This window comes from Ictidomys tridecemlineatus, chromosome 7 (genome assembly GCF_052094955.1).
Source record: "Ictidomys tridecemlineatus isolate mIctTri1 chromosome 7, mIctTri1.hap1, whole genome shotgun sequence".
Taxonomy (NCBI): Eukaryota; Metazoa; Chordata; class Mammalia; order Rodentia; family Sciuridae; genus Ictidomys; species Ictidomys tridecemlineatus.
In genome coordinates, this window is record NC_135483.1 from 56,172,300 (window position 1) to 56,244,388 (window position 72,089).

General features: G+C 35.6%; 1 protein-coding gene across 1 annotated transcript; it reads right to left on the reverse strand.

The window, feature by feature from the left end:
* Positions 1 to 5,994: 5,994 nt before the first annotated feature.
* Positions 5,995 to 33,120, reverse strand: Pi15 (peptidase inhibitor 15). The gene is made up of 6 exons (XM_005335835.4): positions 32,973 to 33,120; positions 32,099 to 32,411; positions 15,256 to 15,374; positions 14,732 to 14,864; positions 14,502 to 14,617; positions 5,995 to 11,635 (listed from the first exon to the last, which is right to left on the reverse strand). The coding sequence occupies exons 2-6, from the start codon at positions 32,369 to 32,371 to the stop codon at positions 11,500 to 11,502; spliced, it is 777 nt and encodes a 258-aa protein (XP_005335892.1). The 5' UTR covers positions 32,372 to 32,411; positions 32,973 to 33,120; the 3' UTR covers positions 5,995 to 11,499.
* Between the last annotated feature and the right edge of the window lie 38,969 nt (positions 33,121 to 72,089).

Genomic DNA, 72,089 nt, shown 5'->3' on the forward strand with positions numbered 1-72,089 from the left:
ATCCTACCTTCTCAGCATATTGTCCTATGCCCCACCCCCAGTTTATTGTCCACTGTCAGAAACTGTAAACCTTTTTTACAAAACTACTGATTATATTTTAAATAATAATTGAATGCAACATTTCTGTACATTGAGACTAAACTGTAAACGTCTTAATAACAACAAAGTGTTCATAGGTGGTATATTATTGATATTGGGATCTGTTAACATTGTCCATCCCCACAAAGGAGAGGTCTTGGGACCCTTTAAGAGCACTAAAAAACCTATAGGGTAAAAACAATATATTATAATCTAGACCCACAGAGCTGGAAAAGAAGACACACAAGCAACATGAAAAGACAAGGGAAGAAAGTGCCCCAAACAAATGAAGACACCACATCAGTAGAATCATTGGCAGCCACAGCAGAAGAAATGACAGAGAAGGAGTTCAGGATGTACATGGTTAAAATGTTCTGTGAACTCAAGGAAGATATAAGAGAGCAAATACAAACAGAGAAAGATCACTTTGACAAGGGGATACATAAACAAATACAGGAAGCAAAAGATCACCTCACCAGGGAGATAGAGGTTCTAAAAAAAAAAAAAAAAAAAAAAAAAAACCCAAACAGATATGGAAGTCAGAAAAGTGTCTATTGGGAAAGATCAGGAAGAAGAAGAAACAAAAATTCACATGACTGAGAGACCAGTCCTGTCAGCAGAGGGAAGGACAACTAAAAATGCCCCAAGGAAGGGAAGAACTTGGTGGGAAAACTTGGTGAGCAGCAAGGTGTCGAGGAGGATGCTGAAGGATGACAGAAGCCAGTCCAGCACAATGAAAGGCCTCAGACTTCACCAAGTGACCCTGGAGTGTCATCGGAGGTGTGATTCAGGCAGGACATTGGATGTGCCTTTTCCTTCAAAGAGATCATTCTAAATTCTCTGTGGCTTGGACTTTCAAAGAGCAAAGGTGGAAGCAGACAGACAGGTTTGGACGTTGCTGCGGTATTCAGAACTATCACTTCCAACCATGCATACACTGGTTTGTAAAGTTTTGGCTCTTGTACCTCCACTAGATAGATATATAATCCATACATATATGTGATTTTATACATATACATACAGATATCTATCTATGTGTATATATGAGATGTAAATTAAAGCACATACTAATATTTATTAGCTATTAGACATTAGAAAGATCCCATTAACTAGTGGATTACTCATTATAAAATATAAATAGCAAGATATTTAGAATGAAAATGTATAAAAGTTTTAAAAGTCTTTTGTTTTCCCCAAACTATGATTTTGGTATTCCTATTATTAGAACTTGAATTTTTAATTTTATTGATATTTCATATTTTTCTTAGAGCAATCTGATAAAATATTTTGAAAAGTTTTCTCCATATCTAATTTTGGGAATCCTTTTATATTTAGTTTTAAAATTTTTGCTAATCATGAGTTTGTCACTTGCAAATCTATCAAAGAAAATATTTATTTTAAATGAATCATTAATATTATTCCAAATAGGATTAAACATTTTTAGTTCTTATTATTCTGTCATATCTGGTTGGATCGTTATTATTTTCTACCTTGTAATGTAACTGACAGAATGCTTGTTGTCATAAGCAAGGAAGGAAGGTAATTACCAGTTATTACATTTCTTTTATTTCTACTTTTTAAATTTTATTTATTTATTTTTGCTACTAGGAATCAAACCCAGGGGAACTTACCACATCCCCAACCCTTTATATTTCGAGACATGATCTCACTAAATTGCTGAGGTTTGTCTCAAATTTTTAATCCTCCTGCCTCAGCCTTTCAAGTTGCTGGGATCCCAGATGTACACCACAGCTCCCAGCTAGCTGTTTAATTTCTTGATATTATCTCATGTGCTTGTTGATAAATTATTTTCACTCTTTGTTCTACAGGAATTTTCTAAAAATATTTGTCAATGTAAAGTAAAAGTTGGGTTTCAAAATTAGTTCATCTCCTTCCCTGCCTCACTAAAAGCAGTATGTAGGAAAACCCTAAGAGTTAATGGCCTCAGGGGGACACATGTGATGATGATGCATTGCCCAGGAACATTCCTCAGTCTTTCAGACAGGACATGTAAGGTCCTTGCCTTGAGGACAATCACTGTCAATCCATTAACCTATAGGAAACTAATTTTTAAAAATATTATATATAATATTATTTGTAATTCTTATGTTTTATGCACTAATATATAATATTGTGTGTATATAATTCTTGTGTTTTTATGAACTAATCTCAATGATCCTTCTTATATCCTTGTTAGGAAACACAAATCTCACTTTGTACGCCACTAATCTGTGTGAGAGGCACTAGTACCTTGGATTAGGTTGAAAGTAGCTGCGGTAAGACCAGGTATTACTGTTACAGGAAATGATACTAGAAACAACAATCCGTGTACTAGGTGCGCTTATTCCTATTGATTGTGACAGCTTCTAGAACTTTTCACTCTTCAGAGATTTTTTAAAACATTCATTTTTCCAAAAGAAAAAATATTAAGTTAATATTAATGTTGATATTTCAGTTTCATGTTTAATATTTTAGTGTTATTTAACTTTTTTGGAAATAGTACTTTAACATTGAAAAAGTTTAGTTCCTAAAAGAAAAAAACTCTAATTACTCATTTTCATTATTCCATTCCTCTTTTTCAATACTCTCATTTCTCTTTCATTGTTCTCACTTCCCCACTTAATATACCTACAAACTACTCAATAAACTTAAATATTTCTTTGCAATTCTGCCTCTACATTAAATTCCACTAAGGATGTGCTTTCAAAATGCTGTTTTAAAGTTATTTGAAATATTTTTGTCCCTGCATTCATTTTCCATACTACTCCCAGAAATAATTTTTGTTGTTTTTGAATTCATTATTCCAGTTTTCTTTTTGCAAATAAAAACAAGTATTATAACAAACATACATGATTTATATGTCTTTTTCCCCTGATTTTTCTAACAAGGCAGCATACTAGTTATATTTTTGAGTACTATTCTTGTTTATTTAGCAATATATCCTGGGAGAACACTTTTAGAGAAATTTTTCTCCTCTGCATTTCAACCGCATAGCGTCTATGGACTGAATGTATCTCCACAAATTTCATCTACTGAAGTCCTGACCCTCTGGTGTTACAGTGATGGTAGGTAAGGTCTTTGGAAGGTAATTAGGTCATTCAGGTGGAGTCCTCATGAATGGGATTATTATCCTTATAAATGAGGCCTCAGAGAGCTAGCTCATATCCTTTCTGCCATGTGAGAATGGGCAGCCTGCAACCCTGAAGGGGGCCCTCACCAGAACCAGACCATGCTGGCAGCCTGACCTCAGACTTACAGCTCCCAGCTTTGTGAGCAAGCCACCCAGTCTATGGTACTTTGTTATTAGTAATCCAAACAGACTAAGGCAGTAGTATTCCTTTATGTGAATGTATGATGTAGCTAGCCTCTTTCTGATGGACTTTGAGGCTATATCTGCCTTTTGCTATTTAAAATGCTGTAATGCTAAACATTGTACAAAACAATATTTCATATTTTTCCAGTTTATCTCTGAAAAGAATTTATAGAAGATGAATTGCTAGGTCAAAGGGTAAATGAATATGTAATTTTTAAAGATACTGACAAATTTTGGGCTTTATAGAATTTTCACAGATTTTTAAAAATTTTTAGGATAAAGTGGGTATGTTAGCTTTCTATCTCTCTGACAAAATACATGAGAAAATCAACTCAAAAGAGGAGAGATTTATGAGATTTATTTTGGCGCAGGTTACAGAGATTTCATTCAATTTATGAGAACTTGAATCCATTGCTGTGGACTTTCAGTGAGCTAAAACATCATGAGTTACCATCCAGGAGTCTTGGGTTCATTGTCTCTGTTGAGCAAAGAATTAAAGAACAGGACACGGAGATAGCAAGCAGAGATTTATTGCAAGTGACAGCAACAGACTTCTGCAAGAGAAGGAGCCTTGGAGCTAGGAGTCCATTAAAGAAGTTTTGGATTATTCTTTTTATGGTCTCTAGAATGCCTCTTTTTTTTTTTTTAATGTTCTCTCCTGTCTTTGCTCTCCTCTTTATTGTTCATTGGTGCTCCCTGTTCCCTGTGTCCACACATCTATTTTAGTTTGTCCATTGGATCCCCTACTTAGATGCACCAAGTATGGAAGTGTCTTATCTGATTGAGTCCCCCAATAGTGTTCATGAGTACTTTTGTCAATTGAAATGTTTCCTCATGGGTGGATCTTCTCCATATTCCTTTGGTCTGGACTTGTCTCTTACTTCCTTTCTTACTTTCTTTCTCACCATCTTGCCCTTGTTGCCTTTTCCCTTTTACATCTCTCTCAATGGCAGGGAGGGTATGTGAAGCATAGCTACTCACCTCAGGTTGGCTAAGAAAGAGAGAGAAAATGAGAGATGGGAGGGTGTCCAGGGACAAAAATACAGCTTCCAAGAGCAAACCCCTAATCATCAACTAGATCTCACTGCCCAACATTTCCATCCCCTCCCAATAGCCTATCAAGCTATGAATTTATCTAAGGATTATCCCACTGACAGGTCAGAGCTTCCATGATCCAGTCACCACCTCTGAGCATTGCTGCGTTGGGAACCAAACTTTCCAAACCTGACCGCTTTGGGGAATTTTTTTATATTCAACCATAATATTAGGGTTAAAGTGTTTGGAGGCACTTTCTATTTTCAGAAAAAAAAATGTTTCTGAGATAGATACTAATTAATGAAATTGCTTAATGAGTTATGTAGAAATTTATAGAATCAATTACTAGCTGCACTCAAGTTTAGTAAAAATTCACATGTTCTTTCAAAAGTTGGCATGTTCCTTTTAATTAATAGACTTTCCATGAGGGGAACATGTGAAAACCTCACTGGTTTTCCCTCAAGGGAAAGAATTGGGGTCAAAGGGATTTGACATGAATGGGGGCCACCTCTCTAGTTTGCTACAATGGGACCAGTCACTCCCGTAGCATGTAAGCATAGAGAAGAAGGGAGCCAGTGCTGTGCTCACAAGGGCATGAGCCGCTGTATCCAGGAAAGTTATTTTGCTTTGTCAGGATGTGTTTGCTTCTCATGAGGGCAGTGGCCATAGCTCTTACTGGTGGTTGGAAAGACTTCAGGAAACTATTGCCAGTCATGCCCCATTCCTCTACCTTCAAATGTATGCAATACTAAAAGGATGAGATTCTGTATGGATAAGTCAGATGAGTCTGTGAGACTTTGCAAACCACACACACACACACACACACACACACACACACACACATCAATTAATGGAAGCCCACCACTCCTCTGCAGATAGATGGAATGTCTCATATGTGGGGCTGGGAAACTAGAGAATTGAAATAGGAGAAAGTGATTCAAATAAAGGAGGACTAGCAAGAGGAAAAAGAAGCAGAGATAGAACTAAAGGGCTGGGGTGGGAGAATCTCATTGAAAACTAGTTAGGCTTTCTCATCTTGTAAACAGAAGAAATTTAAATAAAGTCCTAGTTCTGTTACATCTCAGTAGACTAGTCTGTGAGTTCTACTGCCTCAGCAAAGAGGTGACCCACCTTGGGAATCACCAAATGACTAGTAGCCCAGGAAGTTTCCTTTCATGCAGTGATGCCTACAGCATCTCTTAGGTCTTCTATATGGGAAATCATGAAGATAATCCTGGTCAACTACAGTAATTTTCCCCTAGAACATCTTAATACATTGTTCTTTTCCTCTCTCTTCATGAAAAACATTTTTTTGACACTTTAAAATATTTTCTCCAATTTAGTGGGGAAAGGGGTGGGGAGAAGAAGAAGAGTGGGAGGTAAAAAAAACAAAAGAGAAAGAAAAACAGAAAAGTTGGTGTATTTCAGTGATGCACTGAAGTTATAATCATTATTGCTTTAGAAAAAGAGGTCATTTCTTACCCAAATAATCATGGCAATCTGGTTCTGAGTTTAATTTAAAACTACTGAAAAAGAAAGCAATTAGATATGCTTCAAAAACCAAAAGATTAAGTATAATATTTTATTGAAAGAAAAAAATAATACAGAGGAATGCAAAAAGCTACATGTATTATGATCCACAAGAACAAAGGTTTACACAGGTGTTATATATGTACACATTCATGACATTAGATCATAACATCAAAGGCATCTTGCATTGCTACAGCATTAGGTAATGAATCAAACTTATCCGAATTAATGTTTTTTTAAAAAAATACCTGAAATGATATAGCATGTTTTAGGACTATATAAATATATGAAACATATTTATGTATTTTAAAAACATGTTGTTTTCATATGTGCATCACAATCACCTCTAACTCATGTTAGGGTACCAAAAGTCTACTTATCAAATAACAAAACACAAGATGCTGAAACATTAACCAGGCACCAGTTTATACCAGCATTTGATTCTCCACAAAACTAACAGGCTTTAACACATGGATAGTGAACTGAAGATTTAAAAGAACCATAGGAATAACTGAGGTCCTCATAGGATATTTTCGTAAAATTTACTTCTATAAAATTTAGATTACAGAAAAGGTTTTATTGCTTTAAAATCAATTTGAAAATATTAATTTGGAAGGCAACTTCAAAGTAAATTTTGTGCTAGCATAGTTTAAGAAATCTGTCAGAACAGATGACTTAATACCCCCAGTCAATTGTATATCTTAACTAAAATTTTGCCTGAGAATATGCATTGCCTTCATTAGTTATAGGTGACACAATTCTCACCTTTTGTGTACATTTGTTAGCCTAGAAGGACTTTGAATGAAATAATGTGATCATTATTTCAATAATCTGAACACATATCATTGTCAAGAAATAGATCAACAATTAAAGGTGGCAATATCATTCTTTTCCATATTTAACTAGTTATTATTTTAATATTTCTCTTTTTATCTTATTTACTATGCTAACCAAAGTTAAACTATTGCTCTTGAAAATAAGACACAGCTGTTATTCTTTTTGATAATTGTAACAATAATTGTACTTATGATATAAACCAAATAAAATATCTTCTAGTAATATCTTGTTCAAAAAAATACACTTTAAAAAGCACCTTAGAACTGGAAAATCATACAAAAATAATAATTTTTTTTGGAAAATGAGTGCCAGGATATATTAAGTCTCCTTCTTTATCTTAGAAAAGTATGTCGATAGAGTCAAGCATTCTAAATTCTGTCAGATTTAGGGAGTATTAGAGAACTCTAATATTATGCAACTTATTTACTGAGCACAAATGGATTTTTCAGTAGGCCAAGGAGCCATCAAGAGTTTGGTTTTGCAACCACCAGAGGGCGCCAGGGCCTGCAGCATGGTTAATCAGGGCCATCTCACCCTCAGGAGATATTTCAATTTGGGCATTGCCAAGCTAAAAAAATATGCCCCAAAGAAGATACATGACTCCTTAAGAAATATTTACATTAGGCAACACCTCAATAATGTTGGACTGTTAAACTAAAAGACATAAAGATTTAACTGGTCTGATTTTGGTGAAGATTAATTTAATAAAGGTTTATATTAATATGTGAGTCACGAAATGAATGACTGAAAGGAACATTACTAAATCCATTAACACTATCAATTCATTTAGCACCATATATTTAGCACCAGAACAGATATTGATAATTCACTCTTAGTAATAGCCTTCACTTCAAAGAAACCTCAAAATTATAGCAAGAATACAATAATTGTAATGTGTTTCTAGCACCATTGACCAGTGAGAAATTAAACTAAGGTTTTGACTGACCCTTCATAAGTCAAAGTTAGACCATGACATAGTTTTTAAAAATCATTTTGCATGTGTTTAAAAGTATTCATCCACAGATACAATGACAATACAAAGAAAGTATAAAAGCAAAAATAAATTTAGATATTAATAGACACAATTTATTTTTTTATATATATTTCAGTAGGTAAAGGCTTCCATCTATGGCAAGGTTTATATTGTATAGTATTGTGGAACCTAAGGTATGTTGTCATATGTTGGAAAACAGACCAAGATCTCAGCATTACTTTTCCTTCTTCGAAACATTTGAGTTATTTGTTTAGCTTGTACAATTATTTAATAAGCAGGATGGGAACCTAACACATTTAAACTGACATAAATATGTGTTTGATTTACTTATATAGATATTATAAGTTGATTCAACACATGTATTTATAAATGTGAAAAATATATATTGTTTCCAATTCAAATATTCAGAGTTAATTGTATTGATTGAACTTGCTCTCTGGTTCAGTCCACTCTCTCTGCTACAGCTGCATGGAATCTGCAAATGAATGTTCCCATGGGTATTTTAAATGAAGGTGACCGCATGGCCAAATGAAACTCCTTGGGCAGTTCTGATGGGCCACAGAAGTAATGATGTTTAGACTTCTGAACAAAAGAAAAAGAAAAAAACAATAGTACTAATAATTGTTTCTTCCACATATTTAAAGCCAACTTATCTATCCTAACCAGGAATATTAAGAGTATGCCTACAGCTCACAGACAATTCCATAATGAAATGAACCAGTTTAATAGCTAAAGTTGTAAAAAAATAATTTCAGATTTTTGCTGACATGGAGGCCAAACAAACTGACAAAATTTTTTAATTTTCTACAGCATAAATGGTGGTGTGAGCATATATGACAATTACTATTTCTTTTGAATGAAACCTTACAAATGAAAACCTTAATACTGACTGTATAAAGCTGCTCCTATGAAATAGCTTATTCCCAGACTTTTTCTGCCTCTGGGAATTACAGTGTGAAATAATTCTCTTAGCACCATTGTTGCATGTTGTGATACTAGCAAATTTTCATTTGCTTCAGCTTAGAAAATAAAATATTTCACATGGCCATTTTATATTACTAACTTTAAATGTATAGATAGAATAACAAATGTACCCGTTATATTTTCAGCTTAGTTGTTAAATTATAAATAAAGTTATGGTTCTGGTTGTGGTTTGGAAAGAACAATTATGTAAGTGTCATTTATAAGTATGTAAATCCTAGTCTTACTCCAATAAGTTTGATGATTTATCTGGATTTTTGTTATAGTCAAATCTTTATATTTAAGATAGTCTTATGTGAAAAAAAGTAAAGGAAAGGTGGGATTCCTCTAAATAAGCTTTGAAAGCTAATTCTAAAAATCCATTCAAATAAGCATTCATTAAACACTCATTACATTATAGCTACTGTAGAAGAAGCCAGAATACAAAGAATTAGGCAAAGTTCATGCCAAAGAGGAGCTCTATTAATTATAATTTTAATTTTTATAAATTTCTATTACTTTGGCAAATTTACCTTCATAGAAATCTCTATGAAATACAGAGCAAATTTCATTATTCTGAGAACTGAGAAACTAAGCTACCCAAACAAGCCAGCAAAAGAACTGGCACTGAGAATAGTCAACATCTATTGAATAGTACTCACTACAGTTTTTTGCAGAATACTATAGTAACATTGAGGATGGAAACACTTTCTAAATAAATGAAGCAAATATCCCACAATGGGCTTTCGGTCCAATTGCCTAGGCATCTTAAGACGAAAGTTGGATTGAGCCCTGAATCATATAATTATTTCTGTTCTTAGTTTTATTCCAAAACATATTTATTTTGAATAGGGTCCACATATGAGCCCACAAGAGCAGAGAAGTCTCATATAAAACATTTGGTCACCATATTTAATTTGTAATAGTAATTAGGCCAGTTGTTTTTCATCAAGTAGGCCCAATCTCCAGATGTTGGATTATTCTCCCTTGGAGTGGCTCTCATTAAGTGTCATTTTTCAAGGTAACCACCCTAAGAAACTGCAAATGTGGACAGAATTTAAACTAGTAGCTTCTTTCTGTTATTGGCACACTGGAACTAACCATGTTTACTTGCTCTGTAATCCTATGCAACCATTACACAACCTGACTGAACATACATACATGTGAAATGGAATGGGTTCACCGTCTTGACCCAGATGTTGTATTCCCCACTCTGAAAGATGTTCGTAAGTGAAGAATTGTAATTTTTAAATCACTGCAGTAAAATTTTCATAGTGATTTATTTGATCTTCATAGTTACATTTAATGAGGAACTAAATGTTATTTTTCCCACAGAAACATAGAAACAATAATTAGTAATTAGTCTGTAGGGAAAATCTGAAGAGGGCTTTGCTAATATAAACCATAGCTGTATGTGGTGTGTATGAAAGATCTTTAATATGATAATGGAAGGCCCAAGATGATTGACACTCAAGATAATGACAGGCAGAACAATGATGAGAAGGTGGAAACACCACCTCATCTCTTCCTGAACTTCTTCACCATCTCACAGTGGGCCTAGAGATGTACTAGCCCTCAGGATATGCCCTTCTGAAGCTCTCCCCCTGATCTTTTTTTTTGTGCATTAACACTATATCTGTGACTTTTCACACCTGTCCTCTAAACCTTGCTTTCTCTGTTCTTGATGATTTTTCTGCCAGTCTTGCTTTCTCAGCTTTCCAAAGTCACCACTATCTGTCTTGCTCCAGAAATCTCTAAGGAGTCATTTATTCTGTCTCTCTTTTTCCAAGGGCTGTAGCTGAAATTTCCTGGGAATCAGATTTCCATGTTAGCCAGATTATCATTTAGTCCACTTACAGGTGAATGCTGTTGCTGTGTTCGCTTTCTCACAACTATGTGGAAAACAATTCGTTAAAAAAAAAAAAAGAAAAACTTTGCAGAAAAAATCAATAGTTTGCATTGTTTCCTAAATATCTCTGTGAGCTTCTTAAGGCAGGAACTCTATCTAATTATCTTTGCATTATCAGAACATAACCACCAGAGTGCCTTGCCTGTAGAAAGAACTCAACATGTGACTACTGATTCAATCAAATAAGACCAAACAAAAGGTGGGATGTATAAATTTACATAAAATGAGCACAGCCTTTGGAAGACCCCAATAAGATAAAATAACTCTGAAATGTTTGATCCATTAATTGAGTTATTATTTTCAGGTATCACTGGGCGAGTGTTATTTTGCAAACTATCATTTTTGTGCGTATTACAGAAATGGTGCTAAGATGTACCACCACCTCAAATATATTTTAGAATACTTTTTAAAGTTTCCTCAAGTTAACCACTGTATTGTAATATCTATGTGTTGCATCACATAGTATGTTTGTGTGCATATACATACACATATGTCTGTATATATGTGTATGATGCACACATACACATTACAGGTTGAACATATATTTTATTCCTTAGGAACATAATATCATAATTCCTTTGGAATGCAAGTTTTGGAATTGACTGTATCAACTATGCCATCACTACCTATACAATATTTTAATTTAGAGGTCAGAAAATAGAAATGGATGTTTTGATTGTATCCAAGGATTAAACAACATACTAGAAAAATACTATACAAATGAATACTAAAAAGAAACAAGTTTATCATTATAAAATATGTATAATATGTGCAAAATTCAATATATATATATGCTTATGATTCCCAGAAACCATGACATTTCCTGGAGAAAAAAAGGTAAGCTTATTTAAACCAATATAGGTAGTTTGACGTTACTCCTGGAAAACACAGATTGTCAGTACAAGATCCCCCATAACTCGGAGGACAGGATGAACACGGCACTCCTACTTTATATGGTGCTTCTCCAATCCAGTTGCCCCTGGAAGGAGAAAACAAAATGGCATCAGTCACACTCACTTAGTTTTAAAAATCAGATTGTCCTTAAGCTCATGCTCATGTGTATTGGCAGATGAGAATCTTTTTCAGAAGCTTATTTTAGAAAGCCATCCATTTCTTATTCCCACCATAAGGTATTCTATGTATTTTGCTCTTAAAATACTTTCTTTCTGTGTAAGCTAGTATTATCTTAATTCACAGGTAAGAAATGTGGCCCTACAATGCATGGAGATACCACAGATCAAATCTGCCTCCTCTGGCAGGCTTCAAGAGCACATAATCAGATCTTTGTCACTTAAACTTAATGCTTCTAAATTCACGCTAATTCTTCCTAAGGATGGTTAACAAAATACCTAGTATGTTCTGGGATGCTCAGAAATTATGAAATGAGTAAGTCACCATATCCACAATAAATACACTATAAATGTTCTTAGATGTGTTTCTAAAGTTTTAAAATATTTTAGGTCCCAGACTTCATAAAATAAAGAGAAAAGCACAACTGTATTCCCACAGTAAGAGAATGAGGGTTTGTAGAGACAAGGAGAGGTGATTTCAAAACCTTTCTAACATATAAATTCAAATTCATAGCTACTCAAATTTTTTCAGTTACTGCTATTATTTTTTTAATCCTGAACACATTTGACTGAATTATTTTGTGCTGTCAATTTTTTTCTTCCAATGTATGGATGGCCGTGATCATAATAATAAATCAAATTCACCGTTTAGACAAGTTTAAAATAGCTGCAATACCAGACTGTTATTTGACTCTTTTAATTATGAAGGAGAAGTTTGCATGGTGATAGTGACTAGAGCATTAAGAAATTCTAACATAGAGAGCAATGTGAAGGAAACTGAAGTTTCAGGAGAAAGTCTGGTTATAAATGGTATAAACCCAAGGCTGAGGAAATGAAAATAACAGGTAAGTGGTTAAAATGTGAAACAAGTGGTTCTTATCTTCTTTAAACTCTGAAAAAAACAACCAGGCAATGACAATGAGAACATGAAAATATCTATTATAGCCAATTAAATAAAGACCCACACATTTTTTTAAATAAAATGCACATACAGGAAAATTTACTCATAAAATGAAAAGCTTGATAATTTATTATTAATATTATAAAATGATGGAATTTTAAGACTTTCCACTCTGTTTAATTTATTCTGCAGTCTGCCTTGAGGATAATATTCGCCAAGCATAATTCTGATGACATCACCTGCTTGTCCAGAAATATTCAAGGCCCATTCTTAGTGTGCCTGGCTTCTTAACTCCATCTCATTCCATTCTGTATCTAATTACCCAAAGCTAAAAATGTATATGGATCCAGGCTATGCTATCTAAATTTTATTTTCTACTTATTTTCCATCACTTTTTGAAACACATATTTTTGGTAAGAAAAAAAATTAGAAATAAAATTTTATTATATGTGACATTCTATATTATATTAAGAACTTTTACATAAATCTCAGATTTTATTGAATTAATGATATTCAACAATAAATCAGTTGGTTGATCATGTTATTCTACTTTTTTCCATTCCATCTAATTAAATTCTCTTTTTGCTCTTATTTTTTTCCCTACCAGTCAAGATTTTTAAACTTTTCATTACCTAGTTTCCAGAAAATTTTGTTAAAACTAAAATATAGCATGTTAATGCAATATCTTAATTTTTTGGATCTAAAAAACAATCATGGAGCTCATCAATAATATTAGAAAATTCTAATCATTGGGCAAAACCAAAATTGTCAAATGGATGAAACAAATACCATTTTTACCATTTGGTTACTATCTAGCCTATTTATGGCAGGAGAAAGTGGAAAAGCACAATAGGAAAATAAAAAGTGGGAAAATAAAAATGTCCAACAAATACACAGTTTTAATGCCTATTCTTAATGATGCATTTTTAAGAATTATTATTATTATTAATAAACATTCTGTTTTCCAAACCTCCCTAACCTAATAATTATAAAGAGGGGACCATCTGGAAAATCACTATTTTTCTAACTTTACAAAAACACTGCCACTGGCACACCACCATATCAATGAGTAATGCACTTATTCCTGACACATTTTCTCACTCCCACCCTGTGTTGGAATAGCTGGAGAAAATCTTTGTTTGGGACTTACTTTGGACGACACCAAGAGTATCATAAATCCTTTGCACATTTTGTTATTTATTCCAAATGGGAACAGAACTGTGTATAAATATTGGAGCATTTTATCTTCTAAAGAGCTATTGTTATCAGGAAGGCATTTTTTCAAAAGTTGGCATATGTCTATTGATCCTTCTATACTAAAGCTTGTTCATAAATATGACTATCTTATAATCTTTGATAAATTTCTATAATGTATTCTATGTGGGCCAAAGATTGAGAATATGAATTTTTAAATCTAAAAATAATAAGAAAGAAACGATTCATTTCCAATACTGTGCTTTCCTAGTGAAAAAGGTGAGACAACATTCTATATTGATATATGAGACTATTGTGTATTGATAAGTTCCCAGCAGATTCTTTTCTGATGTCCTCTATATAGTTATTAAAAACTTACAAAGTCCAATTAGGAAGTGTTTGCAATTGCTATGACAGAAGATGGTAAGAAGACTTTAGTGAGAACACTGTCTCAGATTGTTTTGCTTACCATTTTACCCCAGAATCCCTGCCCTTGTTAAAAGAAACCTTTTTCAAAGAAACGTTTTTCAAAAATATAGGAATGAATGATGGTGGATTTGAGGATTAGAGACCAAATGTACAGTAAAGTCTTACACATTTATCTGTCAAAAATGCCTATGAGACTGGAGGTATTTAACATGTTCAGGGATCCAGGAAACAGAATACAACCTGGTACTTACTTTGGGGCATAGTTGCATACCAAATACACCGCGCGGCGCCATACAGATCCCCACACATTCATGTTTTGGCAAGTATGAATTGCACATCCTATCCGATTGGAAGTGGCCCAAACCATCTGTGAAAATAAACCAATATTTTCCAATATTGCTAAGAAAATGAATGTCCCTCAAAATATAATAAGATTTTTAAAAAATATGAATTGAACATTAAAAAAGACAATTGAAACAACCTGTGTATAATGTGTGCACATAGGACCAAAACATCTCATAGGACATCTGGGGTTGCAATCCTGGGGATATGGAAAAGCATAATCTTTCACTTCATCGTACCATGGCTTGACCAACTGGAGAATAGAACGATATCTAGATGTCAAAAGGAAAAAAAAAAGCATGTATGATACAGCAATGGTAATTTATAATGGACTCATGTTACATTGTAAGTTGATTTAATAAAAAGATTATTCATGAGGATCCAACAGCATATTTACTCTTGGAATTTTTCCAAGTAGGAGCAAGCATGCAAAATGCCCAGGACTGGAGGAAGTGACCCTATATTTGTGTTGGGTTATTTTGAAGAAAGAAAATGTAAATATTTTAGGAGCTATCAAAATCTTATTTAATCTATGTCTGAGTGAACACTAAGTGAATATCTTCTGATGTTACTTGGAACTGGTGTCATTCTCCCATATAATACAAAATTCTCCCATGAAATAAAATCATGTAAATAAACTGCATCAGCAAAACTACTTCCTACCTGCCAGTTCGGACAGACAGATTTTGGCCCAAAAATCTCAGCAGGTAAGAAGGTCCATGATCCCAAATGCAAGTAGCCGCCCAAGCCTCTGCAGATTTTGCAAGATTTTCATCCCAAACCTGTAGGTATAAAAAAATCTTCAGTTTTACAGATTTGCTATAACAAACACAAAGTAAATGGAAAGTAACAGTACTACTATTTCCTAGAATTCTTTCAATTCTAGAAAGAACTAGAAGAAAGCTACTTCACACCATTGTTATTATATGGTTGTACTACAAAAAGAATATTGTCTTTATAATGCTCTTAGATTCAACATCCAGACCTCAAGTTTGGTAAAGGATATGTTTAAAAAAAATACCATGTTTATTCATGACTTACAGGACATCTCATACTGACCACTGAAATTTGAATCCAGCAAAGTCAATAGATTTCCCTAGAATTCATAAGGAGCCATGCTACTAATATATTTGAAAACAAATATGATCAAATTTATTCAAAATTAACACTAATATTATATTGCAAATTCCAAAGTTCAGTTTATATTATAACATGATTAACCAAATGGAATCTTCATGTTTTATCATTTGACTTTTTATAGCAGTACAATAATAAGAGATTTTACATCTTTAGTTGGTATGAGCTAGAAACAAATCATGATTGAAAATAACTTGACATTGGTACGTACGTAAGGTGTGACACAAATGTTGTATAATATGGTTTAATTAAATAAATTAAGAAAAGTAGTAACTTACTTTCCTTGACAAAGAAAGGCAAAATAATAAGGATGTTATTCATGTACAGCAAATTTTTTTCATGGAAAAAATTTGTAGGACAATATTTGAATGACCCTTAGGTTTAATATGTATTTATATTAGTTACTATATGGATTGATAGGCTCATCTCCATAGCTGCATAAAGATATTAAGCCAAGTATTGGTGGACCTGACAATAATAAGTCACTCTGAAATGACAATCTATTTTCTAGGTAGTCATAAGGCATAAGGCACAAAATAGAAAACAAATAGCATTCTTCCAAGCAAAAATGTTTTCCAAAATTCCTCCCTAGTAGGAACATTATTTAGTGATGATTTATCTGGTGGAAAGAATAACTTTAACATTAAATTTCATAGTTCGAAGTCATAACATTATTTCTTACATTATTTATAATATTTATATATCCTAGCTTAAAACTGTGTTCAAATTGTAACTCGAGAGTGGCTATTAATTTATTTGAGAAAGCTAAGACATTATATGAAGAAGGAAGGGAAAATTCTGTAACTACTCAAATTAACATGGAGCTTCATGTGAAAACTTGGTGTCTTTCTCTTCTACCAGGTTGTGAGTTAAGAGCAAGAGTTAATAGCCTTGCATTCACTGCAAGTTACAATTTTCCAGCACACTTCTGGGACTTTTTGGTCCTAACACTGAAAAGTCTTAATCTTTTTCCAAGGATAATGGGTTACATCGATTTATTTAACATGGAAATGTATTGAAGTGAAAGAAAATTAAGACAATGACTTTGAAACAAAATGAGGAAAAAAAAATGAACTCTTCAAGAGACACTTATCCAAAAAGACCATGGCACTTACCCTCAAAAGAGATTTGTTAGTCAGAAATTGTTTTAAATTATGAAAAAAGTCATCTTCCACAAATCGATATAGGATTGCATGAAGTAAACTCACAGAGTTCACATAAACTCACAGTATTCCAAGATTCAAAAATGCACTTTCAAAAATTTTAAATGCTTGGCTTGATTTCCCTATGCAACTATTGAGATAAGCCTGTCAATCCATATGGTAACTAATATAAATGCATATTAAACATTAGACTTATTTGATATAGTTCTATCTAATATTTCTTCTTTCACCAAATATTAATAACATAGAATTTCTGAAATGTTGATTGCAGTTTACCATAGTACAAAATTAGTTCACAAAGGAATTTCAGACAGATAGTGTCAACAAAATTTTTTTCCTGAAATATTCTTAGCTAATTGTATTTACCTTGGAAGAAATACAAGTAGGCATCGTTTCTATATTGAAGTAAAGTGTGAACCCAGATCTAAAGACACTTTCTTATAATATTCTGCTAAAATAGAACCACACCATGGTACAAATAAGACTTGAGACTCAAGGATCCTGTGTTCTATCCCTCTTTCTACTACTCAGATCATCTGTGATCGAGGACATATCAATTATTATCTCCTATGCAACTCATCCATAAAATAAGGAGTTTGCATGAGGTTACATCTAGGGTCCCTTTCATCTTCAGCTTCTCATGATTTATAGGCACTTGAGAAACTCCTGCATCTGAGCCCAAAAGTCCTGTTATATTGTCCTGTGAATGGCTCAGCTCTCAATCCAAATAATTTGAAATATTTAACAATCTTTGACTATTTCAATATCTATATGAGTATCAAAAGGTCATGTTGTGTACCTTAAATATACAAAAAATAGTAAAAAAGGAAATAATGAGAAACTTAAAACATTTAACAATTTTAGAAGTAATTTACCATATATATAAAGCCTGCCTTTATGCTCATTCATATGTTGAAAAGCTAAATATTGGGTGTTCAAAAAGGTAAACAAAATTTTTCAAACATGAGAAAGTATCTTACAAAAGCATTTTTTGTTAACTATTATAAGGGATTTTGATATGAAGTAAATGTGTTTACCATTACGGAGGATCACGTTTTTAGCTGTATCTATGTAAAAACATCTTAAGTAAAATTTTGAAGAAGATGGTTTCAAGGGAAGAGTAATGACTGCTTTCCTTCTCTGCATGTATTTGCTTTTAGAGAACTGGAGGGAAGGATTTCTGCCTGCTTCATGTTCCTAAAGGACAATTCTGGAAAGGATGATAGACACAGACTGACAAGGTCCCATACAGAGGGGGTGACTTGCCCTTCCTATGGGATATATGACTGACTCCCTCTAATGCCTGCTGCATAAGAAGTCAGAGGTGCTGTATCTTTCTTGCCCCTTTGTGAGTTTAACCCACCCTCCAGAGGAGGGAGGGCTGTCTTAAGTAGGGAGCTCTAATATTTGGGAATTACATCGTATCTTCAGGTAAACTGCATTTGCTGTCACTGTCTTTCTCCACTGGTTATATCTTCCAGGAAAAAAAAAAAAACATGGGTACATAGAACATCTTTAATCTTCTGAGGTATTTGAGTTTATGATTATGATGAGATCTCTGAGTTGTGAAAATAACAATCATAACTGTATTGAGAAACTACAGGATATTTTAACAAAAGATTTACAGTTTTTGTAAGGGGTAAACCCACATGTAGTATTTTTTTTTTCTCCCCAGAAGCTCTAAGTTGGACTGAATGTCACCAGGGCAATAATGTGAAAGAATTTGTCAAATTCAGGGAATGAGTTGTAAATTGTAAATTGCCTAAGCATTTGACTTAGTTTATAAATTTTTGAATTCATGATGATCAATCTATCCAATGAATTTCTCTGGCATCTTTTTCTGAGCATTTACTTGAAATGATTTTAATATTTTAGCCTATGGATGTATCATCAGAGGAAACAAGGATACAACTATACACCTAATTCTATGGAATGCCTAGAAAATAGGAAAATCAGTATTATTTTTCATTGGGGAAAAGAGACACCTGCTATTTTGTTAGCTTTTATTCAAACAGCTTTGGCATTCTGTCTCACTAGTTCTTTCCTCTCTAAATAGGTAAGACATTTTCACAGATAATTTACTCATAAAACACCTCAATTCTTATACCGTAAGGATGAGGCAAAAATTAAGATTATTATGAATGAATGTGTAAATACATTTATAGGGCTCCCTAGAAGTTAGATGTTATGATTAAATTAGGTAATTCATAAAATAAAGTGGTTTACAACGGCATCAGAGTGTGCATAGACTTGTAGGTTCTCCCTAATTGCCCCCAAATGGCTTTCTTCTGTTCTTTGTTGTTTAGAGTCATTTAGTTGATCAGTTCATAAACTGAATTACCTTTCGACTAAAGCATTCACTATGAGTTATTCTGCTTGTTACATAATAAGATAGATCAAGCTGGACACAGTACCTTGCCTATAAATCACAAGAAGTTGAAACAACTTAGACTAAGACCTGAGAGAGATCCAGAATTCAAACTGCTGTCATTTTAAATATCTAGAAGAATTGTGACCCTAAGAGATAAGGTGAATATGAAAAGAATGCAGGATTCTCATCAAGTTCAGAGATTTTCTAGACTTGAGCTAAAGAATACAGAATTGAGTAAGAGAATGTTGATGGATTGGAGGTCACTTGCTTTCATAAGAAGACAAAAATTAGACAATGATATGAATCCAACCCAGATAAGAGGTTGTCTAATCAACTATCTTTCAATTTTGGGATCCACAACATTGTGGCAGCCAGGATCATGAAACATCATGACATCTGAAGCTCCCTTCTTAAATCCCAGCCAGTATCTCTAGCCAATAAGAAATGTGGTCAAATTGGAAAGCAGCAAGAATTGTTACTTGGAAATATAACTCTGCACTTGCTTGAGATGACATTTTTTTCCCCTTAAATAGGTAGCATCTTTTGCCTCATAAAAAATATATAGAAGTTTTAAAATGTATAAAATTTTAAAAGGATGAATATTTTGATAAGGAAATCTGTACTTAATTGCTTTTATTATTGTCTGTAATATTTAAAAGAATACAGCATATTAAAGTAACAGAGCAGTCATATTTTCAATATAAAGTAATTACTTAAATTTGTGATTTTAAGTTGAAAATGATAAGAAAATGTTTTAATTTCATTTTTAAGACAGTACTTAAAATCTAAAATTTAGGAGAATTTAAGAGTCATTGTTTTTCTTAGATTACATGTCATTTAAATACATGGAAAGGATAATTATCAATAAGTCAGTTGAAATAATAAATGTGAAAATCAAACATTAAACCTATAAATACAGTTTAAAATTTTAAATCAACAAGTAAATATAATTGCTAAAACCTGCTATTTTTATAAAAAAAATCAGAATTTGAAGTTAAAAATTGAAGAAACAAGAATATTAATTTTGACAATTATACTTAACTCTGAAAAAATACACTGTGTACATGGAAATATTTCAAAGATATAAAGTGCTAAAAAAAAAGTTTCACATTGAGTGTCTAGAGACAGATTTATGAATTGACCATGTTGTGAGAGCCATGGTGTAGAGACAGATGCTATGTACTATAGATGCTTATGTTCTTGGACATTCATGTGGCCGTTTTCTCATTTATTTGTGTAAAAAGTAGATGAATGGTACATAGGTCACATTTTTTGGTTTTTGCTTTTAATAACTTAGCTAAGGCTATTTGTTCTTTTTGTTAGCTTGGGGAAAGAGTACTGACTTGCAGAAGTGATGTTGACAGCCACTAAAAAAAAAAAAAAAATTAAGTGATGACTAAAGTATTTCCCCTGAGGGCCGCCAAAAGTTTAAAACACTCATAGGCATGATTGAGGTTCTGTCATAAAATTGGTGCATCTGTTCTCATTAGATAGAAATGTTAGTGAAAGGGTGATAGAGGAAACAGAACTGAATACACAGCAACCAGTGTTAAACCAGACAGGAGGCAGCAGCGAGTGCGCGACTCCTCAGGCTAGAGGACAGGAAATGTGGGAGCAGAGTCAGAGAAGGGACCTCATAGGAAAAATGTTGGGTACTGATTAGACTAAATGAATAAAATTAATACGATTCTACTTGGTTGCAGCAGAAGATGGTTAAAGGTACTTGATTAAAACAATAATAACATTCCTCTAGAGCCTCAAAAATCAGAACCACTCTTATGTAAAAATGCTAAGATGGGATCCTATGGATTTTTTCTACATGTTTAAAAGAAGATGCCTTTTAGGTAAGATGAGTACTGTCCTGTTATGGTTTAGATAGGAGGTTTCGCCCAAAAGCTCATGTATGAGACCATGCAAGAAAGCTTAAGAGGTGAAATGATCAGGTTATGAGAGCCTTGACATAATCAATGCATTAGTCCATTTGAATGGATTCACTGGGTGGTAACTGTAGGCAGGTAAGATGTGGCTGGAGGAAATAGGTCACTGGAGTGTGCCTTTGGGGTATGTATTTTCCGCCTGGTAAGCAGAGCTCTCTCTGCTTCCTGGTTTTCCTGTCCTGTGCTACTTTCCTCACCTCACCCTCTAGCCTCCATGTTCTGCCTTACTGAGGCTCAGAGCAATGGAGTTAGCCATCTACAAACTGAGACTTCTGAAACTCTGAGGCCCAAATACACTTTCCCTCCTCTACATTGTTCTTGCCAGTTCTTTCAGTCAGACCAAAACAAAAATGATGAAAACATAACCCTATGTAGGTTTCTTTGTCTATAAACAGATGCACTGTTTTTAGGGACTCTGAACTGAATTATTGCCATCACTTGTGATCCCTGATGTATTATTTTTCTCCATATTTCTTAGGGTGCATTATAATTGTGCATCATGGTGGGATTTGTTGTTTTGTTAAAAATGTCAGAGAAATATGTTATGTAGCTTTCTAAAAATCCAAAATCTTAAGGATAAAAATTCAGGCATCCCTTTCCATCAAGTCTTCATATAAAACACCCATTTAACCCACAGGCAACTTAATTCATGATAATCTGAATCAGCAGGAGACTGTGCCCACCAAATCTGCCACTGACTTGAGGATTCACCTACAGAAGTAGGACAAACAGAGAATAATCGGTCACCTCTATTCTGCAGGTCAATTCTATGCATCTCACTCTCACTATCAGAAAAACACATGCATGTTGTAACCCTTTCAGGGAGGGTATCAGGGAAGGGCCCTGCGAGTGCAGAACCACGCAGATCTAACTAGTACTGTTCTTCTGTGAAGTAAGAGGGGATGGTGCCTTCAATTTCCTTTTTTTTTTTTTTTAAATGACACCACTTCTTGCCATTACCAGGATTTTAATAAGTCAGATATCTTTGTGCAGTCTTCCCTGAGAGCCTCTACTGGCAGCACTGGTCATGTGAGAGATGACAAGGAGGCCTTCCACACAAAAGGGCTGGTGGCTGAGAAAGAGCTTAGTGATGGAGTTGGGAGTCGATGATATAGAGCTTTTCTTCCCTCCTAGGAACCATTCAAGACTTCAGGCACTATCAGTTTTCCTACATGGTTTCCAAGGGTAGAAAGAGTACAGAAGGCAAGATTTGATTCCACATGAAGAAATTCTTTCCACTATTCAATGATGTCCTAAAATAAAGTGCATGTAGGAAAATCCTCTATCCACTGGGCTCATGAACAGGACAGATGAACACAGGAAGGGAAGCCTATACTGTACTACTGTGTTGCTCTAGGACTGGTGAATTTATACCCCACAAGCTTCAGCCTCCCTATCTTTATTTAAAAAAATATATATATATTTTTTCTTAGTTGAAGATGGACACAAAACCTTTATTTTATTTGTTTATTTTTTATGTGGTGCCGGGAATCGAACCCAGTGCTTCAGGCATGCTAGGCAAGCACTCTACCACTGAGCCACAACCCTGTCCCAAGGCTCCCTGTCTTTAAATGAGAAAAATTATCCTCATCTCTGCCGACTGTGGTGAGGGTTGGGTGAGATAGTGGGTGACGAGCACACTTCTATCTGGGCAAGAGTGCATTCAATGAGAACTATTATTTGTGGGGATTTGAGAATATTTGTGATGTCAGTGCTAGAGTCCCCTAAATGGGAAACACTGTACGGTGCACTTTTGATCACCTTATTAAGCATGAATCTCCACTCAACAGATCTACCCTGAAGCAACTAAAAGAGTCAAAAACAAAATTTTGTAGAAATGATAAGGAGCTTGCACACAGGGAAAATAATGTTAGATAGTGAAAGATAACATGACAGAACATTTAAAAAGTTTTGAGATACTGATTCCCTTCAAGTCACTCTTTACCGTATGATTTTATCTTTAACTTTAAAACCATTCATTGGTGAATGGCTTCTTGCAGTGGTTCTCCTTTCCAGAGAAATACAATACACACCAGCTATCATTTAATTCTGCAATTATGAGCCAGGAAGGTATTTTCATGTGTGGTTAATTATTTTTTTCTTTTCACCAACTCAATGTTACAGCATTCTGAAAGCAGATTTCTTGACTGTTAAACTGTCCTGTGATACACATGCAAACCCCATATCTAGCATTGCCCACTTAGTCAGAAGAATGCAAATGCCTTTCCGCCTACCTACGGCCTGCTGAAATCATGATCTCTCTGGAATGCAGAGGACAGATTTGGTAGAATGTTCATATTTAACTAACTTATGAAAAATGAATTTGATGCACTTTTTAGTAGGAAAAAATATTGTGTCCTTAAGTAACATTTTTGGACTGTTTTGGTTTAAAGTACATGGTGTGAAATTTTAAGAGATTTCACGAAAAGTTTAGTCTAAAAACAACTTATTGAGCATTCTTCCCTATATATGTAAAAAAAAAAAAAAAAGCTTGGTACCTCATTGTAGGTGCTATGGATACGCTGCTGAGGTGGGCTTTGATCCCATCTCTCCAAACCCAAGTCTAAATGTATTTTATTATTATTTTTTTGGGGGGGTGGTACTGGTGATTGAAATCAGGGGCACTTGACCACTGAGCCACAACCTCAGCCATATTTTGTATTTTATTCAGAGACAGGGTCTCACTAAGTTGCTTAGAGCCTCACTAAGTTGCTTAGGGCCTCACAAAGTTGCTTAGGGCCTCGCTAAGTTGATGAGGCTGGCTTTGAACTCGTGAGCTTCCTGCCTCAGCCCCTCAAGCAGCAGGGATTAGAGGTAGATATATTTTAGTGACTCATTTAATCTATTAGTATTTATCTTCCCTACCCCTCTTCCAAGCCATTCTTCAGAAATCCTCATAGACAATCATACACCACAAGTTCATAACTATTAAATGACCATTGACTGTTTATTAATGTTTTTATATATATTAAATTCATAGCACCAGGCTGCCCAGACCAGTTAACTTCTATTTTTCTGAAGTTCTTTGATGGAGTTTCCCAAAACACCTTAACTTGAGTATGTCAGGAGGACTAGATAGGTCTGGTGCTGCCTAAGCTCCTGAAAAAGGTTTGGATTAAGGATAGCTTACATCTCAGTTAAAAAAAAATAGTGACATTTTCATGCAAAAATTCTTGAGTACATTCCCAGACATAAAATCATCCTGGCATGCTGTGTCCATGACACTATCCTATCTCTACCATGCAAAGTGGTCCATTTTGACTAACAATGCATATTCCCATCCCAAATTCTCTGTTCAAAGAGTGTTCCCTCCCACACAATAGCCACTTATTTCAACCTCCATCCACAGGTACCCCAAGGCTAAACCTGCAGCCACTTAAGGGCCTCCTGAAACCTTTTCTTCATTTTGTGTTCTCTAACTCAGAGAAACCTGACTGTCCTAGTTTAGACTCATCTTCCTTGAGGATCTTGTCATGTGAATCCTCATTCTACCTCATCACATGAATCACTTGCTCCTATTAATTTGAACCTCGAATGTTTCACAGCTCTAATTCACTTTGATGCATCCCTATTGCCTAAGCTGAGTTCAGGTTTCAATTATCTCTCACCCAGACTGTCATGACAGTCTCATGACAGTGCATCCTGTCTGCACGTCTGCCTCTCTCTAGTCCCTCCACACCCTGTGGCTAGAATGACCTTTCCAAAATTAAAAGTTGTGTCTGAAACTTCCCAGATACAACCTTCAATAATTTCCCTTGTCCTTAGAATAAAATTCAGACAAGTTTCTTGGTATTTACCCCAACTTCATCAAACGTCACTCTTTCTTTTATGTACAAAATTCAAGAAACATTATATTTTGTCTATATCTTTGGGGCACTGTGTACCTTCTTAGAACATCCTTTTATATTGACTATATTGTTCCTCTTTCCTTAACTCCATCCTGTATAATGTTTATTTATTTTTTATATCTAATATTTAAAATAATTCCTTCTGCAAGCCCTCACTGCCTCCCACCCAAGTCCAAGTCTGGGTTCGGTATCCTCATGCAATCTCAAAGCAACCTGTGTTATTCTACTTTAATGTTCAGCACACTGCCTTCTGTCCCTAGTACTTCCTATCAAAGAATGTCACTACTCCCCGTTGACCCTTAGGCGCAGTGCCAGACACATGAATAAACAATGTGGTATGAATGCATGACTGAATCTTGAGTGACGGTTGCCCATGAGAACACACAGCCACACACTCACACTTTAACCAAAAAGGTTTAAAGACTTCATTCCATTGTCCCACCAATATTTACTGAGTATTCTCTTTGGGACTAATAAGTTGCTAGGTTCTATAAACACTGGGAGGAAACACAATGAAATTACTTGTCTACATCCTTGGTTAAATATCACTGACCACCAAAAAATAATACTGAATTTTAGAAAATAGAGTCACCCTGTGTGTGATGCACATCTGACTTTCAGCTTGTCTTCCTGCCACTTGATGGTGAGGTGCTGACTTGTAACACCCTGATGTTTTCACATCTGTACTTCCTACACGCTATCCTGAAAATGGTGACTCCCATAATGTTCCGCCATCAGTGGGCTCGGTATGTGGAGAAATAGATGTAGGGGAAGAAACATCAAGGTCACCACCCTCTTCATTTGTGTACAAGTAACACTAATCAACATGCACCTTGGAAGAAAATTCCTACAAAATGTGCCCAGTCTCCCCTGGAAGCCAAGGCATTTGCAAGGTTCTACATCCAGGGGAACAAGAATGCAGAGCTCTCAATGTGCTGGAGAAATGCCTCCTGTCAGCAATTTTTCTCATCCACTGCTTTCTGGCAGCCATTCTCAGAGGCCTGCTAGTAGTCATTAAAGCATTCATTGAAGAGATTTAGGTTAGACACATCAAATTTCCTATGTTTATAATGAGAAAATTGAATTATCCTTCCCAAATGAAAGGAAATGTGCCATCTGGGACAAAAGATGGCTTCATTAAAAAGAAAAGAAAAAAAAAGGGAAGACAAGGACAGACACAAGTCTTAAGTCAACTACTGAAGAAGAAAAAAAAGTAGTTTACATTATCCACATTCTCTTCCACATGAAGCCTAAATAAACGAAATCAACATTTTTCTCTATTCCCAAGTCATGCATTATCATTCTAGGCAAATAGTTTATTGGCTGTCTCTGAGGACAGATTAATCTGTTCTCCATTCATTCATTTGAGTCATGCTGTTACTTCACTACCTGCTATGACTTGGTAACCAGTAATTTTCTCTTTTCCAGAAGAGTCCAGGAAACCTTATTCTTTGAGCTCTACAAAAAAAAATATTTTCAGGCACTTAGAAAATAAAATAAGCCATATTATCAAGAGAGTGACTTTGGCTTCTTGAAATTACATTATGTATTTTTTTTCTTTTTTTTCAGTTTTAAAGTGTTCCGTTTGTTTCATCATTATCTTCACATTGTCCTTCACCTGCCTGTCCACTGTCCTCACCAGTCTGGGAAGTTTGCTATCTTATGCACTGCAATTCAGCTAGTTGTCCCACCTGTCACTATCTCTAGGTGCAGCTGTTCTGTTCCTCTTACCCTTTGCCTAAAGAAATTGGCCTTGCTTACTTAGCAGGAACCAGCATTCTGATCACGTCCCCTGGCAATATCCACCCTAAGCTCCTTCAACTGCCCGAGTCATCTTTCTAAGATGCACTCCTGACCCTGCTCTCAAACATGACAGTCTCCCTAATTGCTCTGATATAAAGAAACCCTTAATGTTTTCTCAAACTCCTCAAAAATAGATTTTTTTTTCTCCTGGTGGTTTTTTTAATGCATTGATTTGCCTGCTGTCACAGTCATCCTATTCTGCCCCTTTCTGAGCATCTATCTCAAATGATCCTCCTCCAAGGAACCTTTCATGATTTGCCAACTGGAGATTATCACTTCTTTGAATGCTCCACGGTATTTGTCTGGCTGTCTTGTATGACATCAATCTTACACAACAGTCCATTAATACTGAATCACATGCATAGTGGTCCCCCTCACATTTGGTTTGTTTTTACTGCATTGTTTATACTTTAAACACAAAGATTTCTATCTATGGATCTCCTCCACGCATGGAGGAGCCTCAAGAATTTTAAATGAATTCATTCAATGGACTCAAATTCAGAGACCATCCTACCAATTTTACTCTATGTGTGAGTTTTGCAATTTCATTCTTTTGGGGATTATTCGTAGTCTAAGAAACTAGTGTGGTTTGTGGCTTAGAGTCATGGTTTAGGCTGCCCTTGGGAAGAATGAAAAACAGCTGGTGTTCAAGGAGCTCTGGAAATTAGCCAATAAACTAATTGTAGAACAGAAGCCAAGAATACAGACGTTTCAATTTCATAATTAAGTTCTCTCTATGCTATTATTTGTGTGAAAACACACTGTTTTAGAACATTGAATCAAATAAGGTAATAGGTATTTTTCCCCAAAATCATGGGCTACATATCCAAAGAAAAAGAATCATAATATGAATATCAGCACCCTTGTGCTCAAATTGCATTTGCTTTGTTTGGTCAATTATATACTCTCTAACAACGAAACACTTAAGAAAGATCAAATTAATTTTAAGGGATTTTTTTAGAATTTCATTAAAAATTGTTTTATTTCAGTGTGTGGAATAAAATATGCTGATGAGAAAACTACTAAAATGTTTATAATATCGAAGTTGTTGGTATTTATACATATAATAATTCATAGGGATTTCAACTGAATTTGACAAATACTGGGTGCTCACTGTCTATATCCAAGAAATTGTCCAAGTAAATGAGATACAAAGATGAATAATCACAGAATTAGCACCCTAAAAGCTTAGAATTAGGAAATTAGCAAGAAATACACAAATAACTGTAAATTAACCTCAAGTGTGAGGACAGAAATACAATACATATGAAGGCTTCTGTAATACAAAAGAAGAAAGCCCATGTGATTGTGTAAGAAATATCATTAGGGATCCAGCATTCTGATATCCAAACCTGGGAAGGTAGAGTTCTAAAGAAAGGAATAAATTAAGGAGGAGACATTGGTGGGAAAAGTTGACACAGTAAAAGTCTCAGAGAACTGCAGGTGAAAACAAACTACTATGAATCAGGCTGGTGCAATTAGCATAAACTCTTGTATGAGACACACTTGAGTGACAGTGTTCAGAGAAAAAGGAAAATTTGAATACATGGCAGGTGACTCAGAGCACAGATGTTTGTGAAGTGGTTATAGCAAAGGGTGTCCTAAGTTTTTGAGGTACGTGGCACAGGTTAGGAACCAAGGTAGCTTTCCAGTTGGTCACAATCCAAGTCAATGTTGAACAAGTTAACATAAAGGTAACAGTGTCCAAGTAAATTCTTCATTTTTCACTTAGCTTTAGACAATTCAAATCACTTAACAATCCCTGCTCTGGCCTCCAAGGTATGGATTCTATTATACACCTCACCAACTTTCTTCATGATGGATTCATATGAAGCATTTCCCTTGGCCAGATTACTTAGAGTTCTTCTTTTATGATTTCACTAAAGCAAGCACATTTTTCTGAAGTAATCAATTTCCTCCTATTTCAGGGCCTTTGCTCCTTGATCTTCAGTCTGCCTGCCCCCAGACCATTCTCAGTGAGCTCAGCCCTGGCAAATCCATTAAATACTGCAACCTCACCACAAATCACTTGATTTTTCTTCCTAACCTCATCACCTTCTAACATACTGTGTAATTTATTTATTTTTCTGGTTTGTTGTCTGATTCCCACCCAGGGAACAAGGATACTTGTCCCTGTGATTCCTGAATGTATTCCCAATGCTTGGAATAGTGTGGACATATAGCAAATACTTAGTAAATATGAAGTGGATAAATGCATGTGAGAATGAACCATGTGTTGAGTATGTGCATGGATATTTAAGACAGTCCCTATTTGCTTTAGAGTACTCACTGTTCTGAGTACTCCTTCTCATTACTTTTCATGGAATTAGGGAAGATTTATAAATATCTTTTATGTAATCAGCATTGTTTCTGGTTCTAACAAACTAAATCACAAATTCAAGTTCCAGTATTTGAGAAGAAAATAATGAGGAAATGACATACAGAATAGGAATACTATAAGATTTCACTTGGCATTTTAAGGGAGGAAACAAAGCCTGGTATTTCCAGAGTTGTCCCTCAAGGGGATGTTTATAAGATCTAGTGAATAAAAAGATGCTGCCCGCCCCCAAGAACGTTTGTTGGGATTACACATGCTTAAATTCTCATTCCGGCAATACCATTAATTACCCTTATCACCTGAGCTTAGTCATTGCCTTCTCTGGGTCTACATAATTTCATTTGTAAATTGAAGATCAGAATCTCAACCTCACAGGAGGAATGTGAACTATCTAATGAGATCATCTATATAAATTAACAGTCAAGGCCTGGCACATAGAAGCAATTAAATAAACTCATGGGGAGGAAATTAATTCTTGATAAGTGGGGGAGAGAAATAAGTAGGAAAAAAATGTATCTATTTTTCACTTCTTTCTACTGCATTACACTACCTACATCTTTACTCATAGTGTTTGTTTGTATTATTTATTCCTTGGTTACTATGTGTATTTATTCCCATTTTAAGAGAAGGGAGACTAGATCTTAGACACCTTAAGTAACTTGTTCAAGACAAATTACATATTTCTTTCAAACTCTATAATAATTCAAACTTATTTGTTTTATTCTCCTTGTAGCTCTACATTTACCTCTTGAAAGACCTCTTCTGTATGGGTAACTGTTTCTATTTTTAGATCTTTGTGTTTGTGATGCTGGCAATGGAACCTAGGGCCTCAGGCATGCTATTTATCACTCTCTATCACTGACCTATATCCCCAGCTCTTCTAGGTCTAGATCTTGAACTAGGCGCTTTTCATAGAGAACTAAAAAAAAAAAAACCCATAAAAAATAATGTTTAATTGAACGTGGATGGCACTAGAACAGATTATGCTTAGTGAAGCTAGCCAATCCCTAAAAAACAGAAACCAAATGTCTTCTTTGATATAATGAGAGCAACTATGAACAGAGCAGGGAGGAAGAGCAGGAAGAAAAGATTAACATTAAACAGAGACATGAGATGGGAGGGAAAGGGAGAGAAAAGGGAAATTGCATGGAAATGAAGGGAGACCCTCATTGCTATACAAAATTACATATAAGAGGTTGTGAGGGAAATGGGAAAATAAACAAGGAGAGAAATGAATTACAGTAGATGGGGTAGAGAGAGAAGATGTGAGGGAAGGGGAGGGGGGATAGTAGAGGATAGGAAAGGTATCAGAATACAACAGTTACTAATAGGGCATTATGTAAAAATGTGGATGTGTAACCGACGTGATTCTGCAATCTGCATTTGGGGTAAAATTTGGGAGTTCATAACCCACTTGAATCTAATGTATGAAATATGATATGTCAAGAGCTTTGTAATGTTGTGAACAACCAATAAAAAAACATAAAAAATAATGTTTAATTGAACATCTATTTACCTGTAGGCACTGATCTAATTACTCCTCAATTCATTTGGTGTTCACAACAAATTTATGAGGCAGACACTACTTTTATCCTGATCTCAGAATGATAAAAGTTTTAGAGATAATAAAAATGAAACAGCAAGGTAAGACATTCATACAGCTTATATTCTAAGATGAAGATTCAAATCCAAGCATCTAGATTTTAGAGTCCATAATCTTAACCATGAGATCATACTGCTCTTCACCTACTAGGAATGATTATATCTTTTCTTTTTTTTTTTTTGATAAAGCCTAAGAAAACACATTTCACAGTCTAAGCTGAACTTCTATGAACTATGACTCTCTTACATTGTTTGGCAAATCTTTATTTTTTCCAGTGACATTGGCATCAACATTGAGTCAAAGTCAAAAAGTTTGTTTATACAAAATATATGAAACTAGATGGTGACAGAAATCCCAAATTCTAGTTCAGTACTTATAAAACTGTTTGTAGTACCAAGAGCCCATGTCCCCAACCTGGAAATGTCATATGCATGGTCTTCATTGCTTTAAACAGACTCCACATTATGCCCTTAGAAAATGCAGGACTTTAAATCATAACCTTGCATAAGTTCAAAACCCAAAATAAACTTTAACAAGACTCTTTCCTTTTAATACCAACTTCATTTTTTTTAACTCTCCAAGTAAAATGATTTGAACACAGAGATTCTATTTTTAAGAGAGAGCAAAGAATGTGTGCATGGCAAGTTGGAACAGTGTTCAAGTGCACTGGCTTCCCTGCTATCAGAACGACAAAGCCTTAAATCACAAGGAGGAAAAAGTCAGCATGTTCCCTCAGAACACAAATAGATCAACATCAGTAAGAGCTTTGTCCAAGAAAGGGAAGAGACACCGACCCAAGAATAAACCATGCTCATGAAACCTATAATTTCAAGAAATAGTTTCAAGAAATGCTTTAGCTGATAAATATGACTATTAGATACAGAAATCACAGAGAAAGTTCCATGTGATTATTATTTTTTTAAAAGTAGACCTTCCAACTGTGATCAGTCAATGTACCCCACTCTTTGTGTTCCTGATGTGGTTCATCAGTGGTTATGGGACCCACAGAAGAAAAATCCATGTAGATTCTCTCTCTCTCTCTCTCTCTCTCTCTCTCTCTCTCTCTCTCTCTCTCTCTCTCACACACACACACACACACACACACACACACACACACACACCCTTTAATCCTGTGATGGAACAATATTTAACATTATCAGGCACATAAAAATCTTTCCCAAGTTAAAAATATATAAAGAGCCCATTTCCCTCGACATGCAAACGCTCATGATGCCTTTAGGTCCTTCTAACCTCTGAATTAAAGCTTTCCCGCTTAGAACTCAAAAGAAAAATGAATTCCTCTTACCATATATTCCATGTTTGCTGCCGGTGGGAACACTTTGCCCCGAACTTGATTATGATAATCAAGAATAGCGATCATGTCATTCTGCGAAATGTAGCGCTTCCGCCTGGCTTTGGGGAGATCCGTAGAATCTAGTGGTGCGCTCAGAGCTGCTTCAATATCAGTGAAATTATTGGTTGGCGGGGATGAGTCAGTGGAATTGAGTAAGATGACGGTACTTGCTTCACAGAGAAGGGAGAACAGGAGCGCATGGCTGACAGCAGAGATTGCTATCATTTTGAGGGGCGGAGAAGAAGAGGCCACCGAGTTTACTTTGCTTAAAAGCAGAAAAGTTAGAGTTAGGGTCTTTGGGGAAAAAAAAATAGGGCCAGAGGGTATGAATTTACAAAGTCATCATTTGGGAGCATTACTTGATTTGACTGCCTCCAAAAATCCAAATAAATGTTCAACTCAAGGCTAGGAGACCCCTTACAGTAAAATCTCTATTCATTTGGCTGTATTATGAGAAAGACCCCTGAGAGGAACTTTCTAGAGCTAGAGTAAAGTAAACAACATGACCACTAACCCTAAAATGGATGTGAGCCATCTGCCCCAATTGCCAGAACTACAGAATGCACTGGTGCATGTTTGTTTCCAGTGGGGAATCTTTAGGAATTAAAATTCACCTTGAAAGTGAAGAGGGGGGAAAATGCATCACAGGTAACAACAGAGAATGTGCTGATAATGTCTCCCAGGCACATCTGTACACACCAAGTGATACAATGCATAACAAAAAAAGTAATATAGTAATCCAACCTCATATCTTTAAAAAAAAGGAAAAATGAGCTACTTTAAAATCAATGCATGCAAGATAAACTTGTTGAGCCAAATAGCTTACCTCTGAACAATGCCAAAATGAATATACTGTTCTTCCAAAAATTTAAAGTTCTTTGCTATGTTGTAGCATGAACTCTTGTAAGAGGAGTATGTCTTATTACAAGCTCCCAGAGAGCAAAAGCCTGCAAGGTTTGAAAGCTGCTGGCTACAGAAGCAGCTGACAGCTTTTATATGTCACAGTTTGCAACGTCCAGAAAGGGCAGTCTTTCTTAGGGTCTCTCTTAGCCAAAATCAAAGGGGAGGGGTTTTTGGATAGAAAAAACAGTGATTGGGTGGTGACTTTTTATGTGGGTGGTGAGGAAATTGAGTCACACCCACAGCTTACAAAGTGCAAACCATAAAAGACAAACCTCTTTTCTCTGGGCTTCCACCTTTTCTGTGAGTAGTTAATTTTTCTCATTTAATGTTTTCTAGTTTTTGGTTCCCATACAAAAAGAAGTAGGAAAAGAAAGAAAGGAGAAAAAAAAAGGCTCTTGAAAACACAGATGGCTAAGTAACAAGCAGTACATTTTTTAAAGACAGTAAATGACATGGGAGCTGAAAAGAGCAAGCTGATATTAAATCAAGAGATCAGCTCACATAGTTAATCTGGGTAGCCACAAATATGAATCAAAAAGAATGCCAGGCAAATCAGTAGTGGCCAAACTATAGCATATGATATTAGTATAAGAGATGCTCAAACAGTAGTGCTCTGTCTCCATGTGACTTTCGGCCTCTGATTTATATATTTATATTCTGTCTCTCTCATCCTCATTTCACATTCTCTCCCTTTTTACTTTCTCTACAGAGTGAAGTCAGCAAATTACTCCCTTTTTACCTGCCTTGTGAAAATGTGAATAGAGAAACTCATGGTGAAAGCCTGAAGCCAAGATAACATCTGTTTCAGGTTTAGAAGCATATAGTTGAAATTTTAAGCAGAGAATAGTTCAGCTTCCCAGGAAGAGTACTGGAGGGCACAGCATAGAGATTATGAAGAATTTAGCAGCAGCAGCTAAATTCAACAATCAGAAGTGCCTTCATAGGAGGAAAACATTGGAGCAAAATAAATATCAGGCAAAGCAAAAGCCAAGCATGCAAACATGAGTGTGATCCAATGAATCAGACATAACTTTCCTATGTTCCTATATGAATACATAACCAGTGTAACTGCATATCATGTACAACCACCAAAATGAAAAGTTATATTCCAGGCATGTATGATATATCAAAATATATTCTACTGTCATGTGTCACTAAAAATAACAAATAAAAAAAGAAAGGACTTTCAAAATGTAAAGTGTTATGATCGTATTAATAAAACATGGACCATTTGTGGTCAGTAGCAACAGGTACTCTAGAAAACATACACTGTTCAATGTAGGATCTTAGCATAGACTGACTCGTTCAGTCTGCAGAAGGGATTGTCTTCTGCATGTTTCAACAGGAGAATTACTATGTGAATTTACAATCAACAGAAATGATGATCGTGTGGCACACTGAACTGTGAGCCAAGTTTCCTAGGATATGTTCCCAGTTGGATCACCAGCAGTATGTGTGGCCTAATGCATACTATTTAACTCTTCCTCGGTGCATTTCAAAATAGGAGGGAAAAAAGGTGCATGTTCTATAGTGAGACAGATGTTTATCATGTTTTTTTAAGAAGGCAGTGCGGTGTTTGGAACCAGAAGTTCTCCTGCCATTCAAAATACAGGATTGGGACACCTACTTCTACAATAATGGTATGTGTTAGATTTTTAGGTTTTGCCATATTTTGATGAGTATTAAGCTCTTAAGTAAAATGAAATCATTTTAGGAGAGTTTAAGTTACCATATCAGAAGTTTTAAAACAAGGAATTGATTAGCACCATAGAATCAAAAAAGAAAGAACACACCTAAGCACAGAAGGTGAGGGGGGAAATGTGAAATCTCACAGCAATTGGAAGGAGTGCAAAGCTCACAGCTGCAGATTTTTAACTGGAGCTGTCCAACTAGGGTCTCAGTCCTTCAGACAGTAGTCATTTGAGTGCATACCAAGGACGCCATGCTAAAGATTCCTGCATCAGTCAGGAGGTTAAGAGGAGACACTCTCTGCTCTACCACCCCTGGGCTTTGGAGAACTTTGAGACAGCCCAAATTATTCTATACTTTGTACATAATTCAGACAGCTGCCCATCATATTGAAAACTAAAGTTTTTTTTTAATTGCCCAAACAGCAGGAATGAGCCTTTCTTTCTCTGGGGTAACTGAGTTCTTTTTAGAACCTCATAAAAAATCAACCATTACATTCAAGATTACCCTCTTTGTCATAGACACAAAGAGTTATTGTCTGCCTTTTGGAATCTGACTAGGGGGACTTCCATAAGGATGAAAATATGATTATTGTGGAATGTGTCCAAACCATACATGGATTTCCTCTAAGAAGGAATGGAAGGATGGATGGGGAGAAAGAGAAAGGATTTTTTTTTAGATGAACTTAAATAGGAGATCACCTCCTTGCATCCAATTACATAAACGCAGAGCTGATAGTTGCTTAATCCTGAGACCCTGAGGCATGTCAATGATTTCAGATGTCTTTCAGCACACATGGATTACACTGTGGAATTTCAGACTATTAAGGAAACCCACACAGCTATGGAATCATAAGAGAAAAGACCTGTGGGAGGAGAGTTAAGAATTCCGCTTCCAAGTAGACGTTATTGCCAGAAGAAGTATTTGAAATGCTTTGGAAGTAATTTTAATTTTAAAATACTTGCAAAATTAAGAGGCACACATCCAAGTTGTCAGTAACAGAACTATTAATGAACAACTAACAATGAAGTGGTTCTTTATAAGAACTCTTCTTGAAACAGACCACTGGCATAGTTTGAAACCTTTAAAGGACTTCTTGCCAACAAAGACAGAAATGGAATGCAGTTTATGTTACCGAGAAGAAGTACATATACAATTGGCAGCACCTTGAAATCTGTGAGAAAAATGCTTATGGTTTTAAAATTGAAATCATATACATTATTAGTATGACACACCTGTTTATGCAGAGTGACTCTGGTGTGTGTGTCTGTATGTTTCTGTATGTGTGTGTATACACATGAATTTATGATTTTTATCTGCATTCTTCCTAATTCACATGTTACATAGAACAGTAGCATTGACTCACTTGGAAGCTTATTAGAAATGCAAAATTTCAGGTACCATGCAGTAACCACTGCCTAGGATGTTCGTTTTATCAGGATTCACAGATGATTCACATGTACTTTAAAGTTTGAGAAGTGTTGTCTATAAATAATTTTGTTTTTAGAAACACAGGCAATACCTACTACACACCTGTTCATTGAATTCTTTTTTCTTTTCCTTTTTTTAGTGCTGGGGACTGTACCCAAGGACACTCTACCACTGAGCTATATCCCTAGAACTTCTTATTTTTAACTTTGAGAGAAAGCCTTGTTAAGTTGCATAGGGCCCTGCTAAGTTGCTGAGGCTGGCCTCGTGCTTTTGATCTTCCTCCCTCAGCCTTCTTAGTTGCTGGGATTGTGAGCATGCAGTACCATACCAGCTCATTGAATTCAAAAGTCTGTTTGTATAGTAACATGAGGAGAGTTAAAGACAATATAGATATACACGGGCATCTACGAAGTAGAGGACATAAGGTGACTTCTATTTCATAAGGAAAAAAAAAAAGATGACTCAGAAAAAAGTACCCACGTAGAGCATCTTACAAAAAAATATTTAGTAGTAGTCAACACCTTTGTAAATTACTATATAAACTCTAATTAATACATATTGACTTATTACAAGGTTATTGAAACAATGGAAGTTTATAAACTGTGACATGCCATATTGCTGGTAGCAGGCCTTTCCTGGCCCCGGGGCTCAGCCCCGAATTCCTTGTTCTGCATGTCAAAGTGGCCAGCTCACAAGGCGGTGACGCAGGTGGCCAGCTCACAAGGCCGTGATGCAGGCTTGCGGTTTCCTGTTTATCTGGAATTTGGCAATAAAACGCGCATGCCTCCTCCTGGATGAAGAACCTTGGTGTCCTGTGATTGTTTTTTTTAACCTCGACATCCCTCACCGGACTCGGTTCCTGAGGCCGACGCCGGACGTGGCACCATATGAACAGAAGTATAATTTTACTCTATCTTTCTCCAGACAGAGACCCAGGTCATCCTTTGTTCCTCATTCTTTCTTACCTTACTTTATGAAAAACATGAGGCTTTTTATCTCTGATATTTCTGACTCTGGTGCCTTTCCTCTCATCCATTATCAATAATGCCTTCTGTTGCCTTCTGTGATGGTTGATTCTGGATGACAGATAGACGGAATTAAGGAATACTCAGATAGCCGGTAAAGCATTCACTATTCTCCATCATTGCACTGATTATTCTCCATGCTGCAGTAGACACTAAGCCCATCCTCTTCTATTGAAAGGGAAGCCCAGGTGGTCTGGCATTTGATCTTTGATCGAATGAAATAGCTTCATGGTGTATCTACATGGGTGTTTTCACAGGAGATTGGTATGTGAGTTGATGGCTAAGTGGGGACATTTGGCCCTCCGTGTGGGTAGGCACCATCCAATCAGCTGAGGCCCAGATGGAACAAAAAGGCAAAAGAGTGGATTCTTGCCTTCTCTTCCAGAACTATGGTGCTCTTCCTCTTCTGTTCTTGGACATCAGAAGTACGAATTCTTGGTGCTGTGGACTCTTGAACTCACACCAGAGGCTCCTCCCTGATCCCCAGGCTCTTGGGCCTTCAGCTGTGCACAATGATAGACTATAGACATCCTCGGATCTCAGCTCTTCAGACTTACACTGAATCGCTCTTGACTTCCAGGGTTCTCCATCTTGCAGACAGCCTGTTGGGGAGCTCAGCCTCTACAATCAAGAGAGCCAACTCCCCTCATAAATCCCTTTTCATCTATCTCTTTGTCTTTATCCTATGGATTTGTTTCTCAGGAGAACCCTGACTAAAATACCCTCCTGAAAACAAACTGGATCTTTTCACATGTTTCTATGTAACTCATTCTTGGCTCTCCTTGCCCATAAAATTCAAATTCAAGTGTCTTGACACTATAAACCACTTAACTTTCAGGCTTATTTGCTTGTAACTGCTTCTATCTATTTCTCTACCCCTACCACATCCTATGCCATAACTGCCTGTGGCCATTATCTTTGTCTTGTTAATTTCACCAAGTTCATCAGCCCACGTGGGTTTGTTCATTAGAATCGCCTTCTTGCCTCCAACAACATAATTATTGAAAAGCATTACTTATTTTTCTATGAAAAGTCTTTAGTAAACAGAAAATGAGATTGTGTTAGTTATATATGGACTATCTTTTCAAAAAATTTACCTTCTTGTTTAGTTACAAGTCTCAAAGCATCCAAAGTCATTAACAGCTACAAATACCGGAGTCTGGATAATATTTTCTCACCAGTCTAACCACTGACAATCACTAATCAATCAAGGATATATGTAGGGTACAATTTGACTAAAGGTTAAGACTTACAAGAATAGTGAAAACTTTGGGTGTCTAAAGCATTAGACATTTTCATTTGTAATGTTAAATTATTGGATTCAGAAAATGTACAGAATAAACTTACAAAATATTTTCAAACTTTAAGTTCTCCAATATATTAATATTCTATGATATATAATTATACCATACAATATGATACATTTTACAAATATATACATGTATTCATAATATATATTTTATGTATTCAGATCATAAATACATAATTTGAATATAAAATACTGAATTTTCAAAAGTTTTGAGACATTAAATAAAATATATATGAAATGCCATCTATGTATATTCTATAATTTAGTATAGCATGTTATCTGATATTGCAAAATTAGATTCTTGAATCTGTTCTTAATACACTACTAAAAGGTGACTAGGGGGAAGAAAAGGTTACTAGGAGCTAAATATCACACAGTAATACTTGTATAATTACTCAACTTCTATGTGTTTATTTCCCAATTTTTGCTATCAAACTTGAGATTTCACACTGAAAATAATTCAGAAAAACATGGTTCCAAGGCATCCTTTTAAGAACCTGACACGATTTGATTCTAAGGTATACAATTCATAATAAAAAATAATAAGTGACAGTTGTACAATGGCATATTTAAGATAAGAGTAGAATAAAATTATTTTTAATACCAACAACAAAAATAGCACGATAATGGTGAAAGGAACACTCGCAGCGAAAGCTTTCCAGTATCCTAGAAAGCAGCCAATCCAGATTGGAACGGAAGCACAAAGAGCTACAAAATAGTGTTTCCCAGGAAAAAAAATTGAAATTGATAGATTTCGTGTTATTTTTTAACACATTCAGATTACATTTATAAAATACTGTAGGCGAATGAAAGTATACTCATCAAATACTATGTGATTCTACCATGAAATTTTGTATGTACATAATAATATAAACAACAACAAATAGAACTGTAACCCAAAGATATGAAATTGCTGTTTTAGAAGGATGAAAGAATAAGTTTATATGTTTATCAGGAAGGAGTGGGGCTTGGAAAAACTAAATACTCACTTTGTAAAAAAATATCCTTTAATAGGACTATATAATTTATCCACTATTGCATAACATCTTATCCCAAACTTTGAGGTTAACAATGATCATTTGTTACCTTGCACAGTTTCTGTGCACTGGGACATTGAGAGCAGCTTAGCATTCTGTTTCAGAATCAGTTGAACTCAAGATGCCAAGTTGAACTCAATTCAGTTGAACTCAAGATGCCAAGTTCAATTCAGTTGAACTCAAGATGCCAAGTGAGGTTTCAGTGGAGATGGAGGATGAGCTTCCGAGATCCACAGGGCTGGCTAGAAGCTCTTCAAACAGTTGGTGCATTTGTGTTGTTGTCAGTTAAAAAAAAAAAAGCCAGTTAAAGAGTTTGCTTGTTTCTTATTAAAAAGATGGTAGATTCATGGACCTCTTCATAAAGCTTCTTGACTGTCCTTATGGTATCAAAGCTGTTGCCCTCCTCAGACTAAATCACCCAAGAGTGAGCAAGGTAGGAGATACTATGTATTGCTAAAATCTAGAGGTGCAAGTCACTCAGCAGTATTTCCACAACATCCAATTGGTTACAAAAGTCACTCAGTCCCATTCAGTGTGGGAGAGGGCTAAACAAGGTCATAAATCTATAACTGAGGGTCATGGAGGGTCATCTTGAAGGCTGGCAACTACTGGAAATTTTTTGAAAATAGCTTTTTTTAATTCAAGAAATTTGTATATTACTTAGAAATATGGGGTTAACTACCCAAAAGAAACAATTAAAACAGTTTAAAATGGTTGCTTCTGGGGATGAAAATGCAGGTGGTGTGAACAACATATATTTTAATTTAGAGAGCTACTTGACTTTTAGAATTGTATAAATTTCCAAATTAAAATAAACAATAATGAACTAGTAAGGTCAATTTGGTAAATAGTACAGATTAAAATATATTTCCAAATATATTTTAATCCTAAGAAAATGAACATATGCATAATTCAAACTGTAGATACAACTGAAACCACATTTGAGTTTGCATCTCTCTCATTGTGTTCCGGTTATGTTATAGAAGTTTCTAGTTGAAGTATTTGTTCTTAATAATTTAACTGTCTTACTCCTAAAATAACCCTTCGGTATTTTTAATTACCCTGTCTACCTTCTTTGTCCTACTAAGTCTGAGGCTGTATTTTTATCTTCTAGTTCAATGGAGGAAGTGAGGCAGATCCTAAATTCACATGTATGTAGAAGTTGTTACTGTAGATAACTCATGGGCTTGATTAGAGAGGGGTACCCTTAACTCTTCAATTTTCTAATCAATACTTAAAATGGACATGTATTTTACCTCCACCACACATCCTTCAAAAATCTTAGGTAATAAACTCAAAATTCTTAAAAGACCTCAAAGTATCTTGCAACTCATGCAGAAACCCAAATTTAACTAGATTTCATTTATTCATGGACTTTGCCATCCTTGAAGAAGGACAAATATGAAGAAACTCTTCAAAGAACTATTACATTTGATTTGTTGTCCATAAAATAGCCAGTTGGAGAGCTGAGTTGCTCATCATTAAAAGGATTTTAGGGCCATCGGGTCCATTCTAGGACCTTTAATGGGCCCGAACAATGGCATATTTTAACTAGTAATTATCTGTCTTCAGAAGTATGCAAGTGCACATTTATAGTGGGTAAATAAAGGAAAATTCTGGTATGAAATATATTGATTATATCTAATGAAACACATAATGAAGCATAAGCGTTTTAAAGGCAGATAGCTGGAATTGGAGTGTAGATGCCGGTTACATAATGGAAAAGGAAAGTCTTGAATATTAGGCTTGTCCAGAAATCATTTGGTGGCCCTATAAAGAAAGGAAACCCTAAATTTCTACTCTACTTTATGTTTAGGATAAAGTCGATGCTAGAAAGGAAGAACAACACAATAGCAAAACAGTGTAGGAAACTTATTTTTTATGTTCCAAGATTATATCAAAGTAAATCCCAATAGGGTGTCTATGCAAATATCAAATAGATGGAAGGATTTTTTAATGCAATTATTCATGGAATCATTTCAGACTTGTTCTATAGTAGGTATCTCAAAGATGTTTGTTAAATTTGATAAATAAACAAACACTGTATCAGCATAGCCTTTTTCTAATCTTAAGACCTGGGCACACAGCCAGAATAAACTTGGGCTCTCCAAAAGCCATCTGCACTCTGGCCAGAGTCATCAATTCTGTCCAGTCCTTTCACTCTGAAGAAGGTCTGGACAAACTTTGTGGGAAAGTCCCACTAGCTTCCCAGTAAAAATTTTAAAATGAACATTTGGTATTAGGCGGCCTTGTTTCACCAGGAAGATTGTATTATCATAAAATCTATTGTTTATCAATCACAAATACCATGATTAGAGGTGTGCAATTGAGTGGCTCTTGTTAAGGTTGTTGAAAAGAATATTAAAATCTTATGAAAATGCATCATTACAGACATTCAGTAGTAACCTTTGTCTGTGTGATAATCAACATTCATGAAACTTCAGCTGAGTAAAGTTGTACATATAGGTTAATATTTTGAAGGTAATAAATGGAAATGATTATTATTCTTCTTGTAAATCACAATCCTACAAAGACCATCAAACACTATGACTCAAAGAGAAATGGTGAATGAATCTAGCCACTGATATCCTCCTAGGGAGGAAGATGAAGGAGAAAGTCTAAATGACCGAGTCTTTATCCAAAGGAAATGAATTAACCTGTGAGAATCTGAGTTCCCCTTTAGGCAAATCCCCAAAATTCTCTTTGACTATTGAACAGGCTAAGGAGATTGAGAGTTAAAATGTTTTTGGAACAATCTTGAATTGTGCTGCATAAACTTTCAAATACACTACAGATGTCTGCATAGGACTTTTTGAAGCGCGTATCTGTTTTCTAGAATTCATCTCTAGATGAATCCAAACCAACAGAGAGCCTACTTCTGAACCACATTTGTTACAATACTTCTCTCACTAACTTCTACTCTGGTGGTACTGATTCTGAAGTGTGAAAATGTTAACTGAAAAGGCCAAGGTGCTGTCTCAGTAACTTCAGGGATATTGTTAAGGGTGTCGTCAAACAGGTTTTTCAACCTTCGGAGATTATTTTATATAGGTAATAGTAAGAGTTTTCATTTTTCCTACATAGTTTGTATATTTTTCTCATGTGACCATTGCAAACCCTGTAACTGATTGTTTACTTTTCCACTTCAGTCAACAAAACCCCGAGAGCAAATTTCAGTGTTTTCAACAGATTCGAAGATTGCATATCCACATGTTCTTCTAATCTATTGGTGTTTTGACTGGCCAGGATTTTAAACTATTGCTTTTCCTTTATTATCATTCCTATTTATGTTTAATGTTACCCAATAATCTTTAATGGTAACAAATAATGATAAAAATAATAGTTGCCATGGTATTTTGAAACTTCATATGATCAGAACTCATCTCATATAAAAAAAACACCTTCACAATAATCCGTAATTTATGAGGTTTTATACATCCCTATTTTACTCTTTAAAAACAGAAGTTTAATGAGAGTATGCAATTTGGATAGGGTAACAAAGCTAGAAAATGCTTGAACTGGGATACAGAGAGGCAGCTGACTGAAGTCTGATCTCCTATTTGCCATAATGTACCAGCAATTTGGAGCAAAATGATATTTATACAAATAAATTATCTATTATTAAACAAGTATTATATACTTACTTGATTTTCAATCCTCTGATGAACACTAAAGATAACAGCAACAATAATAAAAATTGTTCAGCCTGTGTTCTTGGGCATCTTATATATTAATTGTGGAAATAAGATATAAGTAAACTATTGAAAATTACAGAAGAAAATTTGTAACTAAATATATTCATGAACTAAGTAGAGCAAGGAAAGCCATCTGGACATTTTAAGATAGAACAAAATCTACAAATATTAAGTTAACTGGGAATTTCTTCTCAGGAAATAAAAACTAAACTGAATCTGAAAGATTCTAAAAATACAATTGATGGAGGTGAAGACAGAGCCTTCTACACAAAGGAAATAATTAGAAATTAAGCACAAAGTAAAAAATAAAAAGATGGCACTTTTGTGAGACAGTGATTAAGGATAGCCAAGGAATACAATTTAATAAGTAGGTCGATAATAGGTTTAAATAACTTAAAAGTTCTAAGCCTAGATGCTTGGAAAAATATTTTTTGACCAAGAATTTGGGAAGAAAATCCCATCTGAGGAATAAAATGAAAAGGTTTAATTTGCAAGTGTTGAGTTTGAAATGATATCCAATTGGAAATACCAAGTTGTCGAGTTGGAGACATTGTACTGGGAATTGAGTATGATCAGGATTTATTACACTGGGACAGATGAGAGGAGGACATAGAATATACTGCAGGTTAGGTTCTGTCCAAAAACCAATCAACACCAGAGAATTAGTTAATGTGAATAAGCAAGTTAGCATATCTTCTTAGGCTAGGCGAGGAAGTAGGTATAAAATTTAAGTCTACACAGATGGAAGGAAGAAATTGAAATAAATCTAGGGCGTGGGGGAAGCAAAACCAGAATATGCAATCTCTTATTTGCAGTGTCAGTCACTAGCCATAGATGAGAGGTCAGATAAAGGTGTGCACATTTGGAAGTTAACAAAGACTAAATCCCATGAGATTCAGTGCACTGTAATTATAGCAAAGAGCACTGGACCTCCAAAAATATTCTTAGAAGACTGCAAATAAATATAATCTTCAAAATAGAAATGCTAGTAAATTCTTGAAAGACATTTAAGGAAGTGGTAGTGTAGACAGAAATAACATACAGGTCAGAGAATTATCCTTGGAAAATGAAAGGAGCTGGGAAATGAAAGAGAAATCAAGGGACACAGATAAAGGGATAACTAAGGAGAAGAGGGAAATAGGCTGGCATCTTTATAAATATGACCATATGCACGATGTTTCCCCTACTCTATCTGCAGTTACATAATATATCATAAGTAAATACAATGTAAAGAGCTATATAGTACACTAGAAAATATAGGCCTTGAGTATTTATAGATGTAATAGTGTTGGGTTGGTGTTCCATGATTATGTATTTTGAAGAAATATTAAGACTCTTATCACTTAATCTCTCCATTATCTACTATGGTGCAACCTCTATCCATTTTTGCTGATGAAAGTACCCAAATTGAAGAGTTCCTAGTGAAATAAGCTACAAACATAAGGCAAAATGTATAAAGATCAATGTTAAATAGCATGTCTGCTACCTAGAAGCAACATTTAACTTCTTCTCCCATCAATGCACTGTTATCATAAGCTGATTGTCTGTATACACCTTGAGAGCCATAGGTAATCTGCCTCCACGAACCTTCCAATCTCCACCCTACCCCAGTTTGTAATTGGCCTTTCTTCCCAATTATTTTAGAGCAAAGAGTCTCAAACTTCAGCATTTATCAGAATCACCTGGAGTAATCATTAACGAACAACTTTCAGATTCATACTTCCTGATGTAGTTTTCCTGGATTGGACTCAAGAATTTGCCTTTATAATTTATTCTGAGGTGTTGGTGATACCGTTGGTCTGGGGACTATGAGAAAGACTGGTTTAGAAGAGTATTATAGCTATTTGTATAGATATAGATGCTAGACAATCTCATCTTGCCCCCTTCACTATATAATGAAGTCAAAAGGAGACTATATATTGTTTTTCCCTGTAATTCCATTAGACTGACACCAGGATCAGATGGATGGATGGACGGACAGATGGATGGATGGATGGATGATGGATCTCAAGATACTGTGTGTGTGTGTGTGTGTGTGTGTGTGTGTGTATCCTCTAATTTGTATTCCCCTCTTTCTAAGAGAAAACACTATTTTCTTCTTCTCCTAAAAGTATGTCAAACTTGCAATCTTGATTTCTTGCATTTCTGGAAGAGATAATCATGGAAGTGAGACAAGATATCATTTTTATAACTATCCCTTTCCATATATTTAGCATTTTCTCTACATTTTTACATTTTCCTGAATCAAAATTTGCACATTTTATACTCTTTTCAAGACAGTTTCTGAATATTTATTTCTAATATTTACATCACCATCTTCCTCCATACTACCCACCTCACTTACCTTAAGGCTTATGCCTTAACTCTCAGACATAGAGTCCCTTCTGTTTCAACAGTTCAGCTCTAAGAAATCCTTCTAGAAATCTTTTTCTTCAGCCTGAACCTCTCACTCAAGTTCCAACCTCAAATTTCACACTTTTAATAAATGACTTCTAACAAAACAATACCAGAATAGATTAGCTATTATATACTTCACATTTCCTTTCAACCTTTATGTCTCTGTTAATGTCACCATTGTCTCTCATTCATTCCTAGCAAATAATGTAGCCCAAACTCATCAATATTCCCTTGAAATAACTGCATCTGCATTTTTATCTCTCCATCTGAACTTCCATTACCCTCTCTTACACACTCATGGTGATAAGAAATGCTCAGATAAATGCAAAATGAATGCTTTGACTTCTGTTTTTCCTAATGCCCGTATTACCAACTCATTGTCACCAGAATTTCTTAAATTCCCCTAAGTCTTATTATTTCTCTATCTGAAGCGTCAGATTCCTACTCCATCAGTAAGAGTCCTTGCTCTGCAGTGCTGTCTACTTCTATTTTCCCTAATTAGCCAACCAATCAGGTCACTTACCTCAATATGAGGTGATGCCCAGTGCTCCTTTGAGCCTCTGTGTCTTTGCTCAGTATGTTTCCCCAGTGGCCAACATCACTCTTCTGCACAGATCTCCTCTACAGGTTTCCTCAACTACTTTCACACATAGTATCAGGTCCTTTGTTTCTAATCTTTTTAGAAATAGGATGATATTTAGCTCACTTCCCTGACTTATAAGTGATGACAGTTTATTCTATGTTTGGTTAAATATTTTTATTCCTTCTCTATTTTCTCTACCATACATTCCTTGTGGAAAAGACTATACTCATCTGTATTCCAATAAAAAAGTGGAAAAGCAATTTGTACATAATATGAGCTTAATAAATGCCTTTTGATTGTCAAGTTATTTAGAAACCTAAAGGTTAAAGAGAATGTAGTCTGATGAGGAATAACAATCATAATATAAGTAGGAGAAAACTATACATAAAAGCTTGAATTGTGATTAACAGAAACACTTGTAAGGTTTATTGTTGTTGTTATTGTTGTTTTGTGGTACTAGGGATTGAACCCAAGGCTTCACACATGCCAGGTAAGTGTTTTTGCCATTGACTAATATCCATAGCCCTTAAAACTTAAATAAAAGTTACTTTTTAAAAAATTGTGGCTGCTTCTTTAACATGTGGAGTTAAAGTGTCTTGCACAAACTACCATGTGCAGTATCCATCTTTGACTGATGAAAGTAAAGAGAACAATTTCCCAACCTTGTGGTGGGAAAGTCTTCCCATATTACCCATTTTCCTGTAATATTCGGTTGTTTATTAAGCAGGGTTTATTTTATGTGTACATACTCCCACTGGAGTGTAATGTCATCAGTGCAATCTCTTAGTTCCTGCAAGTTTGTATACTTGGCTGAGGGCCACATCTTCAAGCCAACTTTTCAAGGATCTGAAAAGTAAGAGTTGGTACCCAAAAGCTGAGAAATCCTGCCACAGAAAAAAAACTTGAACAAACTTGAGACACACAGCAAGTCTTCCTTCTTCTTTATTCCTAGTTCCATCTGTCTCAAGATTGCTTAAGTGTCAGCCTCACATTTACCATAAGTTTCCCTGGAGAAGCACCAGGGGTTACAGAAGAGGGCAGCTGAGACCCTGAGTTCTGCAAACACACAGCCACACTCCAGTGTGCTCCAGGGCTCCACAGCCTCCAAGCTCCAGGGTTGTCAGCCAATTATTTACCTTTCTTAAACCTTTTTTTACCTTTAAAAGAAGGATAAAAATTTACCTAAAAGGGTTGCTATGATAATTAAAAGAAATAACCTGCTGAAAGCATTGAACACACAATCATACACAGATTTGGGCATTTCTGTTTGTGCCCAAGAATCCCAAGAAGCAAAAAGAAACTGTGGGAGTGGGGAGATAGAAAGGCAATGGAGGAAAAGGAGAATGTCCAGATTTTTGACAAAAAGAAAAAAAGAAACATGATCTTAGGATTTTTCTTATTTAAAAAAAAAATGTACACAATTGGGAAGATAATCATCACTAGAGTCATAGAATTACATTTTTGAAAAGTGTGAATTTAGTTTAATGGAAGAGAAGAAGAAGAGTCAAAAGGAAACCATTGTCTATAATTAAGGAATGCAGCTCCTACAACTTCCATAATGCCATTGGCAGCCTCAGCATGAGATGGTCAGACTAGCTGCCATAAGAGTATGAGCCAAAGCCTGAGGAAGGCTCAGATTTGGAAAAGTGGAGGAAGTGAATCTACAGGGAATAGGTAAGCAGGAACATGTTGGGTAAATAAGCAGTAATAGGCAACAAAGGGATGTGCTTGGAACATCTGTGAAATCCCAGATGGCTAGACTTATCAGTGAGGTCTTGATGTCATACTGTCCCAGCACATTGAGTAACATTTAGAACTGGACAATTGCAAATGTCCTTTGGTCTTTTCCTTGCCTCATTTTCCCACCAATGGTGTTTGCCTCTGTGCTTACAGAATATCTGTGCATCATCTGAGCTACATTAGTCCATTGAATGATGCACTTGTTCAGAGAGAGATACATGTGACTGTTCAAATGTTCAGGCCAACTTCAGAGGGTGCCAAGCAAGATCCACTTCAACAGATCATAATTTATACTGGCAGCTGGACAAACAAAAGCAGAGTGACGCATGAACCAGCTTAAGAAAATTGCCAATCCTCCACCAACTGCTTGTTATATTACTCTTAAATGTTTCTAAATAGGTCAGTTAGAATAACATCATGCAGGCCATAGTAAGTCAGAAGAAAATAAATGTCACTTTTAGCAAGTTGAATTCTTCCTCTAAATGCCTTCACTTTGGTCCTTTTATTTAACCATCATCTGGATGAGGGTAAAAAACAAAATTGTCATGGTTTTGTAGTGGTCAGCAGTTTCAATGATTCACATTTCAACATGGCCCTGGGACAACTGTGAGTCTTTTCCAGGTGGTTTTTGGCACTACCTATCTGGCTGGTCACACGATGTATTTTGCCTTGGAGACTGGAAGAACAATAACAATGACCCCATCTCCTAGAGAACCACAGCTTCATTCTGGCAGACGTTCTGAGCCAAAAGCTATGAGATCCTGAGCTCGAGGAAAGAAAGGAGTTCCCAGGTCACCCAGTCTCTCTCTGCAATGTTCAAATGACAAGATAATCCCTGGAAGAGTCTCAAATCAGTTCTCTGGCTGAGGTTGGGCCTGAAATCAGAGTGATCTCTAATAAGATTTTAGCCAAATGGAGTTGTACAAAAGGCTTTGCACATTTGAAAACACAGAGGAAATCCGTCAACAGGGATTGACTTCCTTGTGCTTATATGTACTACTCTACTCGTAGTGCTCTTTGGTGGTGGGGGGATTGCCAGAGCCCATTTTGAGGTCAGAAAAAAGCAAAACATAAAGGTCATCTTTCTTTTTCTATATTAAAATGGTATATATAATTATCCTTTATTGTCCGGTACAAGAAAATTGTAGTCTCTAACCATTCCAAACTGCCATGAATTCAGAAATTCTTAATAATTGTCAAGAATCTATTTTCAATATGCAAAATTTTTCTATCCTTTATTCACAATTTTTGTTAAAGTCGTTTATTTTTTGCTAGGAGAAAATATGGACCCACAAAACTACACTCTGGGCCCACTATTGCCTACCTACATTCAAATAAGCAGTACACATTGGTTTTCACAGGCCCTTTTAGGTAAAATCAAGATCAGTAGTATAACTACTTTGTAATAGGTCACCTATTCTTTAATATATTGCCAATATCATACTGAGACTATGATGACTTTAAAAAGTATTATTTAAATAGCAATAGGAAGCCTTCAGCAAACATTTATTGAGACCCTCCTGTGAACTGGAAATCAATGCTGGCTACTAAAGATATATGGCTAGACCTAGTGCCTTCCTTTAAGCAATTTATACTCTAGTAAAGCAAAAAATTGATTAACATAATAGTCATGATCCAATCAGAGATTAATGAATGAAATAGTAAATGTACTAGCATAAAGTGATTATATCTAACTGGTATCAAAGGAACTTCATAGAAAAAAAACATTATCTATGAATCTTGAGGGAAAAAATATTAGGTTTTCAATAGGGAAAGAATGTAGATCAATAGTAGAAATGAAGGGAAGAGGCTTGGCAGGAACTGAAGGTTTATGATGCAGAGTAGAATAATGTGATAGGTAGCTAAGGAACATGGGGAGTTGAGCCTGGAACCTTTTAACAAGTCCAAGTTTCAGGGGCCTCCAACATTATATTTAGAAACTTGAACTGTATTTTCTACTAAATGGGGAGCTCTGGAAGGGCTCCATCCAGTAAAAAGCATGATGACAATTGTGTCCAAGAAAGATTACCTTTGCAACAACATAGATTGACAGAGGAAGAACCAAGCAAGAAGGCATTTTAAAGGATTCTTGTAACAGTCCGGGTGACAGCGCTTGAGTGATTGAATTGGGACAGTACCATGTGCAGATCAGCAGACAAACTTTAAAACACTTATGATACAGTTGATTTAATGAAACAATATCTACATTAAAGAAAGAAAGACAATGGAAGTGTCAAGCAACCGCTGGCTGAGAACACAGCTTCTCAGATAAAAGGCAGGCAGCAAAAACAACCAGGACAGGGAAATCTAACCCGAGTTGGATAATGTTGGATAATGTTTGAAAAGGGACGATGGTACTTAGAATAACAGATTCTTTTACAATCTTCTGGAAATTATATCAATGAATTTGTGGGACAATAACCAGATCTCAATGAGTTTCAGGAATGAGAAGAATGCAAAAGCAGTGAATATAGGTTTCTCTTGAGGATTTCACAGCCTGTGGGGCTGGTGACACATTCTCAGACTTGTCAAGTATAGATTTTTATATCTCTGTAACTTGGAGAATTATTTCAAGTGGGAATTTTTCTGTCCAAAAAATATTAGAAAAATGTACAGGGCTACACAGAAAAAAAGGTAACTGACAAAATTAATCTAAATAATAAAAAATGTAAGAAGATAGTAAGACCAGAACAGTAACTGGTTAGTGAATACTGTTGGGTCTGTTTGCATGGTATTAAGAATGAAAAGCTACTGTACTTCCAGAGAGAAAGAGAGAGACAGAGGTATGGAGAGATAGAGAGACAGAGAGACAGAGAAGAATGGTAGGTTTTCCTACTATTTTGCACTCTCCTTAAACAATTGTATGTGGGCCCTGGCAATTATCTTAGACACTACTTGTCAAAAGTAAAACAAACACACACCTCTACCCAATTCAACTTCAATTCTTCCTCATAGTGTAAAAGGTCACATGTAATGAATGCTTAATACATGTTAATAAATGTGCTTTAGTCAGATTTTTCATTTTACAATTAGAGGAATTTGGGCTCTCATGGTTTCAAGGGTTCAGTCCATGGTAAGATAACCCTATAGCTCTGGGCCCCAGGTGAGGCAGAACATCATGGCAGAAGGGAATGGTGGAGAAAAGGTCAGGTCCTGGAAATCAAAGAGATCTCCACTCACCTGGGACAAAATATATACCACAAGGCACACCCCTACTGACCTACCTCTTTCAGCCACACCCTACTTGCTTATGGTTACCACCCAGTTAATAAACTAATTAGGTTAAAGCTTTCATAACCCAGTCATTTCACCACTAAACTTCCTTGAAATGGATCACACATGAGCTTTTAGAGATCACCTCATATCTAACACAACACCATAACAAAATGTAAGCAATCAATCAATGACAGGAACTTCTGAAGGTGTGCTCCACTTTTAGCTATGGACCGGATATGAATGATAAGAATATAACCAGATAAAATGCTGTAGGGTAAAAGGAAAGAAGAAAATCTAATTCACGATATCAAGTTATGCCCTTCAAAGAAACAACAGCTTCAGAGAAAACAGTGTGATGTAAGGAAAAGGGAGATAAAGGTGCTGAGAGACTAGAGTGATTCAGGTGACCATTTTCATTGGTGATTTTGGGTAAAGAGATTGACTTGTCAAAAGTAAATGGGAAAAGCTTCCTGGGTTTTGTTTAGATGGTGTAATATAAAGGACACAGCTGGCGTGCAAAGGTGGTTTTAATTATGCAATAATTACCTAGCAATCCACTACCCACTGGCTGATTATCTCCTGCCATTTAAATGGAAACTCTTCTGCTTAGTCTCACAGATATTATCATCAGTAGTGGGGATTATCTTTTTTCTACATATCTCTATTGCAGGAACAATAGAAACTATCTACTTTGAAATAACTACAAAAGACACCAGGAATGTTACAATGGTCTGTCTTTAAAATTGGTGCATTATAATTTTACATTGTATCGGGCTTAATTGTGACATAATCACATGCACCTAACATGATGTTAGCAATTTTATTTACCAGTACCTTCCCTTTGAGGAAGCAATTTGAAGAGTGTTTGATACAGAAAATGGGTTGGATTCCCCACAGACTGTTAATTCCACCAAATCTTGAGTCTAGTTCCTTCTATTGTTGACTGTTAAGAGAGTGCCAATACATTTTAGCCATTTTAACTGACACAGACACACAACATGACTTCCAATGTAAATACAGAATATATATTTGTTGAAACCTACATTCTATTAATACAATTAATCTACATTGCTGCTTCAATCATAAATGAGAAAAGAAACATATGCTCACTAAATATTCTATTTCCTGAATCACTGAAGCTCATATTTATAAATTTTAAGGGATGACTAATCACAATGTATTTTTAGTTTAATTTTCTAACTAGAGAGTTATGATGATAGAGGTAACCAAAACTTCAATTTTAATTAAAACACAAATATACTAAGAAAATAAAAGAAAGAAGACCACAATATGTACACGTTTAATGGAGAAAGAAATGTTACATTTGTGTTTCTTTTTAGATGGTGTAATATACATATTTATTGCATTATAAATAACATAAAGGTCACTACTGGAGTGTAAGTTAGTTTTTATGATGCATTGTTCTCTTGCTAATTATCTCCTTCAATTTAAATGGAAAAGTCTCTGCCTAGCTGCACAAGTCTGTTCAGTATCAGGATTCTGTGATCATCTCTTTTTCTATTTTTCCATCTTTTACTTTTGTCATCTCATAAAATATTTATTTATAAAATTTAGAGTATAAAACATAAAATGAAGGCTTCAGACAAGTCCTATTGGTTAGGATATGCATATTGAATACCTTGCCATTTCATCAAGACAACCTGGAGTGACAGCAGAATGTAAAAAGGTGCATAGCTGTTTTCCCACCTTCCTTCTCCCTCTCATGTATTAACTAAATCCCAGATGTGACTATTTTGTTCTTGCTTTCCCTCCACTGGGAAATTACCTCATGCCTTTCCTGACTCATGAGCTATATACACAGATACTGCAGGTCATTTCCCGCTCAAGTATTATATTTTGGGAGCATAATACTAAATGGTTTAAAATAACACAAGTACCACAGTCCAATCTCTGAAATTGTCTTTGGAAAAGTCTGCAATATTTTATTTTACAAAGTAGAAAAAGTAATCTTTGCCAGTTAATTAATACTTTCATGAAATATTGACATGTACCATTAAATATAATATATAGATACTGGATTCAAGAGAGCAAAACTAACAAACATGAAGAATAATGCAGTAATTCATAGAAATATATGATCAGGTACTAAGTGGGACAGGTCATAAATGTTATAAACATTCAGAGATGACTGAGAATCTAAACAGTCAAAGAAAGTTTTTATTGAGGAAGACAGAGGTTGGCATTCTGAGTTGATCTTAAAAAGCAAATACAATTTGAATTGTCATTCAATAGGAAGGGCATCCAGGAAGTGGCATGAGCAACAATATGGAAGGAAATCCACACAATAGGGGTAGAAAGAGAACCAAAGAGAAGAATTGTGAAGGCCACGTCAAAAGTGTTCAATAAGAAGGATGGAGAAAAGAGTGGATCAATAACTAAGGTCTGATTTTATTTATTTATTTATTTATTTATTTTTATTGTTGGTTGTTCAAAACATTACATAGTTCTTGATATATCATATTTCACATTTTGATTCAAGTGGGTTATGAACGCCCATTTTACCCCATATACAGCTTGCAGAATCACATCAGTTACACTTCCATTGATTTACATATTGATATACTCATGTCTTTTGTATTCTGCTGCCTTTCCTATCCTCTACTATCCCCCCTCCCCTCTCCTCCCCTCTTCTCTCTCTACCCCCACTACTGTAATTCATTCCTCCCCCTTGTATTATTTTTCCCTTTCCCCTCACTTCCTCTTGTATGTAATTTTGTATAACCCTGAGGGTCTCCTTCCATTTCCATGCAATTTCCCTTCTCTCTCCCTTTCCCTCCCACCTCTCCTCCTTGTTTAATGTTGGTCTTCTCGTGCTCTTCTTCCCTAGTCTGTTCTTAGTTACTCTCCTTATATCAAAGAAGACATTTGGCATTTGTTTTTTAGGGCTTGGCTAGCTTTGCTTAGCATAATCTGCTCTAATGCCATCCATTTCCCACCAAATTCTATGATTTTGTCATTTTTTAATGCAGAGTAATACTCCATTGTGTATAAATGCCACATTTTTTTAATCCATTCGTCTATTGAAGGGCATCTAGGTTAGTTCCATAGTCTTGCTATTGTGAATTGTGCTGCTATGAACATCGATGTAGCAGTGTCCCTGTAGCATGCTCTTTTTAGGTCTTTAGGGAATAGACCGAGAAGGGGGATAGCTGGGTCAAATGGTGGTTCCATTCCCAGCTTTCCAAGAAATCTCCATACTGCTTTCCAAATTGGCTGCACCAATTTGCAGTCCCACCAACAATGTACAAGTGTACCCTTTTCCCCACATCCTCACCAGCACTTATTGTTGTTTGACTTCATAATGGCTGCCAATCTTACTGGAGTGAGATGGTATCTTAGGGTGGTTTTGATTTGCATTTCTCTGACTGCTAGAGATGGTGAGCATTTTTTCATGTACTTGTTGATTGATTGTATGTCCTCTTCTGAGAAGTGTCTGTTCAAGTCCTTGGCCCATTTGTTGATTGGGTTATTTGTTATCTTATTGTCTAATTTTCTGAGTTCTTTATATACTCAGGGTGATGTTGGCCTCATAGAATGAATTTGGGAGTTCTCCCTCTTTTTCTATTTCCTGAAATAGCTTGAAAAGTATTGGTATTAGTTCCTCTTTAAAGGTTTTGTAAAACTCTGCTGTATACCTATCCGGTCCTGGGCTTTTCTTAGTTGGTAATCTTTTGATGGTTTCTTCTATTTCCTCAATTGATATTGGTCTGTTTAGGTTGTCTATATCCTCCTGACTCAATCTGGGCAGATTATATGACTTAAGAAATTTATCAATGCCTTCACTATGTTCTATTTTATTGGAGTATAAGGATTCAAAATAATTTCTGATTATCTTCTGTATTTCTGAAGTGTCTGTCATGATCTTGCCTTTTTCATCCCGTATGCTAGTAATTTGAGTTCTCTCTCTTCTTCTCTTCACTAGCATGGCTAAGGGTCTGCCAATTTTATTTATTTTTTCAAAGAACCAACTTTTCGTTTTGTCAATTTTTTCAATTGTTTCTTTTGTTTCGATTTCATTAATTTCAGCTCTGATTTTAATTATTTCTTGCCTTCTACTTCTTTTGCTGTTGTTTTGCTCTTCTTTTTCTAGGATTTTGAGATGAAGTATGAGATCATTTATTTGTTGGTTTTTTCTTTTTTTAAGGAATGAACTCCAAGCAATGAATTTTCCTCTTAGAACTGCTTTCATTGTGTCCCATAGATTCCGATATGTTGTGTCTGTGTTTTCATTTAACTCTAAAAATTTTTTACTTTCCTCCTTGATGTCTTCTAAAACCCATTGATCATTCAGTAACCTATTGTTCATTCTCCAAGTGATCCATGATTTTTCCTTCCTTCTTTTATCGTTGATTTTCAGTTTCATTCCATTATGATCAGATAAGATGCATGGTATTATCTCTGCTCCTTTATATTGTCTAAGAGTTGCCCTGTGACATAATATATGATCTATTTTTGAGAAGGATTCATGTGCTGCTGAGAAAAAAGTGTAGCTGCTTGATGTTGGGTGGTATATTCTATATATGTCAATTAAGTCTAGGTTGTTAATTGTGTTATTGAGTTCTATAGTTTCCTTATTCAACTTTTGTTTGGAAGATCTGTCCAGTGGTGAGAGAGGTGTGTTGAAGTCTCCCATGATTATTGTATGGTGGTCTATTAGACTCTTGAACTTGAGAAGAGTTTGCTTGATGAACATAGCAGCACTGTTGTTTGGGGCATATATATTTATGATTGTTATGTCTTGTTGGTGTATGGTTCCCTTGAGCAGTATGTAGTGTCCCTCTTTATCCTTTTGATTAAATTTGGCTTGAAATCTATTTTATTTGATATGAGTATGGACACTCCTGCTTGTTTCCGCAGTCCATATGAGTGATATGATTTTTCCCAACCTTTCACCTTCAGTCTATGTATATCTTTTCCTATCAAATGCATCTCCTGTAGGCAGCATATTGTTGGGTCTTGTTTTGTGATCCATTCTAATAGTCTGTGTCTCTTAATTGGTGAGTTTAAGCCATTAACATTTAGGGTTATTATTGAGATATGGTTTGTTCTTCCAGCCATATTTGTTTATTAATGCTACTAAACCTGATTTGTTTTCCTCTTTGATTATTTCCCCCCCTTTACTGTCCTACCTCCCACTGTTGGTTTTCATTGTTGTTTTCCATTTCCTCTTCCTGTAGTGTTTTGCCAAGGATTTTTTGAAGAGATGGTTTTCTAGCTGCAAATTCTTTTAACTTTTGTTTATCATGGAATGTTTTAATTTCATCTTCCATCCTGAAGCTTAATTTCGCCAGATACACGATTCTTGGTTGGAACCCATTTTCTTTTAGCATTTGAAATATGTTATTCCAGGATCTTCTAGCTTTTAGAGTCTGTGTTGAGAGATCAGCTGTTATCCTGATTGGTTTACCCCTAAATGTAATCTGCTTCCTTTCTCTTGTAGCTTTTAAAATTCTCTCCTTATTCTGTATGTTGGACATCTTCATTATAATGTGTCTAGGTGTGGATCTCTTATGATTTTGCACATTTGGCGTCCTGTAGGCTTCTAGGATTTGGGATTCTGTCTCATTCTTCAAGTCTGGGAAGTTTTCTCATATTATTTCACTGAATAGATTGTTTATTCCTTTGGTTTGGAGCTCTGTGCCTTCCTGTATCCCAATGACTCTTAAGTTTGGTCTTTTGATATTATCCCATATTTCTTGGATGTTCTGCTCATGGTTTCTTAGCAGACTTGCTGAGTTGTCTATGTTCTTTTCAAGTTGAAATACTCTGTCTTCATTGTCTGATGTTCTATCTTCTAAGTGATCTACTCTGCTGGTAGTATTCTCAATTGAGTTTTTAAGTTGGTTTATTGCTTCCTGCATTTCTAGGATTTCTATTTGTTTGTTTTTTATTTCCTCTATCTCCCTGTGAAATTGATCTTTTACTTCCTGGATTTGTTTATGTAGTTCCTTGTCAATGTGATCTTTCATTGTCTGATTTTGCTGTCTCATGTCTTCCTTGAGACTCCAGATCATCTGAAGCATGTATATCCTGACCTCTCTATCTGACATTCCATCTGTTGCAGCTATTACCTCTTCTAAAGTTGAATTGACCTGCATTGCCTGTGGTCCTTTCTTTCCTTGTCTTTTCATACTGCTGGCATTTCTTTCTGCTTGGTGAAACTGTTGTGTTTTTGAAATTTTCCCTCTATTTATTTATATTGCTCTTGTATAGTTGAAAAATCTCCCTTGCAGGGCAGGTAGTGGCTGTGATCCTCCTCCATTTGGTGTGATCCGTCTACCACGCTGGCGGGCCCTAGGTCTGCTCTGCTGGCTGGTCGAAGGTCCGCCTACCCAGCAGGCGCGAGGGGCACCTCTGTCACTCCGCAGGTTGCTGGGCCTAACCTCTCAATGGGTCGCAGGTCCGCCTACCTTGCAGGTGCCAGGGGAGGGGGCGACTCCACCCCTCAGCAGGCCGCTGGGCCTGATCTGCTGGTGGTCACAGTCCCGCCTACCTTGCAGGCACTGGGGGAGGGGACGGGCCTGCCCCTCAGCAGGCCGAAAGGTCTGATTTTAGAGATAATAAAAAGAAATAAATGAACAAATCAAACATGTTATGTTGGGCCATAGTAAGCCCTCTGTATTTCCAGTGATTAACAGATCATAAGAGAGTATCTGTGTTTTAGAAAGTCTGGACACTATCGCAATAATCCATATGTGATGGGAGAGGGCATCAATGAATAAATCCAATAGACATTGGAAAGTAAAATTTAATAAAATTTGGTAGTATTTGGGGTAATAGAATTATTAATTTAAAAAGTATCATAAGAGTTTATAAAGCCAGTGTCACAGACAATAGTGTCACAGATCAAGATTTTGACAAAGATTGGGAAGTACTAGCAAGCTTTGAACATGAAGAATATGAGGTGAACAAAAAATATTCCCACAGAGTAGTTTCAGAGGAAGTAAAGAATATAAGATTGGAATCCAAAGAAGAAGTGAGGACTCCTGGTGTTGATTTGAGCATTGTTTACCCAGAGCGAATAAAAACATTACATTTTTTAGGTCATTGATGGCTCATGCTTCATTCTACCTTTATTAGGGTATGATGGTCAGCTAACTTCACATGTTAGTTTGACTGGGCCACATGTACCCAGACATTTGATCAATATTATTCCTAGTGTATCTGTGATCATGTTCCTGGATGAGATTCTTATCTGAATCAATAAACGGAGTAAAGCAGATTGTCTTTCCTAATGTTGGTGGGTCCCCATGTGCTTTAGTCAGCTTTTCATTGCTAGGACACAACACCAGAGGTTTCAGAGGTTTTAGGACGGGGTCTGCTGACATCATGATGGAAGGGCATAGCAAAGGAAAGTCATTCTTAATTCATAGCAATCGCAAAGCAGTGAGAGATAGAGAGACAGAAAGAGAGACAAGAAGTCCAGTGACAAGAAATACCTTTCCAAGGCATGCTTCTAGTGACTTACTGCCTCCAACTAATGTCATCAAGAGTTTTAATCCATCAGTAGATTAATCCACCAACAAGGTCGAAATCTTCATGATCCAATCAGTCCCCACAAACCCCATCTCTGAAAATTGCTACATTGGAGATAAAGCCTTAAACACAGGAGACTTTGAGGGATATTCTAAATCCAAACCAAAACACTAACTGTTTAGTTGAAGCCCTAAATAGAACAAAAGACTAAGTAGGAAGACTGTCCTTCTGACTAACTGCATGATCTGGGATATTGTTTTTGGTTTTGGGTTTTTTTTTTTTTTCCTGCTTTCAGACTCAAACTGAAGCATCAACTCTTTTCTGATCGCCAGCCTGTCAACTTTTAGAATGGAGTTACACTTTCATCTGTCCTGGGTCTCTGGCCTCAAAATTCAGATTGGAACTATACCATAAGCTCTCCCAACTTGCTGGTTTGCAGATGCAGATCATGGGGCATGATGGCCCCTACACTTGGATAAACCAATTACTTAAATAAAAAATCAATCTCAATCTCCATCCCCATCCATCCTATTGACTTCATTTCCCTGGAGAACCATGACTTAAAGACATGATTATTTTATTTGAGTGATGTCTCATTCCCCCATCAGATGCAAACAAACTGATAACAGTGATTGCATATTCTTACATTTCCTGATATTTCCTGGCATAATAGTGATAACAATCCAGTTATGGTAAATGACTCAACAAATGAAGACCAATGTTAAATGAGTCCTAGGGAATGGATATAAATGGAAACACAGAAGATGAGGCTGTAAAAAGTTTTTAATATAGAAACTTCTGTGTTATTTCTTGTTGCAAAATTAGAGAGTGTAACAAATTAGAATAAGTAAATAATTCAATTAAAAAAATTAGAGGGTATAGGAAATTAGTAAAAAGGAGTAGACAGGGAAGAGTAAATATGAGCAATATTTGAGAGCCAGTTCTTGGTTTCTTTATACTTATTCCTTTCTTTTAGTACAGAGGAGAGATATTTAAATTTTTTAGTATGAAGAATAAAATTCAAATGTTTAGATGGACATAAAAAGTCAGTAACACTTTTCAATTTTTTTTTCAATGCAGGCTTGGGTCTAACATCTTCTTTTAAAGTGAGTGTTTCTATGTTTTGGTCTCAGTAAATAGAATTGCCCTAATGCTATATGGTGTTAGTAATTGATAAATCATGATTCTTACTTTATGACCTCACACAATTACCTTATATTTTCTCCTGACAGCATAGATAAAAGAAACAAAAATTCTTGTAACAATAGAAAATTTGAAAAAAAAACTAGTGATAATTAGCCATCTATCCAAAACCCATGGATTTTAATAAAGATAAAACAAGTGAATACTATTCTTAACTCTCCAAACCAAATATGAATAATTTTAATTTTGGGATCAAAATAATTTACAGTATCATTATGTAAATGAAATTTAATATTTTAGATGACTCAAAGTAAAAACTAATAATAAACAAAAAATAAGATTGCCTGTTTCCATTCTTATTGAGTATCTTCATGTCAATTCAGCATTGGAATAAGATTGAACTACCATATGCTGAGCATCTAATCTATGCTTGGACCATCCGGAAGATCACCCTGTAAGTTTTGTTAGTCTACACTTATACTCCCATATACAAATGTTACAAAAAGTAAATTAACTTTAATAAGCTAATAAATTTGAAGATAATATTCTAGCCAGGATTTTTTTTTAACTTCAAGCCCAGTCCTTTTTCTAATTATACTTTGGGATTAAATAAACTGGAAAACATTTTAGATGGCTGCATCTCCTTTAGAGCCAAAAATAAAGTCATTATTTTGACATGTTTGAGGCCAAAAATAGAATATTGGTATGTTTAAAAAAAGTGGAAGCCTGCTCATTCCTTCAAACAATCCTTAGAACTCTGCATATTTCTAATCCTACATCTCCATTTCTCAACTGGGTTTTATGCTGGTGACCATGTATACAGGCAATAATAAAGCCATAGTGTTATGGTTTTGATATGAGGTGTCTCCATAAGTTCGTGTGTGAAATAATTCAAGAAAAAGGTGAAGTGATTGGGTTATGAAAGCCTTAACTTAATCAGTGCATTAATCTTCTGATAGGGATTAACTGGGTGGTAACTGTAGGCAGGTGATGGTGGAGATGACTGGTAACATGCCTTTGAGGTATATACTTTATCCCTTGTGAGGAAGAGCTCTCTGCTTCCTGGTGCTACATTCTGAACTCCTTTTCTCTTCCATACTCTCCCACCACAGTGTTCTGCCTCACTTTAAGCTGAGAGCAAGAATCATCTATATTGAGACCTCTGAAACCATAAGTGCCAAATAAATTTTTTCCCCCTCTATATTGTTCTTGTCAGGTCTTTTGGTCCCATCAGAAAAAAAATGACAAAACATATATTTTATTTGTTAATTCTAGAAAAGCTACTGATCAAAGAAAAAATATTCATTCAATAAATTTTTCTAGCTTTCCAAAAATATAAAATTAGAAAGTACCAGAAGTCTTTGTAATGAATCAAGACCTAAATGATTGCCTAAGATGAATGCTACTGGAATTTAGAAATACAATATTAAAGAAAATAATGCTTGTGGGGAAAAAAAGAAAAAGAATATATTCATTTTTCAATATAACTAAGAATTTTCTCCTCAGGTCTTTTAAAGAATTTACCTCCAACAGATACTTTTAGACCGACAAGATGGGTATCTAAATAGTAAATCTAAAGGGTGGGCCACTAAATTTACCTAAAAAAATATATTAATAAGATATCAATAGAATCAAGCTTACCTCAGTGTCACATATATATCAAATTAATCAGCTTGTTTTTCTCATTTCTTATTTTCTTACATAATTAAAATTAATGTTTGCTTCATGAATAGCATAATTAACTACCAATCTATTCATATTTTCCCATCTCCTCCCCCCTAAAAATCCATTCGGTAAGTAACATCATGTATTTAATTTGGATGAGAAATTTAATGAAAGGGTTGTAGAGTAGGCTCTCAAAGAGCAAGTCTTGACATCAAAAATGGCATTCTGAGAGAAAAGCAAAGAGAAGATATAACTTGTAAAACACAGATAACAAAGTCCAAAATCACAGGCGATTATTACACAAAACCCCAAGAAACAAGACAAAGGAGGAGACTTATGAGAAAATCTGCAAGTTGTTTAATATTTCCACATGTAGCTTGCTCAACTTCTGAGCATGACTGTAAATGCAGGAAGGATTGATGAAGACAGATTCATTCGTTTAACTCAGTTACTTATCATTAATGGGTTAGCAATGAACATGGGAAACTTTGACTGCAGGTCTTAAAAGTCAGAACCAGACTGTGTCAACCCACAAACATCTGATGACAAGATGGGAAAGCTCTTTTGGATCTTGGATTAGTTACTCTGTGAGCTTACAGTGCTGCTCAAAATCAGGAAATTACACTAGGTTTCTTTTTGTTACTAAAATCTGGCTTGTAGTCAGAATTAAGGGCAATGTTAGGTGTAAATCACCAGAGTATTTGATCCAACTAAAATATTATTTTTGAACTGGGTCTGAGACTAGACCCTCATATATATCAGCTGTTCCCAGGCAGAGTAGCAAAAAACATCTGTTCAAAAAATATTGTTTATTTTATTCTATCTCCTAATTGTGTGCTTAAAACCGATTATGACAATACTGGGAAAAGACTGAGCTTTTCTGTTTTGCCTTCATAAGAAAGCATTTTGTATTTGAATAGTAAAGCAAGGGAATATGTGATTCATAACAGTTCTTTGACTGCTTAGTATCTATAAGTTGTGAACTTTTAGTTTGAGGTAAGGGTAATTCTGTTGCACCCTTGCCCTTATCTTAGAGCTCCCTGGGACTCTGTTGCCTGTTCCCTCCTTTATCCCCGCTATCATCTCTACTTTTTTTTTTTTCCTTTCTTGTTGTTCAACCATATCCTCTCAGTAGGATCTGTCTTTCAGTTGTATGTGTGGGCCCTGATGCTTTCCAGCCTGGAGCATTATATACATTAAAAGTCTCACATTCTGTGTCTAATGGGTCTTAAAGTTAGATCTTGTTGCTGGTGATGGTGCGTGCTCATTATCAACTCCATCCTTGGGTTTCAGGATTCTGAATAATTTCATTTCCCTCCACTTGAGACCCAGGGCAGAGCTTCTGTCTTGTGCTCCAGCCTGACGAGCTCATTTCTCCTAAGGAATGAAGACTGGCTCTGAGGCCTGACTGTTTCTAAGTCTTGCCAGGCTCCTCCACTAGGCCAGATTCTGCAACCTGTGTCTCTTTCTGTGAGTAAATGGGGTTCTATCATCATTATTAGTTGCACTTTGGGAATAGCATGCTGCCTGTATGAGGTGGCCTTATAAGCTGCACGGTCTCTCTACCACCAATCATTGTGTATACACATGGAAGAAGCTTTAACTAGGTCTGTAATTTGGTGTTCTGTATGATCGACTACCTTGTTGCTCTTACTAGCACTAGCTTCTATTTTATATGTCTATTTTATTTTTACTAAGCAAAAATAAAAGTCATTATCACAGTAATCCCACAGCATTTCTCTCTTTTAACTTGATTGCTGAGGCCTTCACATAACTTAAGTGTGTGTTCCCATTAACATACCTGTACAACTGGCCCCTGGTGACACTGCATCAATTTTCATACTTAGAGTCAGAGAACATGTGTAACCTGCTTTCCACTGCAGCCTCAGACTCAAATCAGTATATCTTGTCTCCAAAGCCAATCAAAGGTAATGAAGCAAACACAATCCTCCCCTGCTCATTTCTTCATGTTCAGTTTCTCCATCACCCATTAAGACAACATATAAAATCACTACAGTCCTGGCAAAAAATCACCACTTTATGAAGAAAGTCTGAAAAAAATAAGAGTCTTAGAGGTCTCAGATGCTCTAATAGAGAGAAAAGTCAAGTTAGAATAGAGTTTTGGGAGGCATTTTGGGGCATAACAGCCCAAGCCCTATAGACCATAGAAAAAGAGTGATACAAAGCTTGTCATCCAGAAAGGACACATTTAGGAATTTTTTTTTAAAAGACACTATCAATAATTTTGTCAGAAAGTGCTGAAAATAACTATGGAGGAATAATTAATTGGGTCATATGATCACCTTTACAGGTACATATAAGGTAATACATAAGGTAATTTTGTATCAAGTCTAAGAGAAGGATATTTATTGACAAGTTTCAGAATCATTGTGCAGGAATTAATCTGCATTTCGAGACTCCATATGGGGGAAAAGACCAGTTCATACCATAGCTACAAACTCTCTCTCCAGAATTTATATTTAGTCAAGGCAGGTCTCTTGGTAATTACCATTGCCACCATCATGTCTGCCCCAAGTTATACTACTGCTGAATAATACCAGACCTCCAAGGAAATCTGATTTTTTTTCCTTTTATACATATAGCAAATGAAGCTTTTGAACACAGTATTGTTAGTGTCTTCATTGTGAATACACAATATTCAAGTACAAATGTTTTTTAAAAAAATTATCATTACTTTTTACTATTTTAAAATATGGACGTCTATATAGAATACAGATAGTTTTGTATTTATATAGCTTTTATTTTTACTGGACAAAAATAAAAGTCATTATCACTATAATCAAAGTGTAATGATACATATTATTGATTCATTTTCTTCAAATTTTCCTGGATGACACTAAATATTGTTTTAGTCCTATTTGTTTTCACACTATATGACATCATTTTCATTTTTACATATCACTAAAATATCTTGGTAAATGAAATGTTATTTCAATTTCTGCACAATATGCTCTCATATAGAGATACCATATCTTAATAATTTTTCTGTTGTTAAACACGTTGATAAAAACTTTGGCAAAAAATATATATCCCTATCTTAGAACATTTCTTTATAATTGATTCCTAGAAGTAGGATTACTGTATAAATACATAAAAGATTGAACCTCTTAATACATATTGCCAGACTGCTTTCCAGAGTGTTAAAAGTGACTTCCAATCACACTGGCATTGGGTGAGAAGACCTAAGTCAGTACTTTAAGGTTTTGCTTTTGCACTTGGGGGTCTGAGGAGGCCGGCACTATCACTAATTTATAAAGTTTATTATAGTTTTCCTTGTGATATAGCTCATAGTCTTCTTGTAACTATTCCATGGACTATAGAAATTTGTAATTTTTTTATTTCTCAGTTTACTAGAAAACATTTTATGCCCACCAACCAAATATATTGAAAAATTTAAATATTTTATGTTATCATTCATCTAGTTATTCTGCAGTAAACTAAAGACAGGATCTGTTCTATATTCTTTCATTAGTTGTAAATTAAAAATTTATTTAAAAATCTTCCTCTAGAATTAGTTTATTGTCATGTTTCAGTGACTTTTGATTTGTTCCTGATAAGGACCCACTTCTAGGTACATGGACATGATCATAACTATTGAAATTTCATTAGGTATATTGCCTTTTAGCAATAAAAACACTTCATATCTATTTTAACTAATATCATTTTTTCTTAATATTTTAAATATCTGTAACCATTTACTTCTTTTTTAACAACATTTTAATTTTGTTTGAAGTTTACCAAGTTCAAGTGGCAAGCATAACATTGGATTTAATGTATCAACACAATTGATGCTTTTAATAATCTGATCCCTTCATATGTTATATTCATTATTGATTCTATCATTTTTTTATTATGGCTTCCTTTTCAATATTTACTTTCTCTTCTTAATTTTTTTGAGTTATGTGTACATATGTTTATGATATTGGACATCCTAACTCTAACAGTATAATTTTCTGAATTAACATTTTAAAAATCTATCTTTAACTAAATGTCAAAGTCGATAATATAGATGATTTTTAAATCACATCTGAAAAGGTATAGTTTAAATATTTGTTTTGCTCCCTTTTACAAGGTTTTGTTCATTCCATCAAGAGTTACAAATACTGCCAAATTTTTTTTAAGAAAAATTTTGATCTTTCTTTAAAAAACAAAAAAAGAGATAATTTATATATGTGTGCTAGTTTGTCAAACTGTTCCAACCATGACTATCTCGTTTCTGAGTTCCTTGTTTTAATTCTTTCCTCATCTGTTACCACTAGAAATATACCAGCATCCCCAGGCCTAAGAGATTTCTCGCATCTTGGCTAAAATCCACATCTCCTTTCCTGCATCTCCTCCCCAGGCTGACTCTAGGAATATGTTCTTGCTTTGAAGACATCTCAGCTGACCCCAAGCCTCTTTAGGGGTGTGACAGACCTACATGACAACATAGGGTGTCATTTTCTTCTTCCTTAGGGCTGGAAACATAATATAAACTTGAAGTTAGGATCTAAACTTGTCTGCTTCTTTTGGAAAAAAAAACATTCAAGCTGGGTGAGGTGGCACATACCTGTAAACCCACCGGTTTAAGAGGCTGAGGTAGGAGGGTCACAAGTTTAAAGCCAGCCTCAGCAACTTAGTGCAGTCCCCCGAGTAACTTAGCAAGAACCTGTTTCAAAACAAAATATATAAAGAAAACAGGGTGGGGCAGGGCTGGGGATGTGGTTAAATGGTTAAGCGGTTAAGAGCCCCTGGGTTCAATCTCTGGTACCAAAACGGAAAAAAAAAAAAAAACGCATTCAATCATTTTTGAATGTTGTTTTTGCCCCATATTTTCTATTCTTCCATCTGTATGTTGAATCTTTAGGTTGAGTCCTCCATCCTTATCATCATTTTATCACTATTATCTTATTTTCTTTGTTATTTTCTTCCAGAAAAATAAATTAGATTTGTCTTCTTGTTTGCTAATTTTGTTTCCTCTAATGTCCAGGTTTTATATTATTTGGCCATTGTGTCTTTTCATGATTCTGGTTCAGTTGCTAACCTCTGATATTATCTCATTCTATTGATAATCTTGCTAAGAGTTCTGTTGTTGTTTGTTTTCTGAAACTATTTATAACAGAAACTTCTTCGACTTCTGTCTTCTAAAATCAGGAGTCAAGCCCTGATTTTCATGAACATTTTTGGACATTCCATGGGCATCACTGCACTAAATCTCTGGGCTAAGGTTCTTACTCACACTCTTCCTCCTTGCCCACTGAAGCTCCACAGGTTGTATGTCCAAAGGAAGAGCTAGCAGCAGATTATTTGTTTTCCTGGTCTGAACCCAGAAATACTTACCTGTACATTTTTTACATTTTTATACATCTTTGTTAGTTCGTAATAGAACTCAGCACGTTTTCTATGAAACTTTTTAAGTACAGGTTGAAGAATCATGGACTTCCTTTTCTAAGTATGACTCTGTAAAACATAAATACGTTATAAAAATAGAATAAGTATCTTATAAAAATAGAATTCCTTCTGTGATGATCTGCATGACAGTTAATTCAGAAAACCAGACAAGGGACAAGTGGGGATTAGAAAAAACAGACAATGAGAGAAAAAGCTCAGGTCTGGTGGGCACTACACTCTGATGGAATGTAATGACCATGAGTCAGCTCAGCACATTTATAATATAAGTTTTATCGTTGAGAGGCTTATTGTGAGAAAGTTTCTATGCAAGCAGAGCCACAGCCATGAGTGTGAGTAGCCCAATTATGATTATCAGCTTGCTCCCATGACTTTCTACCCCTGAGCAACTGGCATCTGAAACTCGAGGTTAAGAACTGAATAGCTCTATGGGTTCCACAGAACCTGCTATTGAACTGGGCGTCTCTGTAGCAAACGGGCTATCTCCATCAGCACCTTCTTACCAAGAGTTTTCCAGAGGGGCATCGGCCTCTGCCACAGAATAGTTCAAAACCTACAATTCAGTTGCCACTCCCAACTTCCTTGAAAACAGTTTCTTGGAGTCTAGTTCTCTGCTCAGTTTGGAGACAATGCCAACAGCATACTTAAGACATTTATATATTGCTGGGTAGTACTAAGTCTGCAAGCCAATGATGGCTAGACGGAGTTTACAGAATGTCTCCTACTTGACTCTCAGTACATTTTCCCTTCTAACATTTACCTCTCCAACGTAGGATGGATCTCAGGACTATTGTTCAAGTCTAGTTCTCTCTTTTTCAGAAGTGTCTGGGTCATGTACCTGTCTTCCAGGATGATTGTTTTTGTTAATCTAATACCATCTGTGATGGTTGATTTTATGTGTTAATATGCCTAAATTATGGGGCCCAAATATTTGATCCAACACTAGTTTAGATGTTGCTGTGGTTAAATTCTTTTAGATGAATTATCATTTACAATCAGTTGACTTTGAAGTTAATTACCATCTGTTCTATGGGAGGGTCTTAACTAATCAGTTGCAGGCTTCAGAGCAAAGACTGACATTCCCAAAAAAAGAAGGAATTCTGCCTCAAGACTGCAAGTAGAAATTCTGCCTAAGTTTCCAGCCCACTATACACTGCTAACTTGCCTTGAGAATTTTAGAATCAACAGTATACCAACTCTTACCTGTATTTCCAGACTGGCACTGCTCTATAGATTTTGGACTTGCTACTCCCTGCAATTCTATGAGCTAATTCTTTCAAATCTCTCTCTCTCTTTCTCTCTCTCTCTCTCTCTCTCTCTCTCTCTCTCTCTCTCTCTCTCTCTCTTGTCTCTCTGTCTCTCCCCTTCTCTCCATATATATCCATATATGTATAAACACAATGTATATCTTCACATATGTATATATGTACCTATACACATATATTTGTATACATGTATAAAATATGGAAAGAACACTTATACACCATCAAGACAAATGCAGTGTGTAACAGCAATGTTTGCATTTCCTTACAGGTTGTATCATGCTGCCATACTTTCCTAGTGCTGAGACAGATCAGCCACAATACCCAATTCTATATGGTACTGAATACATCAGTTGGAATATGAGACAGAAGGAATAATTAATTACTGCACCACTGCTGGTTTAGTACACCAAAGTGTCATTTGGCTACATTTTTCTTCAGTTATTTTTAAATGTTTCCTCTTGTATCAATTCTTTTAGCATAAATCACTATCTTTTTGAAAGATATTCTCAAACATGTATCTAAACTGTCAAAAATGTTCTCCCCAAATAATATTCAGTGTCTGCTCACTGCATAATACTAATTTTGACCCTTACATGGGACATGTTAGATAACTGTGAATCAAGCCCTGTCTTGAAGAAGTATAAAGTCTAAAGGAGGAAAAGACAAACATTTGCATAAGCAAACACAACGTAAACTTGTAAATGTCACATTTCACAAAGGAAAATCCATATAAATAGTTAAGGAATTTCAGAGAAAGAAAAGATTCATTCTGGCTCTCAGAGATCAGGGAATACTTTGTGAATCAAGAATTTGAGCTAAGTCTTAAAGAATGGGCAAAGTTTTAGATGTACAAAAATGAGAGAAAATAATAACATGCAAGAAGGGGTTAGTTTATGATAAGACAGGTCATGGATAACACGCAGGTAACTGTAAGGAATATACTTGGTAGGAGTGTAGGTAAATTGTTTATAGAAAAACAATTTAGGAAACATTTGTGAAGGTAAATGGATGCTAGACTACGCAACAATAAGCAATAATTTTCTGAAAGGGAAAAAGAAAAGAAAATTACAGAACCAGTTTTATTGAGTACATACTGTGTACTTGGCATTTCCATGTTATTGCATTTAATTTCTGTTACTTTGTTGGGTATTCATTCCTCAAGTATTTAGTTTAACCTACCTCTGTAGGTTAAACTAAGGATGATTATTGCTTTGTATGAAAAGCGATAATCAACGTGGTAGGGATGTAATTCATCAACAGAATGCCAACAGACCTTTGTTACAACTGGGGACAGTGGCCCTGGAAGTTAAGCTGTATTCCTCAGGCAGTAAGTAGCCTACAAGAAAGAATCAGTGTTATGGTTTAGATATCAGGTCTTCACCAAAAGCTCATGTGTGAGAAAAGGGAAGAGGGTTTAGAGATGAAATGATTGGGCTTTGAGAGGCTCAGAGTAATCCATGCATTAATCCACTGATAGAGATTAACTGGGTGGTAACTATAGGGTGGTAACTGTAGGGTGTGGCAGGAGGAGATGGGTAATGGGAGGGGGGCTTGCCTTTGGGGTTTATATTCTGACTATGATGAGTGAAGTTCTTTCCTCTGCTTACTGGTGTGATGTCTCAACCTGCTTCCCTCTATCACCCCCTTCCAGGAATGGAGCTAAGCATCTATGCACTGAACCTATGATCCCCCGAATAAAATTTCCTCTTCTAAAGTTGCTTTTGTCAGGTCTCTTGTTCACAGCAGTGAAAAACTAACTAAAACATGGCGCATGGAAACTATGTCCATCTGAATCAAAAACTGATTAGCTGTCTGTTGTTTCCACTGCAACATGCTATCTCAAATCTTGCTTGGATTTGAACTTCATGAATATTCACAGATCAGGATTATTTTTCCACATCCTGTACTTCGTCTGCATTTCATGCTCTTACTACCTATTCTTATTCTACCCATCTCTCTAAAAATAAACATTATCACTTTATAAAATAGTCCCTGATCCCCCTTCTCTCGACTTAGTAGCTATCTCTGAACTGTAGTAACACAGTCATTACAGACAGGACTGGAATGGTCCAATAGTTTATAAAAGCTAGTTATGTGCTCATTAGCACAAGCATTTAACTCTCCTACACAATGGTAAGTCCCTGGTATCTGAGGCCTTATAAGCCATGGAACGTGACTTGAGTTACAGTACAGAAAAGTAAATTAGGATCTCCTGCTCGGATGGACAAGCTACACGTGGACTCTGGTAGTAACAAGATGATGTGAAAACCCCACGGAGCAGAAAGGAAAGAGTGGGGTTTTGCAGCTACAAAAGTGTTTCACATATAAGCAGGCAATTCATACCTGTATTTTGAACAAAGAGATAAAAAAAAATTGAACAAAGAGATTACAAAATTCAAGTAGTTACTCAGGACAACATTTCTGATAAGTTCCTCTGGAGTTTTTCATTTTAAAAATGAAATGTGACAGGAGACTTTGCCTTAAATTTTTCCAGTTGGAACACAGGAATGTTCTTCCCACTGTACTCAGAGGTTTTTATACCTTCCTTTTTCAGAGGTCTAGATTTGAGGTTCCCATAAACTTGGCTTTCATGTTGTTTGCTTTTTGCATGCCATTAGAAACAGCATTTTCCTGGTATTTCTATTGAAAATACTTTTGGCTCATAATATTGGGCTCTCTAACCACAGGGTGCATGCACAGGGAGGGGGGCCACAGAGGTGGGAAAAAGGGGCAGCTCTGCAGGCTGGCAGTAGAATCTTTAGAGGAGAATGCAGTCAAACAAACCTCACAGTATTTTCCCAAGCCCCCAAGTATCAGAATTTCATTTCAACTGAGAACAGAGAAATAAAGACCAGCATCAAGACTGCTTGCTTTTAGAAAACAGGCAACCACAGTGGTCTCAGTGCAAAGGGTTTGTTTCTAATACTTTAGGAACCACCATTATAAATAAAGGCATCCAGAGACCTTCCTTGTGGACAATTAGGAATTATGCCCATTTATTTTCAATTAAGTCCTTTGAGTTTCAAGGACTGGTTTCCAAGGTATTGGTGCCTCCAAAAATTTGGCAGAGAAAGGGAAGAAGGGAAGAAAAAGATCTTTGTCATCAAACTCCACTGTGTTTACACTAAACAATGCAGAACAAAGCAGATGAATCAGAGGTTCCCTTTCTCTCACTCTTCAAAGGTTCTGCCGAGGCTGGGAAGCATGCACAACCTCCTGGGCCCCTTTTTTTCCCCGCTTTTGGAACCTGTTCTCTCTCCTGGGGTGTATTTTCCCTTTGTCTTGCCTTGTCCTTTAACTTGACAGCTACTTTTAGCCAACAATCTCAAAGAGTTTTAAACATGGTTTGGTAACAAGCAGTTCCAATTTTGAAAACTTGAAGAAACTAAGAGCCAAGGATATTAAAAGATCACGTGGACAGTTAGCATCAGAACTACAGTGTCCATCTGTCCTTAGTGCAGTGTCACAAAGTTATTTATAACACATATGCACACATATTTGCATACATACACATGTGTATGAATATGCATGTATGTGTATAAATTGATATCTTTTTCTATATCTACCAACATCTATAGACAGTAGAGTTGATATAATGAGGTAGATCTGGTATTGGTGCTCAGCTCTATTATAAACTAGTTGTTGGCATTGGATGACCTATTTCCCTCTATCTCTATCTATAAAATTTGGCTAATGATGTTGACCTAACGAGTTGTTAGGATCACATTTAATAACATTCATAAATCAACTAGTATGGAACTTTGCTCATAGCAAAAGTTCAAATGATCACTGTTGTTATTTTTATTAAATGTCTCAGTTTATCAGAGAAGATAACTATAAAGATGATCCTAGGTAGTATAGCCCAAAAGGATACAAGAATTTCCTGGTAGGCTTTTTACATGAGCACATTTATTTCTTTCTCTTCCCCTATCATGACTT

Coding starts and splice junctions, on each gene's coding strand:
- Pi15 (XM_005335835.4), bottom strand. CDS start 32,371: ATGATAGCAATCTCTGCTGTCAGCCATGCGCTCCTGTTCTCCCTTCTC. Junction 15,375..32,098: donor CAGCAAACATGGAATATATG/GTAAGAGGAATT, acceptor TTATACCTACAG/GTTTGGGATGAAAATCTTGC. Junction 14,618..14,731: donor TGTGCACACATTATACACAG/GTTGTTTCAATT, acceptor TTATTTTCACAG/ATGGTTTGGGCCACTTCCAA.